The 72,089-nt window shown below is 33.6% G+C and overlaps 1 protein-coding gene and 1 pseudogene across 1 annotated transcript in view; one reads left to right on the top strand and one right to left on the bottom strand.

Annotated features, from left to right (window-relative positions):
* Nucleotides 1-38,957: 38,957 nt before the first annotated feature.
* On the top strand, nucleotides 38,958-60,457 carry LOC149786828 (uncharacterized; annotated as a pseudogene).
* An 8,575-nt stretch (nucleotides 60,458-69,032) lies between these two features.
* The window catches only part of LOC149786827 (interferon-induced protein 44-like), a 21,645-nt gene continuing 18,588 nt past the window's right edge, over nucleotides 69,033-72,089 (bottom strand). Inside the window, exons 2-3 of the mRNA XM_089975983.1 lie at nucleotides 70,746-70,914; nucleotides 69,033-69,304 (exon numbers count right to left, since the gene is read on the bottom strand). Coding sequence (XP_089832109.1) covers nucleotides 69,033-69,304; nucleotides 70,746-70,914 — 441 coding nt within the window. The remainder of the gene's footprint in view (nucleotides 69,305-70,745; nucleotides 70,915-72,089) is intronic.

The raw sequence follows: 72,089 nt of genomic DNA, 5'->3' as shown, positions 1-72,089 counted from the left end.
GGTAGACGTGGATTAAAACATGGTTACACCAGGGCTGTGTAGTGAGAGCTACGAAGAAATCCTAAAATTATATATAATTGGATTTATCCAATACGAAAGGTATGTTGTATTATTCTAGACTTATGTCAATTACTAATTCAAAATTGAATAGAGAACAGAATAATCCAGCTAAGCACCATTTGTCTATAAAATGAACCAAGTTAAGCCTGGAATAGTCGGTTCTGATTCTACATTTTAATCTTGAGAGAAAGAAGGATAGCAAGGTGTTGCTGGTTACCACTTCTTTATAATAATATGCTTGTATACGTTTAATCCATATAGCATATTTATATTCAGTGCATAATAAAAGGCACAAGTCCTCGAATTCAGGTTCCGGGAACGAGGCCCCATTCGGGATAAGACCGAATTTAAGGAATGTATAAAAGGTATTGAAGGAGTTTCTTGAAAGTGTTTTCAACCATTTGATAATTAGCTGTTGTAAGGGGAGTATTAACTTGCATTCGAAGAATAAATGATCATTCGTTTCAATGTCACCGCAAAAAGTGCATAACTTAGATTTGGAAATCTTCTTTAAGAACATGTTATAGTTAACGGGTAAAATATCATGTATTATTTTAAAAAACACATCTCCAGTGATGGGGTCTAAAAATTTATTATGCAAATTTTTCCAAATGTTGCCGAAATTTAAATTGTATAATTTGGTTATTTTGCGTTCAAGAACATAGATTTGTAATTGTCGTTGATAAAAATATTTTGTGGGGACATGATCAAACTCAAGATCAGGATTATTTTCATGAAATGTTTTGAAAATGGTCATGCACTTTTGATAAAATTCAGATACATATAGCGTATGAGTAAATTTGTTAAGGCCTAAATTAGGTTTGAAAGCCCTTAATTGTAAACCGATCCAATACCTTGCAAAATCTTTCCATTTGGCTGAATACTCATCGTCGAGTAATTTTTGTATATGTTGTATACGTATTGCTTGGATTTTACATTTCAAATGGGTGATGTTTAAACCCCCGTCGTATAAGGGGTTGATGAATACGGCTCTAGCAAGCGGTTCAAATTTAGAATTCCACAAAAATGTGAAGATATTCCTATTTATTAAAATTTCATAGTGTTTAGGTAGATCAGTCACGGTTGCAGTATACCAAATTTTGCTGCAAGCTAAAAGGTTAATAACATGGGATTTAGAAATGAGAGGTAAATTTCTACGTTTCCATAGTAATAGTGTATTCGTAAGTTTAGTAACATTTTTGTTCCAGTGATCATCATGACTTAAATCGTTGCCAAAATGAAACCCTACAATTTTTTGTTTGTCGATTCAAGAAATGCCAAAGGGGTGATCACCGCGGTTACGCCATTTACCCATGAACATGCCGTTGGATTTGCTGTAATTTACCTTAGCACCAGAAGCGCGATCGTACAGGCGAGACCAAAATAAATACCGTTCGATCGATTTGTCCGTGCAACAGAAACCTGTACTATCATCCGCGTAGAGAGAGATCTTACAGGCCTCTGCTGCACCAGGCACCTTAATACCTATAATTTCTGGGTTGTTTCGAATTTTGATTGCAAAAGGCTCGTACACTATTACATATAGAAGGGGGGAAAGACTGCAACCTTGACGAACTCCTCTTGAGATTAAAAAGGGGTCCGAAATATAATTGTTGGCTATAACTGATGAACTAACATCAGTGTAGAAAATTGAAATCCATTTAATAAAATCAGGATGAAACCCGAATGATTCCAATGTTTTTAATATAAATTGATAATTAACCCTATCAAATGCCTTTTCCTGATCTAAGGATATAAATGCACATGATAATTCTTTTTGTTCTATGTAGTCACAGATGTTTCGTATAAGGTGACCATTGTCAAAAATAGATCGACCCTTAACTCCACATGTTTGATCCATGTGTATTATTTTGGACATGACATTTCCAAGTCGATTAGTAAAGAACTTTAGATAGAATTTTGTAGTCTAAATTTAATAGGGAGATAGGTCTCCAATTTTTCATTTTATTTGAATTTTTAGGGTCCTTACATAGTAACGTAATGTAATAGCAGTACTAGGTAGATGTTCGTCACCTTAAAAAATATATCCTCAGCTGATATCTCTGCCACGAAGACTCGATTTTGTATCTTCAGTGATCAGTCATAATTGAATTACAAGGAATTACCATATGATGCATTGTACGACACTACTTGTAATGTATGATCAAATGCTGAAGTATTTTCAGATTTGTTAAATAGATGTTTTCAACCATTGTATCACCTTGTTTTGGAAAACAAGGATATGCAAGAATTGATGTGCTATCTAATGACAGAAATTATGCTCTATTTCTGCGTTTAAATGGTCCAGTCGAAATATACCCACCCGACAGTATTTGGTTTAAGGTTCAAACGTTCCCGTGAATAAAGCATATCTTGACGACTTTCTGAGCAACTAGAACAATCTGATAAACCTAGTTTGCAGTAAGCCCACTTTTACCGCTGCATTTTTATTTTAATGTTACATATGGTTTATAATTCTTACTTAGGGAAGAAAACAACAATTCACCACTGCTATCTGACAACGAAATATCAGATCACGTTAATGCGTGTTTATTGTGGATTAAAAAACCCACAAACGCATGTTCTTTGTACGTAATACATGATCTTTGGATATGTGAATACATGTGCAAGGGCCTCCTTAAAATACATGTTTTGAGTTGTTGAGATTCAGTGGGAATTTAACGTTGAATTGGAATAAGGTTATATAAATTGCAGTGTAAGGGCCAGGTTTTAAGGATGTATATTTATCACTATAGTCTTTAGAACCATATTTCTGACAAGAGTTGTCGTTGTATAGTCTATTGGACATTAGTGAGCCTATTGTCTGTTTTTCATTATAGATGTTTTTCTATTTATTAGTCGTTTCTCAAATGATTATTACAAGCAAATTCCTGAAGAGACACAAGACAATGCAGAAACAATAAACACTTAATGACAGACCTAATTTAAACTTGTATTAAATATCTGCGTTTCGTGACAATTTATAAACATCTGTTCAGTTTTGCTAAATTTATATTATACAACAAAACCCTCACAAGGTGACGACTTTCTTGTATTTTAGAATTAATCCTGCCACTGTTTATTATTATTGTTGCGTTCTACGCTAGTTGCAATATAATTTCGTATTAATTGCCATGATATTCATGGGTTTCTAATGCTAGCACATTGAATCTGTACTGTGCTACTCTTCTTCTAAACATATATTAGATAAAGCATAATACTTATGACAGAATACAATATGTACCTTGACTGCAACTTATTTGTTTTGGTCAAATACATCTCTGTCTTTGAACTTATTTGGGATGTAAGTTAATGCAGCAATTTTAGTTTACAAAGAATATGCCCTACCAGAAAGAGATGTAAAGCTTGCGTAATGTTTTCTTTAAGTCGGCTGCATGAGATCATGCTGATGCATCACATAATCATTTGCATAACCAATCATCCAGTCCAAAGATTGCAATGCCAGGCAACTCGTGATATTGTTAAGCAAGATTTCACTCTCATAATTGTTAATGGGCATGACATTTCCAGATGGAAAGCGAAGCGAGAATGGGAGAAAATATGGGTCATGTGACATTGATGGTTCAGGACTAGAAGTTTCATCTTTTTCTTCTTCCTCGTCTGACATAAGTGCGAATGATTCTGGTGCATCTATGGAGGCTCTATGCAGAAGTAACAATTGCTGATATAATCTACTGGCCCTCTCCAAATCCTTGGCACCCCAAAAGACGTAGTTTCCTTTCCTGTTCAACAGTAGGGCGAATATTTGATGCACAAGTGTTGCAGCATAGGTGTCGGGCCAACCTCTTGTTCTGATCTCCAGTTGTACAGCCAAATTAAAGGTGATATGCTTTCTTAAACATAGTGGTTATACTGCTCTTTTGTGATGCAAGTGTCACTTCACCCCAAACATATCATCAGTTATCTTCATTGTTCGCACAAGTACGAGGCATCTCTGCTCACTTTGGCTATACCGAAATGTGTCCCTGTGCAAAATAAGACACTGACAAATATGAGACCACGACACTGTATGATTTCTAGAGGTGATATAGGACAATTTGTTGGGCTTAGTGATGTAAGCTTAATTATGATTGCATCATGCATGACTTTTAGGAATAGCATGATGCAATTCATAGTATGTATGACGCAATACCAGCTTCAGATTGCATCATTCATTGTTTTTCCTAAAATGCATGTACTGTCCAAACCCGGTCATATCATTATTATTATTATTTATGGATCCAGTCAAAGATGTATTTCTGTCATTTGTGTTTAAAAATGAGAAACTTTCACTTTATAGCGCGCTTATCTTCCGCCATTCCCAAGTTAAGGGTCATATATACTGACCCAGTATCATATCTTTAAAACTAGACCAAATCAACAATTGTAAGCATCGTTTTCATTCTCAGAGTCTCAGAATTAAAGTTTGACTGCATTTATTTCAGAAGCATTTTGGCTCTAGACCAGTGTGATCAACTCGATCTACCTGTTTTCTTTGGTTAATATCTAATAATGTGTTCAGACACGGTTAGAATTATTAATAGCAATTTTGCAAGCTTGAAATAATATATACAACTGTTGGGGCCTATCACGTTTGGTCTGGACACTTCAGTGGTAACATCTACAAATACAAGATCATGCTTGGTAATATCAGCGATGGCGAGACAAACTTCATCATCGTAGAATATGATGGTGCGTTTTACTGGAAATTTTAGTTCGAGCAGTTACACATTGCGTTGTATTCAGTAAGTTCAATCATTTTGCCTGCGTAGCTGCATTTACCTAAATCATTCAGAATATATCCAGTTATTGTCTTGATGATGATAAGACACTTGATAACCATTCCCAACGCGGCAAGGACTGATAGTTTTTACTTTCAGGGTGAATCTTTTCCTCCCATCGTTACATTGTTAACGTCAGTATTCAGTTAATCCATTTTTCGACATGTATTAGTAAAATGCCGTCACACATTGTAGCGAATAATCAGCAATTACCTTATTCATCACGTATATTCGACGCATCCTTGTGGTAAAAAAATACGAATTGTCCAAGTAAATTATGCCGATACAGTCAGTACGCCTTGGTATGAGTTTTGGACAAAACATCAATGTGCTGGCATGGACGGCGTTCTTCACATATTGTATATGATGAATTTGATTCTGAGAAATATTTTTTGCGGACAACGATCATATTATTCCATGTCCACGTGTTTCGTTCATTAATTCAACACATATCATATAATCGGGTCGTTGTTGTTCGTCCGGTTGCTTACGTTTTCCACTTCGTAAAAATGTGATCGACGCGGCCATCATTAAATTTGTCCTTGGCATGTTTGACGTGCATATATCAAACAATGGGTACATTTCAAGGAAGCAGTTTTATTACATGAGGAACTGATCTATCCAAAACAAACTTGGGTCATTCAACATCTTCCGTATCATCTTGTCCTTACACTTTCACCTTACGTGTAATCATCTCGATTTCAGCACGAAAATGATGAACTGTAAATTTGATCGCGTCAAGGTTGGGTAGACCAAAGTTACAGGAAAATAACTGTCAACTGTGTCGCGTGCACATTTATGTTTACCTGCTGCCGGCATCTCTTTTATAAAAACAAGCATTATATTTAATTAAAAAATAAAACTTTTTGTCCAATTTCTATTATAAATTTACTGAGACTGATACTATTTTGTTTTTTTAAAGTATTGTCTTCTCATCTTGTTATCAATTTAATCATTAGCGGTTTCTATGAAATTACCGTAATCAAGGTTTTGGATATCAAGCGGATACTTTCTACAAGTAAGTCAACAGTGATCGCCAAATACGCGCAGTACTGAGATGTATAAAATCAACCCACAGAGCAATCAAACTAAGACATGCCCTCCTTCTCCTTGATAGACGTGCTACCTCCGTACCTCCATCTTTCTATTTTGTCAGTGCATGTTGTATTCATGTTATAGAATAAACGTTCTATATTTAATTGGAAACACTATCAGTAAATGTGTGTTTTTTTAATATGCCTTTTTCTCAAACGTTTTATTCCAGTTGTTCCAGATCTTTCATCGAAGACTATTACCACCACAATGTTTAATCAGCGCGTCTTTAGCCCTCACACCAGCTACACCATGCTTCTTCGGAATTGTACCATTAGCTTTACTAACGGGAATGTATAAGTAATATTCATTTATGTATCGCAGATCACATTTTGATGTTTTTCAAAGCAAATTCAGGAAATTCCTATTGTATATACTATGTTATATCTTGTTATGTTTAATTATAACTTCTATAATGGTAAACATTAGTAAAAACCGCATTCAGCACCCTATCTCAAAAGTCTTCAGAAGAGCCAGATTGGGTTGCAAATATTAGTCAATGAGAATAACAAGGCTCCCAGAGGCGTAAAATGACGGGGTTACCTAAACTGCTGCTATATATTATATTTCAGACGTATTATTCGATGCACATGATAATGAGCGATCGTCGGCAAATATTGTTATTTTGATCAATATCTTATTACTGATGACGCCGATGTGACCCAAAAGAAACAACAGGGCATAATAAAAGAAGAGATCTTTTGTTGATCTATTTCAAATTTTTATGACCATAAAAATCTGTTTTGAAACCTACGTTTCCAAACTTATTTTCGATTTCATGTAGATATTTTTAAAACAAACAAGTGGACAAAAGCACTGTTTTACAAGTATTTTTCGACTACTTTTAGTACCTAAATCCTGTGTTGTTTTTAATCATTTGAAATGTCGGTTTAAAGCATTAAAATTGCCCCAATAATACTTATAACGAACACTTGGCCGTGTAGAATGGTTCATACCCCTAATCATTCAAACATAAATTATGTCGATAGAACCCTATCGATAGTATTGGGCATGTGAAACATTTTATTTAATATAACTATTTCTGACCATTTTGATGCATCGTTTAGCTGATTAATAGAGAATAATTACCATAATGCAAAATATTAATGTTATTAACCAAATGATGTCTATCAAAATAGTGTACAAACACAAACTTTGTATTATGATATTATATATCTCATGATTGTAAGATTTCACTAAATTCATCACTTGATCATTTCTAGTTTGAGTAAATAAAGTCTCTTTGTACATTTTATTTGAATTATATTTAACAACATTATTCTTAATACACTTGTATACTTTTGTTTTACCTATGTCGGTCCTAAAATCATTTTGTCTAAGTATAATACCACAAATATCTTGTATGGAATACCATACATATCATCGTTGAACATTCCATAAACATTCTTGATAACTATAGACAATGAATATGCACTGTCATCTTTGCAATTTTTATAAAAGAATATTTTATTTCATAGCATCGTAAACTTATTCGGTTAATTACCAATGCAAAGAGCAATTTATCGGTCATTAATTGTTCATTGTATAGCCACAGTTATTTTTCTTTCTTTTAATATAATTCGTACATATGAAGCTTACGTCCATCAGTGTAAAACGTATTTAAATTGACTTGTTTAGGTTTATTTTATTGTACTTGCTAGCTAATACGTGAATATTAAATATTATTCTTCTCGTCACAACCGAATATATTTTTGAAGTTTGAAATGTAGTGGTTGTTTGTGCCTCAAAGATGTATTAAGACTTGTGTATGATTTATGATTTTCGCAATGGTTTGTGGTCAAATATGAATGCTCTATACACCTCTTTTGTCTTAGTATAAGCTGACACACAAGCTGAAAATATGGCTGTTAAAAACGTATCAATTTTTCTTTCTTAACGATTCTTGGTCGATTATAACTGTTTTGTGTACCTTTTTAACTTTGGTCTCGGCTGGAAATACTGCTTTAAATCACATTAGTGAATATTTTATATTTCTCTGTTTACTAAATCTAGCAACTGATTGGCTTGATGTTATTTTTATCGTCAATAAATTTAATTTAGGAAATAAATATTTAAAATAGTCATGCATATTTGCTGGTATTCCTAAATATATAACCCACTTCTTCCTGTTACACTTTAATTACTCTAATACATTAATCCATGCTCGAATACTCTTTTCTGTCCATTATTCTCCCACTCAATGTTTCTTTCATCTATATCTTGGCATCTAGGTACACGATAAATGTTCTTAGCGTTGACTCATCTTACTCTGCATCATATTTCATATTATCGTCGTTATCCATAGAATACGCATGATTTGTTTTAGCAAATATGTGGGAGATCACGCGTACGTATCCTTAGATAAGATAAGAAGATAAGAATTCTTTATTTCAGACTACAAAGTCCATACCTCTAAATTAAAATATAATTATAAAGTAAAAACATTGTAAACATAAAAGAACATATATATCATACATACAAGTATATCCTTAATTCCAGATGAATTCATTAAATTATAATATTTATACACACAGATCAAAATTCTTCTAAAATATCATATCCCTCAAATTCAAGTAGTAGCCGTGGTGAGCACTGAGATAATTCAATTTAAAATGACTTTTACAAACAAGTGATCTGGATTAAGTTAGGTACGAATAACATTTATCTATTTTAGGAATTTTGTTTCACTAAACCTTCCGATGAGTCCATTTATTCATATGAATAAACACCTTTCCTCACAAATATCGGTTCCACCATTCAGCGCCAATCAGAAGAGGTGCATATTGTATGTATGCTTTTTTACATTTATCACTCTGATGTAATGATTGATTTATAGACATATAACAAACCAGAAATGTGTTTAATAATTCCAAATAGATGATACTGTAAATCTAATATAGTTTTGTCAATGTGTGGTATAATTAACAATTCTTCATAACGATGAGTTCTTTGTAATATCACAAGTATCGTGTACAGATAAAATATGAATCAACAACAAATATGTTAATGGATATGTATTGTCCACTTTTCACCCATTATGTGCAGGACAACATATGTTCCAGCGAAGTGATCATTTTCTCTGACTTATGTTTTTAATTTTTGCTGCCAAATATTAGTAATATTTTGGCATGCCGCCTTCCCCTCTGCAAACTATATGTTCACATTCAGTGTGAGTGAGCTTTAAGATTTAGTTTACATGTTGACAGGAGAGAAAGAGAGTGATTTACAATGATGGAGATCTAGTGATTAAATACAAGTCACTGTTTCCATTCATTGTTATACTAAAAAAACTCTTGCTTATATTTTTAACACTTATGCATACTGCATAGTCTGTTTCATTACATCGCTTGTAGTCAGCTCTCAGTAAAACGTTTGCTCTATTTAATGGTTTGGTTGAAAATTAAATCATAAGGGTTGGGGTCTTCGCTCTTTTAAATAAGGGGCAATATACACAATCGCAATCACTATCTTCATTATCATAACCACATCAAAGAAAATAAAGGTGAAATTTATGGGGGCTTACACACATGTCTGAGTTTTCTTTGATGTGCAAGAGGTTCTCAACCATTTTCTTCAATATAGAGACTTTCTAGCAGCATAAGTAGTTTGACCTTTAACGATTCTTGATGCTCCTTATCTTTCAAATCTTCATTCCAGCAATTACTATATATATTGCTATATCAATAACATAAGGGAGACATAGTAAAGGATCAAACAGTGACGCCTTGGGGAACTATAGCGTTTGGTGACATTTTCTTCTAAATGAAATTTTATTTGAAACTCTCTGGTAACGGTTTGTTTAAATATCTACAGGGCCATGGTAGACATATGCCAGTAATTGCAGATGTTTTTGAAGTTTTTAAAATCACCGTTTAATCAATATTCTTTGAAGAACGTTACTAGCATAACCAAACGTTATACAGGTGACTTCATTCGTTCACATCAACTTATTATCGTGAGAAAGAGTGTACAGATATTTGTACACCATTTTGATACACACTGGACAAGCAACAAAATAGCGAAATTTGTCTAGAATCGGACGATATTGATTTGTCGGGTTGGGTCCATCGGCTTTGTTTAGGCCAGGACTAGCTATCACTTTGGAAGGTTTATAATTATCTTCTAAACGCGAAACAGGAAAGGAAAAGGGATTGTCATATCATTTCGAGCATGACAGTACTCGTAACGCATACGAAAATGCTGAAATATCTTCACATTTGTTAAATGAATGATACTCAACCATTTTGACAGCTTGTTGTTTTTTGTTTTTTTTTTAAACACCGATATACACAAATTGTTATGCTGCCTGCTGGACAGAAAACATGCCCTGTTTCTGAGTTTGAAATATCCAGTCCTAATTCACTAACGCGAAAGCACGTCGTTTAAGTTAATTACGATTCCGTGAACATATCATATACTAACGACTTCATCGAAACTATAATAAAAATATGTGAATAACCTATTTGAAATAACACACAGTCATTTGTCATTGGTTGGTGATTTTAATGTGGCATAAAGATTATAACTGTTAAATGGAAGAAAACATTGCCACTGTCCATTGAACTCTGACCACGAAGCTGATGCATGTTTATCGTTGATTAGAAAAGCCATAAAAGCATGTTCGTTTCTCCTTGAATTATAAGCTTCGCAGAACTTATTACGATATATGTGCACGGGCCTCCTTACACTGGGTGCTTTTAATGGTTGTGATTCGAAGGGAAATTTGTGTTGTATTTGAATAAGAATGTTTTATAAATTGTAGTAAAAGGACATTTTCAGGACAGCATGTTTTTGTTACTTAGTCCTTTCAACTACATATCTGATAGTTTTATAGTTGTATCTACTGGACGTTAGCGAGTCTATTATCACTTTTTATTACTGATGTTTCATATTGATAACCATAACGGTTACGAGAATATTGTACATCAATGCTTATAGAATATCGCAAGAGAATCACTCTAAATATATTTATCAGTCGTTTCTCAAATCATTACTTTAATCAATCTCTATACGAATATACACCTAACAATGCAGAAATAGGAACCAATTGATGCCAGACATAACTTAAAAGGTCATTATTAAACCAGGTTTTTGGAAAGTCTTCTCTTTTTCATTGTAAGCTAGTTACAACATAGTCAAGTATTAATTGCCATACTGGGATTGTTTGTGCTATTACATTTGTACTAAGCTGTTTGTCTAGTGAAAGGCATTAACTGAAATCAATACTTATGTTAAAATACAGATGTACCTAAATCAAAGGTTATTTGGATCAAATACGCGTGTCTCTGTGAAATTATTTGGGATGTAAGAGTATGATTGAATGAAGCGGTTTTAGTTTAAAAGGTATCTGCATACCAGAAGGAGAAGCAAAGCTTGCATACTGTTTTCTTTACGTTAGATGCATTTGATCATGCTGATTCATCAAATAATCTTTCGCATAACCAAGCATTCGGTTTAAGGCTTGCAGTGCCAAGCAGCAGGTGCTATTGTCAAGCATGATTTCACTTTCATAATTTTTAATGGGCATGACATTTCCAGGTGGACAGCCAATCTTCTCCGAAATGCGCTCTACTGCCTCTTTGACTTCCTTGCTTAAGACTACGTTTGAAACGTCACCCATTGGAGTCAATGAGAGTTCGTCGATCTTTGTAAGTAGAACGACTATGGGAATATCTGCAAAATAATGAAGGTTATATCTTTCATTTTTCAACAAAATCTGCAAAGCAATCAATAGATCTAAACTACTAAACAGCATCCACTTCGTATTGAGGATCATATATTCTCTAAAATTTTAAAGATCTGTTATACAAAAGAGAAACGGTACTATTTCTGGGTGATGTACTGGATATAATATCTCTGTGAAGTGGTGTAAAACGCTTCAAGATTTTGTTTCGTACACATACTGTTTTCATCATCGTTATATACGTTTTTTTGGAATCCACCAGTACATATACAAAAATAAATTAGTGAGTTTTTAGAGAAAACACACACACACACAGATACATACACATACATATATATATATATATATATATATATATATATATATATATATATATATATATATATATATATATATATATATATATATTCTTCGTGTCATAAACTATGTCTCATGGAATCATGGAAGTGTACCGTAAGAAGGAAATACGTGGACAGACGTTCTATTGATAACATTGGTGGGGGGAATATCACATTTTTAGACTTTTGTCTACGTTATTCGACGATATCCAGTACAATATGAAACTACTAGGATATTAACATTTTTACGCCATTATAATTGAACTATTAGCGACCAAGAAACATTTTATTTTACATCGCACCGACAGCACCTCGTTTCACTTTATATTTTTAAAGACGTAAAGAAAGAAATTAAATAGTCATCCAAAACACAGAGCACTAAACTTTCTAGTAGGAGCAACACACGAGACAATAATCTGTTAAATCTCTCGATAATTAAATTAATTTCCTGTGCCATAGTGTATCGTTATTAGTGTAATCAAATTTTAACTACTTTAGTGAATTTACGATACTTGCAAGACAAAAATATGAGGGTACTTGGATACATTGAAGAACTTGTGCAACATATTATTTGTTTAATTACACTCTTGTATCAAACTTGTATGTTTACAAATGTGACCTTTTCTCTAAACGATTTATATTTTTCTCTGAAAATAGTATACATTTTCATTATGTTCTTATAAGTGAATTAAACCCTTTTTTTGAGAATGAAAGCAAACAATGTCACGAAAATGTTGATTGTAATATTTAATTGTTTCTATACTAGTTTGGATATAATATATGTAAGGTATACTGATTGTATTGTATTTACCTCTATTGTTCATTCGAGTCTGAAGCTGAGTAAGTTTGACCCATGTATCGTCGTCGATAGTTCCTATGGAACTTGCCGCTAAAACATATACCACACAGTGAACTTTATCCTAAAGTCCTGGCTTAGATAAGAAACCTATGATATCCGGATGTATAGGTTGTGTATCAAACTACACAAAAAATGAAAACCATTAAGTGACCGATCAAGAATTGAAATGAAAAAAGAAAAGAATTTTACTTGTTTGTTTTAAAGTATCCAAGGAAGGAAGTATGTTGCCTCCAAGGATATATTCAATGCATTGTCATATATATATATATATATATATATATATATATATATATATATATATATATATATATATATATATATATATATATATATATATATGTGTGTGTGTGTGTGTGTGTGTGTGTGTGTGTGTGTGTGTTTATTTTTCATTCCTTTAATATCCGACAAATTAACAGATGTCACTCTAAAGTTTATTTTGTGTAACTAAAATATGTATTGTCTTGGCCTTCAGAACTCATAGCGAATGGCTTCATAATCTCATCCCCAGCTATCACTAAACCTATCATTCGACGGAATAATAGTCAGTTCATAGTAGGGCGGGTAGATATCACCTACGTCTTCACAAGGAATCAAATGTCTTTCATGATTAATGGCAAACAGTAAGTATCCAGGAAACCGCATTTAATTCTTCGTTTATAATTTTGAGCACACGCTTCAACACAGTTTTCACGCTCCAATACACCTTGGAAGATTTTAACTTTCCGTAAGCTTCTTTGCCATTCAGATGAATATAGTGAAAATTTCTGGTTACCACGCACAAGCCACATATCTATATATAGCTATTATATATATATATATATATATATATATATATATATATATATATATATATATATATATAGAGAGAGAGAGAGAGAGAGAGAGAGAGAGAGAGAGAGAGAGAGAGAGAGAGAGAGAGATATTATTGCACCGTTAGAGTTCTGGTAGCTGTATAAACTGTCCGATTTGGTGGCATACATATAGATCTTACATTTCACTTTTTTTTTCAAAAAGAAATAATAGCAAAGATGTGACATATTAATGATTGCAATAATTTTAATCCACAATTATACATATCCACAGAGTACTATTCCAACAATATTCTGATATTAAATTGATGAAATGATAAGATGACAGCAAATTATCATAAATAAAATATAAGCGAAAAGAGACAATAATTATCCGCTTTTTAACTTAAAGGCTAATTTCAGAGAGGTGTTCATCGATTACGATTGGTGCCATTATGCACATTCCATATTAGCATTTCCATGTTTTGTACCTCATTCAGTGGCAAGTGTAACTCAATGAAATCCATTGCAATAACTCAAATAACACGTACAGACATTGCGACTTATGGATCACCAGTGAAGTAGAGGTCAAGAAGAGGTACAAAATATACCTTCCGATTTACAACTCATTACGAAAGCCTATACTGAATGTTTCTTTAAATATGCATTGATAATATATTAATATATTTACCTGTCCTCATGAGAAAATACGATTCTAACGGTAATAGAAGCAACAAATTTAAATACTGTTTAAAGTTTAACCAAAAGGAAACAACATATTTATGCATAATATTCTGTTATTTCTGTATAGTGACACAGAATTTCATCATGCACATAAACTGAATTCATTTACACAAGGTTTTCGCCCCTTGCCTGTTTTATTTTAGCCCGGCATAACTGGCTTTGCTCTTCATTACTAGCGTCAAACGTCATTATTGTATTCTTTAGATTTAAAACGCGAGCACGTGCCATTAAAAACGAAATTAAAGTATGAGCTCTTTTATAACTGTATAAAGGCCTTTGAAAACATATTCACAAATTCTTTCGTATATGGATGATCTGAATATCATTGGATTTAGTAAAATATGTATATCTATATAAATCATTTCATCTGTAAAGAAACTAATGAATACATAAATAAAAATAGCATATCCCGAATAATGAGGTAACAATTATCTCAACCCTACTTTAAGGAAGTCTAGGTTGTTCTACTGGTACCAGCAAATTAAATGATTAGATTATGTCGACAAAATACTTTTGTCCCTTAATGTAGAACCATTGACAAAATGTTGATTTTAATGCTTTACTAAACCATACATACCGTATATCCGTCATGGACATTTCCTTCAAAAAAGTAGTTCAGATCCGCCAGGTCGGGTATTCTATTGACCACTATGCCACATGTGTCACATAGGCGGAAGTTAAGTGGACTGCCATTTGATTTAGATTGAACCAGGAATTGTCGATACTGAGGGTAAAACATTTTGTTTTGTAATTAAATGTAGTTTATAATCCTTCTTTGTGCAAAGACAATTCAAATCACATATGGTGTATAAAAGCATGTATTTTCTAAAGTTACTGATACATTTCCCAGTTCTGAATTTTACCGCCATTCAAGGAAAACAATTAATGATATGTATCGGGCACATTCTGAGGATGCAATAAAAAAGAACGACCAGGACAGCCATTGACTGGAATGCAAACTTTGAAACTCGGAGAATAGCAAGAACTATGTTAGATGTGACCCAGCATCAAAACAGAAAAATAACAAGCCGAATACAATAAAAACGGAGAATGCATGCTTACAAATCTTCCGATCTGAAAACGATGATCTAACGATCTAAATATGGTGTATATTTAACCTGTAACCGTACATAATTCACATTGAACAATATGCCAGGTAGATGTATGGAGATTTCCGAACGTTGCGCTGGTCATCAATCATTAAAGCAGAAATACAGTTATCGAATATACTGATATAATTGTGTAGGAACATATTTAATGCAATCAGCAAAAATGATACAGAATTACGAAGATTTAATGCATTTACAGCATGATACTAATCATATATTAATCAAAGCTTGTAACTGTGACAGGGAAAAAGTCTACTAAAAACAAATATATGTTGAGAAATGGATGCCCCGACGCCAGATTATCAACTATAGACAATATGAAAACAACTTTTGGGGAACGGAGTCCCATCCAGACATTTCGTGTCCATTTAACTCTTCCTCTTTGTGATACTTTTGTGGAATATGAATATTTATGTACATTTTACTGGATTCTTGATATGACATGCCGTTTTACTTCATGGTAAACTTAACGCAATATCTAAAATTTCATTTGTGATTTATATACACACCTACACGCGAAGGCTAGACATTAGATTTGTACGGGAAACTCTAGTCCATAAGAGTTCTCTTTAGCCCAACATGTTATTGTTTCTTAAGTTAGTTTGGCGCCGAGAAAGTGCTGATGTGTTTCTCTAATGATTGATCACTAAAGCCAAGATAAAAGAGGAAGACAATACGACGACGGTAAAACATACGAATTATTATTAGAGTCATATAAATCCTTGACGTAGAATGTATTGCACATGAAACATTGTTTTTTACTATTAACAAGGGGCCGTTTGAAAGGTGGTACTAGCAGTTAAGGGATGACATTTGGCCCAGTTTGTGTCAACAGGACATTATTGTCTTAAAGGTCTGTGTATAAGGAAAATCTGATGGATTCAGGATTCATCGAATTATAATTGATATGCATATGGTCACATAATACGTTTTACCTTCGTAGTCACGCCATTTGTACTTCTTCCGACCATGCACTGTTGAGTAATCCGTTCTTGAAAGATGGAGTTGATGGTGTTTAAGTAACTGGACTTTCCCGCTCCAAGCGGACCCAACATAAGGATCCTTGCCTGCTTGGTGTCCAGGTGAGGTGGTAGAATGTAGTTCTCTATTCTCGTTTTCAACATCGACAATTGCTTTAGAAGAGTAATTGAATTTAAAAAGTGCAGACAGGAAAACAGAACGTCGTGAACAAATAAACAAACGGTGATAGAGAGACGAACTATGTTAATGTACAAAAATAACAGTGTAAAACAATTGTTAGGCTACCTCTTAACTCTTTGAAAATGACAGCAGCATATATCTCTTCGTATAGACTGTATATATTGGTTAAATATTTCATTGGTTTTTAATGGTGTATTATTATAATATGTATTTTAGTGTGAAGTAAAAAAGAAACCTTTTTGTTCCTTTTTGTATAGTAGGTAACAAGCTAATGGTACGTAATTATAACAATAATATTAGAAATATTGCATTAAAGTTAGATACATTAGAAATATTATATGTCAACATTAGACTATATATTCTTGATTCGGTAGCATGTGCAATTATCTAATTAGCTTGTGAGATGTGATGAAAAGAAGAGTGGTGATGGAATAGGTAACACTGTTCAAAACGGAAATACTGATGATTAATGTTTAATACAACTGGAAAAAGCAGAACACATTTCAATTGTATTGATGGGTGTATGCATTAAGATATTCGCTAATGTGGCGGAAAGTATGAAAGTGAACAAGTAGGAACACATAGATAATAGTTTGCCGTGGTTAATGTTAATCTTCTATATACGATGTAGTGAATTTAATAATGGATGACTTGTTTAAAAAATGGACGAGGTTCTAAAATGACCAAATATTGAATGAGATTATGTATGTTTTCATTTGCTCTTCTTTAGGTTAGTATTTTTATCAAATAAAACCTTTCCTAAATGTCGATGTTATGAGTGTACCTAGTTGTACTTGGTCAAAAGTTCTTCTTCAAGCAATATATCTGGCACATTAATCAAAGTATAATTTACAATATGGAATTTGCATTTCACACAGATATGGCAAACATTTTATCCGTACGGTGGTTTATTTCCAGGTAAAGACACATAGTTAAATTCGATTCTGATACAAATATTGGGCCACTTGATTAATAATATTTATTATATAAGCTCTGACTTCTTTTTCTAATATTTGTCCTGCTTTTAAATTCTTAGAGCATGTAATTTCATGTATTGATCGACGTTCGCCACCATAATGCAAGGGCTTAATTTATAACTTTCTCTTAGTTTATGAACATGACTTTAAATGAGAAAATCAAGCGAGATTGAACTTTTGAGAAAATGATATCATATCGTTTGGTAATAATTGGAGGTTTTACATTATTTTACAGTTAAAATATTACCGTACTAACTTAGAAAAACTTTCCAATTATTGTTTAGTGTTCTAAATAAAAAGATAATGGAGCATGGCACAAAACAGTTTAAATAAATCTATGTTTTCAAATTACTTAGGCTATACAGGTACCCACAGGTATTTTAAATATGAATTTCAAAACGATTATGATTGAAGTTACTTGATATAATTTGGCACATGTATCAATATTCTAATAAACTATGAGATGTAAACAAATTTGCAAAGGATTTCATCATGGTTTTTTAACCTAAGTAAAATATGAAGAGAATTGTCTCAATTTTTTTAAAGGACCCCTTTTCCAATATGTAAGTAATCTCCAACATGGTCGTCAAGTGATTGCCAGTAATTGATTATATTTCTTTTCTCCTGAAGATTGTTGTTAATTTTAACGTGGGATTTTTGTGAGAGGAAATGTTTCTGACATGCTTGACAATACTGGAATAAATATTTACCTAAATATTAATTTTTCTTCCTTTGGAATATTCCTTATATCAAGGGTAAAGATAAATGAGTACAGACGGTAAGGAAAAAATCCGAAATTGCGGATGGTACATAGCCAACAACCCATGTCAAGATAAGCAACGGGAATACACATTGAACACATAAAAAAGAGCAATGGCCCTTTATCAATCCCGTTATCCTACTCTGCTCCTAAACATCGGGTCTTTTGTAAATCAGCCATGTGGGGCATATCAATTAGAGACAAGGGTATTGTAACATGGCTGAAAAATGCAAGACATGTACTATTGGTTGTGGCAGACACCACTAACGAAAATTTACTAAAGTCTCAAATCAGTGGCCAAGACAAGCCTCATGAAATTTGGCTGAAAAGAAACACAAACATCCATGGTAGATTAGCAGCCAATTGCAGAATAGCATAAATTAATTAGCTACATATTGCGAAATCTGAATGAAGAATGACGAGAAGAAGAATCCAACAGTAGACAATTATTGACCAAAGTCCTGCCTAGCAGCTGCATGGAGACTACCCAGTTGGATTGTTGTAGATATTGTATAGGACGTCATGCGAAATAAAGCAATACTTCCATCAGGACCACAAATATCAAGAGGGAGACAAGTCTAGCTCCTCACTCATCGTATTCGTAAATATGCTGTTAGGGAAACATCATAAGGCAGAAACATGTTTTGACTTCCGGAAGGCCTATGACACGATACAACATACGAATAATAGTTGCCATCGCATCGTATCATGGTGAATACAATTACCTGTTAAAAGCCATATAGATGAAAAGAAGATCAAATCTTTAAAAGGGACAATTTGACACTATTGTTCATGTTTTCTACCATTTCCTTGACAAGCCTGCTAAGACGAAATGGGGCATGGTATCAATCCAATGTCAAATTATAGTAGCCTCGTCCAATATTCAGTGAACAACAAACACAGATCTGTTTCTTCTCATATAAAATTGTAAATATACCTTTAATTAGTATAGTAATCACTACCAACTTGTATCGGGAAACGTGCATTTAGGAAAACAAGTCAAAGGCAGTTTAATGAAATTTTGATTCCGTAAATATATATTTCAGTAGTTAGGAGACGGAAATATTAGTTTTTCTTGTCAATGTTTTTGCTCGGATTATGTAATTTTACGAATGGCGGTAAAAAGATTTGTACAATCGATCATCCATATTTTAGAATATAGACTTTAGATTTTGTCTTTTTCTCGTTAGCCTTTTTCTAGTAAACAGTGAGAGAGTACAATAATAGTTCCAACAAAGAATACATGCATATCTAAAACAGACATTCACATATCACACACGCACATACAAATATTATTCTTATTAAGCTACTTTTCCATTTTACAAATGTTTCTTCCAAATAGGACCTCGAATCCTGTCTTCGCAAAATATATTTCGAAGCTTCGAAGCGACTAATACCTGCCTATGATTTGGTATAAAATACATCTTACCTCTTAGAGATAATGGTTAAAATCTCTTTGTAACACTAATTCAACTTAAGATTTATGTTGATGATAGTTTATGTCCTTGGGATATCACAATTTCTTCCCACATATGAAATATATCATTCAAAAAGAATTGATAGCGATAAGATTGTGAACATGACAGTAAAGTTTTAAATAATATTGATTCATCACCTCCAAATCTGAATCTAATATAAATACGGTTTTGTACATGTATGCAGAAAGGCAGGTAAGGCTTGTACAGACTAATGCATTATTACACATGCCATTGAATTGTCTCGCAAAATAACACGTGAGTTCTTAAAATAAATCAAGTAAATATGCATATATTTACTTTTTACCATAAACCATTCAGAAGAAGCAAAAGCAGTAGTGTAGTAGTCGAAATCGTGTGATGTGTCGTTGTGATGATGTGAAAAAAGTGTTAGCAACAAAAACACTATAAATAAAGGAAATATCGTTGAACAATTTGAAAGTGGTAATATATGTTTACTTATAATGTGTACGGTAGTAGTTATTGCCATCGGGAACTAATTATCCAATGAGCTACGGAACAAACCTTTGTATGGCGGAATATCAAATACTGTAAACGAAGTTCGCAGATTGGCAGAAAATACTTATCGGAAAATCAGCAGTACTCTGGGTATAAGCTAACTGTACACAATAGTCAGCTTGAACCTAAGACCATTCTCAGTGTCAGGAACGTACTGCTACATGTAAACGGAGATATATTCGCGCTCAAATTATTACGCGTTTATAAAACAAAACGAGCTACCCAGCATATAAATTTCTTCATTGTCAAAGTTTCCCCTTGATACGATCGTGTATGGGACGAACGATTTTTAGCTGGCCTTATTATAGCAGTTCGACAACACGTTAATATCATTGTCCATCTGCATTTAACTGGCTGCACGTACTCTACAGCAGCAAATACACCCTCATCCTGCTCCTGCTACTAATAATAATTTCATGCTATCGCTGTCGCCACACAGGTATAACTGGATGTAAGTTGAAAGATTTCACCGGACTAGATATATATAATGGGTATCTAAAAGGAAATATGCATCAACAACGACGTATGCAGGACAGCACTACCATCCGTTTAAGCGTTTCCTCCTGGAAAGATCGTGCATGGCATAAAAGGATGTTTTGCCGGTCTTACCAACAAATTATAGTACTTTAGTCCAACATTAACCTTACGGTACTTGAGAATTTATTTTGTTGTCTGTAGTGCCTAAAGCTTGTAATATTTGTTCTACATAATAGGGTACATGCATGGTTTGATGTGTGCTAGCATTTGCCCGAGCGTGAAGAAAACATTTGATTCCATGGGCTCAAAACCTTTGCAGAATGATAGGGATCGTTTGCACACAAGACAGAAGTGCATGATTATTATTTTAAGTTATCACTTACTAAATATTTTTTTTCAAGGAAAACGTGTACGAGTAACGTTACAAAATTTAAGTTTCATTCCTTAAACGATATGCTACCACCTTGATTATGTCTTTTTGTTTCGTTAAATAATTCTGAGAAAAGATTTTTAATCATATTTGCATGTATCAACAGCATATTTGATATATGTATTAGAATTTTACTTACCCATCCCATCGGTTATTATCTTCGACAGGGACAGCTGTTATGGTGTTTTCTTCTTGCTTGCAATGAAATGCACAGATCTCGCTGTATTTATATATCCAGCACTCTACTTCCGTGTATGTATCTCACGCAGCAATGCCATAGGTATTTATAATTGTCTCACTGATATATCGAACGGTGGAAAACTGCCGGCGTCTGTGTAAAAGGACCCGTAACATTGGTTAGACTTTGCACTTCTGTCGCTACATTATGCAACATATGCATGGCATATTTCCAAATTTTATATTACCTACATACCTATATATCTACGCGCTTTAGAAGAAAAGGTACAAATCTTGTAATTATATCGTCACTCTCCCCGCCTCTCTTTCTTTCCTGGTAAAGCGAGTTTGTCCCATATTGTCAATGCTGAAAGGTTTATGCATTTACTGTGCTTTGTCCTATTTTGCAATTATACACATATCACACAACTGTTATTATCTATCGAAAGATAGGTCGTTTACATTCGATTTTGTAAAGTCGGAATTCAATGCATATACGTAAGGCACCAACTTAAGACAGTATGGCCGAAATAGAAACACGCTGTGATATGTACCGCAGATCATAGTTATTTAATTGAACATCTCTCAAGGAATACAAATTAAATACATAATACAATATGGAAATAAATTATTGTATCTAATTATTTGAATGGATTTGCATGGACACTGCAGGAAAACTTGTAAAGATATCTGTTCTATCAAATAATTTTTTTTTTTTTTTTTTTTTTTTTTTTTATTAACCCCGTAATAGATTGACCACTGGGTCGGGGAACCATCCCAGGATCACCTTACAATCAAACATTTCTGGTTATCAGATAATCTAGGGATAATAAATATAATCTACAGAGAAAGTAAAAAAGAAAAACACACACACACACACGCGCATATACACATGCATATGGCACAAAATCTAGGTGACATGGCTTTTGTGATATTACAGTATTTTGTTCCTGTTTACCCTCAAGTCAGAGACAAGTTAAATGTTCATTGTTGAGGTCCATTTTTGAAGAAATTGGTCCTCTTTTTTATTTACCTTGGCAGTGTAATTTTCAATGTTCTTATGCATTGCAACTATTTGCTTAAAAGCAAAAATAGAAGGATTTTTCATATTGAATCTGCAAGTATAAATATAATATTTTGCCAAAATAAGCAGAAAATTACCCAAACTGTCCAGTTGTTCACTTCCTAAAAATGTTTCTTTTTTGGACAGATGTACAATATTTGGGAAAAAAGGTGCAAAAACTTCAATAAAACGGTACCAAAACTGTGAAGTAATACTGCAGTCATAAAAGAGATGCTCAATACTTTCAGTTTCACTCTTACAGAAAGTATATTTGTTGTCATCAAATATGTTAATTCTTTTAAGAAAATCATTAGTAGCGATTATTCTATGGATTAATTTAAAGTTAAAAGAGATCAACTTGGTATCCTTGGTACAGCATTTTGCCCGGCTATATATATCAGACCACTCCTCACTACTTATATTTTTATTTAATACTTGCATCCAAGTTTCTTGCTTCGCAGTGTGTTGCCTTTTAGCTTCCTGTAAAAGATCTTTGTAAATAAACTTGAGTGAATCTTGTTTTCGCAAGTTCGTTATTTTATCCTCCTGCTTATCAAAATTATTATGTACTAGGTGGTTTTTTATGGCATCTTTCCATGCTTTAGGAATTCTGGATATTAAGGAGAAGTATTTCAAGAAATCATCGCTTCCAGTTTTTTGTTTTATTATCTCAAAAGGTATTAAATTACCGTGAACATCTACTAGATCGTTCAGAATTTCAAAACCAGCTTCTGTCCAGGATTTGTATTGATAGATCATTTTAGGGGGCACAAAATTTAAAATACTCATGGATAGATACTCATTAGGATTTTGCGGTTCTTCTTTCCATTTAGATACTGCCAAAATTACATCTCTCCAAAAACTGTTTTTAATGAACTTACAAAATTCTTCTAATTTCCTTCTCCCTAAATTCCAAATATCCTTTTTATTTCTGAGTATAGTTGTATTGACTAAGTTCTGCCACGTTCCATTTTCCTTTTCCAGCAATCTTTTAACCCATCTTATCTTAATATACCTAATGAATGAAAATATGTGTATCATATTTAGTCCTCCCTCGTTTTCTGGGGAAACTAGTATATCACGTTTTATTCTCTCTACTTTTCCACCCCATACAAATTTAAATAACATGCGATTTAGTTCTGCTTCAACTTTTGCTGATGGGTTAGGAAGTGCTGAAAAAAGATGTATGAATATGGGCAGAACAAGAGTCTTTACAACAATTACTTTACCAACTATTGATAGATGTCTTTGACTCCAGCTTGCCAGTATTCGTTTTGCCTTTGTTAGTTTCTTCATATAATTGATTTCCACCATCTGTTGTAAATCTGGAGAAAATTCTATGCCAAGGAGTGTAAAGTTAGAAGAGGACCAAATTAGGCCCATTTCGGGACATATTCTTTCATTAGAAAATTTCCTGTTTCCAATCCAAATAGCTTTTGTTTTTGTTATGTTACATTTAAGTCCCGATAATAGAGAAAAACCTTGCAAGATATTCATAGTTGCTTCAAGAGAAAAACTAGATCCATCAAGAAGAATAAAAGCGTCATCGGCATACTGACCCAATTTATATTCACTGGCGTCAAAGATTACTCCCCGTACATCCACGTTTTGCTTTAAAGTTATAGCTAAAATCTCAACTCCAATGATAAACAAATAAGGTGCAAGGGGATCTCCTTGACGACATCCTCTTTCAAGTCTGAAAAAAGATGACATATGTCCATTATTTATAACACAACTATTAGAGTCATTACAAAACAGTTTAAACCACTTACAAACGGAATCACCAAAATTAAAAGATTGTAGAGCTTCTTCTACAAAGATCCATCTTTCTCTATGAATTATAAATTCAAAAGTATTTCTAAAAAATATTGCAACCCCAGCACTCTTACTAGAGCAGTGGCTAGATATACATTTGTATCCCATTCAGCTGCCCAATATATTTCATCGTTCTTTGTACTATGAGTTTCTTGCAGGCATATTATAGATACATTCTTTTGTTTTACCCAGTGAAAAATATCCCTTCGTTTTAAGACTGAACCCTGCAGGCCTCTAACATTAATAGATATAATTTTTATTTTATTATCCATGAAAACAGCAGAAATTTTACACATACATATTCTTGTGCAGGAATGTATGAAGTAATTATCACCTTGAGTTTATCATATGCATGGCTTTCACACTCACATTCACACAGAATACAAACATCCATAATAAAATCATCCATGGTGTTACAGTAAAGGCTGTAGCTTTGGCTGCATTTGACATTGATACAGTATACTATGGACAACAAGTGAAACAACTCCATTTGTGATAACTCTTATGCACCTCTGACAGACCTTTCTGGAGCTAGAGATAGTTTTGTAAACCAAACGGCACAGATTAAAAAGGATATAAATTACAACTTAATGAATGAAAAAAGGGGTAAAAGGGAAGAAAAAGAAAGAGTGAAAGAGCGCATACAAGGAAGTGGTGGGTGATTGAATGTATGAGCAAAAAATGTGAGACTGAGAGATTTATCATGGAAGAGTAATGTTGAGAAAAGTGAGTAAACAACTTAGTAAATGTGTATATGAGAGTATAAGAGTGAAAGATGATTTATAAACTAGTGAGAGAATTTATTAGGGAGAGATATAACAGTGGACCAGTGAATCATCAGACATATAAATTATGGATAAAATTGGTGAGGGAAAGAAGTGTCTTATAAACAAAATATTAAAACAAACTAGAGTAGAAAAAGGAGTATAAAAACGAAAGTTCACATACCTATTCGGTCAATTTCATAAGTTCACAGAATTGCTTATTACACTTATAATCTAATTTTCTCATCAATTTCATCATAGATGTCAAATTTTATCCTTTTTCCTGATTTGGTTTTACCATACACAGATCCATTAAAGTACCATGCCCTGTCAATTTCTTGATGCCTAGATAATTTATTTATAAGTTCAGTATTCAGCCTGGTTACATCCTCTACCAGTCTAATTCCTTTGTACTGCAGAAAATCCTTCCGCCTCTAGATAATTGGAAGTTTACAATCCAGACTCCAGAATTTGACAATCACTGGCCTTGGTTGTCCCTGTCGACCTGGAATCCTATGCACAGCCACTATGTCCCTGTTATCTAAATTAATTTTTGTAACTTCCTTCACCAACTTCGGAATTCTTTCTCTCAGATTTTCATTTTCCTCCTCCTCCAGCCCTAAAACTTTTATGTTCAGCTTCCTTGAATATTGTTCGAACTGGTTTGAAGCTGCACTTGCTTGCTCTGATCTCCTCTCATAATCTTTCATATCAATCCTCATTTTATCATTTTCCTTCATTACTTCTTGTAATTTTTCTAACAGTTGGTGGTTTTCAAATTCCAGTGAATCCACCCTGTCCATCAACTCTCCTGTCCTCTCCTTTATTACCCTCTCACTTTCTGCTACTATCTCCTTTCTCAGATCTTCCTTCACATTCTCTAACAGTTTCCTCACAATAGTTGTAACAATTTCTGCTAGGTCATCCTTTTTCACCAAGTCAGCAATAGCAGATGTAAAATCTGCTTTTGAAATGCTCCCTCTGAGACTTTGCTTTATTTCATCCAAGTCCAGCTGAATTGTACTCAAGGTTGGTTCACTCATACTTGTGTCAGATGTCTCCATTAGGGTGCCACTCTGTAATCTGGTTTTTATTTGTTGCTTGCCTTGATCTTTCTTTCCACTCATACTTGTAGATAATCTTGTTTGGACTAATTTTTTCTCACTACTCAGTTGTGACACTGACATTTATTACTCACCATGTGCCAAACAATTCTTACAATTGAAGGCAAACTACACTGAAGTAAGTAAATGAGTCAAACAGATCAGGTAGGGAATGTCTCAAAACTGCACCACTAAACTTCCATCTCTATTCCATCATATTTGAATTTTGAATGGAAAAACATATTTTTTTTCAAAACTGATTAAGATCTACCAATAATGTTGTATGTCCTGCATTCCTTGAATATTCACACATAATCCCAACAAGTATGAACCATTTCACTGTAAAAATAACCACTTATAACTGCCAAAATCTACAGAGCCCACTTTACTAGCTTCCACCTATAGCCGCCATTACTGCAGACCGATCATTCTATCAAATAAAAGGTGTACAGGATAAATGAATGGTAACATAACTTTAACATGGTGGTTAATCTAGGGTCTGGATAGATGGCTCACAAGAGGGACAAACGCACACCGACATCAAAGTGATCACTCTATCATGCTTTTGTCAAGATGGGCTTTCCAATGGTTACTAATATTTTGTTTCCTCTTGAATACAGGACATTTGCTCCTTAAAATATCTGATGCAGAAAATCCAAGTTTCTATATGAATGCATGTTTTCAATCGACAATACAGCATCCCTTCACTGAAACAGGTTGGTGGAAAAACTCGTTTCTATGTAATTTATAAATGCACATTGAAAGCACAATGTTTACTGTACATTTCCATACTCATGTTACTTCACCGCTGTAACAAACACTGTAATCACAGGAGTGTAAATCATTAAAGTATACTCGTCATATGATATATTATCTTGTATCTCAATATGTTTTGATATGTTATCATATTATAGCAGAATGACATTGCCGTACAATTATGTCTTTAAATATTTAGCTTTTCTTACATTCTGTCAGAGTAAATGTTATGAATAGGGCGATCAGGCAATAGTTATTTCGCTTTGACACATCAAGAAAGGAAAGTTGATATATCATTCCCAAACTTCATTCAAAAATCCCGCTTGCCCCTTTCCTTCTTTTCATTGAAAGCTGCTATATTACTGCTTGTGTGTGTGTGTGTGTGTATGTGTGTGTGTGTGTGTGTGATTTGGATTTTTAACATAGCTTAAACAATTGTTTATTCATATCGCTACGATGTCTGCAGTGTGGCAGTTTATAGTTATGGCTAGCACTGGGTCATCATGCGGCAGATATGTAGCATGATGTTCTAACATCTGAATGCTGGGCATCTAGCGAGGCAGCTGTTAGTACCATTTTTAGAAGTCTTTGGTATGACAGCCTGGGTTCGAACCCGCGACTTGCCACATCCAAGGCCGATGCTCTAAGCACTAAACCACCGGGGCAGTCATCACTAATTTAGTATTTCAATGAATTACATGAATAAGGCAAAGGGTTATTATTACTGAAGTATGAGGTAATCGGTCAGTGACCAGGATGTAAGAGGAGTGACTGGCTGCTAATGTTAAATCCAGTAAAATTGTTTAGTTATAAATGTTGGTCATGTTGTTTGCAAAGATAAATGGTTTAAATAGAATAGGGGTTGATCTAATCAGTGAAAGTATTAAGCAGCACCTTTCATGACACTTTTCATTCTTTTCACTAAACAAATTTTCAACCAAAATGACCTAACTACCAGTTGTTCCCTGCTAAAATGTGTATCTTTATCTGAAATGGCCTGTAGACAGTACAAATACTTGAAAATATTTAACTTTTGACTTTATTGCAATAAAAATATGATGTTATACTTCTCTTTATTTCCTTAATCACCCCATTTAAATCAGCAGTTTTCTATCATTGTTTGTTTTCCTATGATATCTATTCAGTGTTTAATCTTCCATTTATGTAATTCCTTATTTTTTATTCATACTCCAGGTTTGCTATAAGAGTGCAAATGTATTTATTAGAATCAACTCACTATTTGTGTCCTTCCATAAAAGGATTTGTGTTGGATAGCGCGGTGGAGGTTTGGATTTGTTTTCATCTTGATATATTCTTTTAAACTAATATGATGGATATAATCTTTTGTACAAATCAGTGTGTGAGTACTTTTTTCAAGCTGGACACATTTGAAAAGAAATATAAAAAATGTCCACCCGATCTCAAAAATTCAAACGGTCCTCAAAAATCACAGATATGTGACTGGGGTTGAAAAATTGTCCCATTCTGATAATATTATGTTATGGTTTAAACTGTTCTTTGTGCCTAATTTATATCTATATTTATAATTTACAAATATACGTAACGTATTACCATGGATTAAAAAGCCAACAAACAAGAGAAATTAAATATACATAACAATCAATTATCACTAAGTAGATCCTCTCCATGGACAGGCTTGACATTGAGCGACTCACTGCGAAAGACGGAAAATCGTGAGGAATGGAGGAAGCTGGTTGTTAGGTCTTGTGCGGTGCTCCAACGGTCTTCGACACTACGGAAATGATGATGATGATGATGATGATGATGATGACGATGATGATGACATCCTCTACTTAGGGGGCTAGTCCAAAATCAAGTTCATGATATACCTGACCAGTGACAGTTGTTTGTAAACATACTAGATAGCAAATATTTCTCTGTGAGTGAAGATTAAGGCATTAATAATAGAGGTATTTCTAAGATGTTGGCTTTTCATTTGGAGAATCCTAAAGTTGTTGACAACTTTCAATGTTTTAGAAAGCAGCTGACCTACATCCTGGACCTAATATTGTGTCTCAGCTCTTTATATCAATGTTACTTAAAACATTACTCAGTCTTGTGTTGACATCCAAAGCAGAATCAGTCTTACTGTTGTGTTCAGTTTTTAACTTTAGGTGGATTTAATTATTTAAAGTATTCACTGAAATTTTAAAAGTGATCAATCACTTTCTTGGACTCAAGCATTAATGTTAAATAGACTAAATTCAGTTAATGTCATTTTTCGATTCTATCATTGTAATACATCAAGAGACTGTTAACACATCACTGCATTTTCAGTCACTGGCATATTGGCACATTCTGGACTACATGAGCATCACTGGAATTTTAATTAGAACTGTATTCATTTGGACTTAATCATGCTTATTTGGGCGCAACTTTTTTATCTGCGACGCAGAAAATCACTTATGCAGGACTTCTCCGTACGTACGCAATTGTTGGACGGCAAATTCAACCATCTGCTGAGTGGGAAAATGTGTTGGCCAATTGATCATCTTTGCTGTGCTGATATTTACAATGAGAAAATTCAGTGGCTGTAAGGCCTTTATATGTACACGTTGTCATTGTAAGAGTACATCAAATGAACATGACCTAATAGCTTGGCAGCACGTTCAATGACTTGGCTAGCTGCTGAGTGGTGAGAAAATGCGTTGATATTTACAATGACTGAATTCAAAGTCAGAAAGACCCAGTGATGGACTTGTGTATAAGGGTACATTAAATGAACAACTTTAGCTTTCATTATTGTGTTTTGTTTCTTATAGGATATCACAGCCATAATCCTTATATTAGTCATATGTATACTAATTAATAACTCGCAAAATAAATATTTTTCAAAGAATCTTCCTTGCATCGATTTAAGAGGGTGGATGACTATGAAAGCTAATTATTACTTATCTCTCATGCATATGTGCTGAAAAAGGTAAGACAAAGTAAGTAAAAAGGATCAGTCTATCAAAGCAACATGATCAGCAGCAAAAGCGGGAACGGAGGATGCGGAGCTATAGCCCTCAATCATTACCTACCCACAAAAAGTGAGCGAGAAAGGACATGAATGTATTGTATTTGCCTAACCTCCCGTTTCCTTGTATCCCCCACAGATTAAAGAAATGAAAAGGATCAAGGATATAAAACATGACAAATCTTAATCATTTTGTTCATCATTTTATATTTTATAATCTGATTGTCGCCAGGGAGTCGTACTATTGTCATCCTATTGGCGTTTCAAACCAAACGGAAACTTTCGATGTAGACAAGCAGATAGACTACTCATTTTCCTTGTCTGGTTTCTTGAAAAATAAATTTCAGTACAAATGTGTCTTCTGCATCTAGAATTTGTAATGTCTTGTTTTAATATTTATAATATAACATCTAACAAAATAAAAAGACCGAACTGCTGTATATATGTGTTCAAAGAAATTGCTCCAAAATCTACGCTATCATTGCGATCATCAAACAAGGTGAACAAAATCACATCTTTTTCTTGAAAACATAGATGCACCTTTACAAATATGGCAATCGTGTTACTAAAGAGATTTCCATTTGATTGGAAACGCAAAAAACTTGACAGTTTTGGAAACCCCTGGCGACAATCAGGTTAGAAATTATAAATTGATGAATGAAATGACGACGTTACGTGCATTTGCTGTATAGTTGATGCTTTTAAGTTTTATAATCTTTAGGCGGGTGCAAACAAATGGTCGAGTATCAGGGGGCTTCACAATTGGAGTTCCATCTACGTTTGCAGTCCACTTACCCCTCGCATATGAGTTCACCCGCCATCTCCCCCCCCCCCTCCACACACACACACACAAAAATACGAACGATACTAAACATTTCTGGATCCACCTCTGATGATTAAAGACTCTGCGAAATTTAAAATATTTCGCCTATTGTGGTTTTGCATAAACTCTAATAAAAGGGTCATGGTAATGTGTAATTTATAAGGTGCAACATATTTGTGAATTATATTAAAGTATTTCGTATCAAATTATAGTTTCAAATTTTTAATATAACATATCCTTTAACAGCATTAATTATTAAACGAATGATACAAATAAAGATTGCATTGAACATCAAAACACAAGCCTTCTTTTAATGAAACTGTGCAACATTAGTTCAAATGCCTTACCCAAACTGCGCAGGCTACACATATTGCATCTATCGCTGATAATTACCCAATATTTAACTTCCTTGATGACTCTTTGTGCTTGAGAACTCGCTTAATGTAAACGAAACTCACAAGGCTACGAGCCAGCTTCTTTCTCTAGAATGCGCCCCATTTAGCTGGTTGATAGATTAACGACAAGCCAACAACTTTCAGCATCAGATAGCAGTCTTCAGCTTCGAGCTCTTGGCCATGATGTAATTTGTTAGATGTTAAATGTCGCTGAGCCTTTTCCTGGTTTCATATTTACTGTGTGAAGAACTGCTCTGAATTTTCTATTCAATGTTTTAAATCATGGACATTCATTTCAGATCGATACGGATATGTACCTGGCTTTGAGATCAAGGTCAAGGTATCTTTTTGCTAGCAACACTTGAGTTATTTTATTTACTTATCGATTATGAAAGAGGCGCTGTTATACAAATATGATCTGAAAAAGGCTACTTTTCCAGTTATTTAAACGATACAGATCTACCTCAATATCGTGCCCTGATATGGATTAGAATTATGTTGTTTTATTTATTTCGCTGGTAGGACAAGTAGAAAATGTCTTCCTAAAATTTTCAATAACAAAATGAATTGATTCCAAAATTTGATTCAACAAAAATGAATAGTTTTAAAAAGTAAAACAAACAAAATTAGGATAGTTAAGAGGTCATCTTGCGTGATAAATTTTTATTACAATCCCCAACTAAGGTAATTTTCATGGTGATAATATCTGTAGAAGCAAGAAATACAACCACCACTAAAGCAGTTAACAATAATAATAATAATAATAACATAATCAGTAATAAATATTCCATCAAAGATAATATCGAGAAAATTGAGTCCTATTTATTAAACAATAACAGTGAAGGGAAACGATACTTTCTACTGCTTGAGTTATCATAAAATAGAAATACACAAGTAATTCATCTCGCCTAACAATAATTAAGATTTAATGTTTATATCGGCATATCTTCTGATATAAACTGTCAGATTTTGAATTAAGCCTTTCCTTTACGAGCAAATAAAAAATAGACTACCGTAGTGGGAAGGGACGATAACTGAGTAACGTATTCATTATCATTGAAGCTTTATAAAACATTACAACGCTCTAATAATAATGCACCAATATGTTGTCAATGGTGTAGGGGCTAACTAATGTATGTAAAGTGTATTTAAAACAATAACGCAAATTATTTTTCTAAATATCTCAACACAAACACGAGAGAAATTCGTTGTAAAAAATTTTTAAAAAAACCTGAACGAAAAGAAATGAGCATATTGAAGACAGATAGTTTTGGCTAAATGAATAGAAAACATGGTAATGTGACCATAGCTTCAGTGTCAAGGGAGACAATTAGTGTTAAGAATAAATTCAAGTGCATAATTTGTGATTCAAGAACGATAACTCAAAGGAAAATCACACAGGGTTTATTCACATTTTAAGCAGTTATTGTTGTTATTATTAATTTTGGTTTAACGCAAGTCTAGAGTGCCTGATAGGCTATAAACGGCGGCCAGTATAACCTGTGGACTATAAACTCTAGTCAGAACCACATACCCACGGGAAGCTACTTGGAAACTTTCTCAAATATCTACAAAAGACTCGAACTTAAGAGGACACAAGACTCAACTAAAGCGGACAAAAGACTCGAACTAAAGCGGACAGAGTCGAGATGGTAGTGATCAGAAAAAGCGAGCGCTCTAGACCACTCGGCCATCCGGAGTACCCATCTTTAGAAGTAAATGTGTTATAATTAAGAGGGGCGTATCGAGGAAGGGATTGCGGAGTGCCCCTACTCGCCCATCCGACACGCAAACATACGTACGTAACAGCAGGAACATTACCTAGAGAAAATCTGCTTTACAGTCATAAAGATTAAAAATTTTGCTGGAAACACATTGCATGCAAGATCTCCCGGAACTTTGCTCCCTTGGTCTCCACATGGTGTTTCGTCACACAGACACATCTACTTGTTTAGCCACATCACCACTGCCACCACTAAACATATATCGGGATCAGCCATTGATTAACATTTAAGAGTGAATTTAAAACACAAAACTGTAATATGTTCCATTATCAATAGATTAGGACAGTTCCTGCACTCTTTTGAATGTAAATCGTTCAGGAGGTGTGCACAAATCAAATATGTGTCCAATACGTGATCGGCACATACCATCTCATATGTGCAATATATTCTCTATTAGTGACATCACTCTGTATTAATGTGTTTGATGTTACAAAACTTATGTGTGGAGTTGTCGCTTTAAATGTTTGCCAAGTAAACAGAGCATGCATATATAAATAATATTTACAGTCAGTATATGTAATCTTCCATCTGGATACTGGGTAAGTGCGTGGCAGATTTGACTGCTTTATCAAATCAACCTAAAGTGAAGACGACGTATAAAGATGAACATATTATATTGTTTTATAAAGAATATCATATCTTTATTTATTCCATAACCGTTTCATCTTACATGGCTGATCCGACGTTTTATACAGGTTTTCAATATGTAATTCTGCATCGCACACCTAAAATTGCTTTATCGTACACCCAGCCTGGAATTACTTTTTTCAACTTAAAGAATCAGAGCATAGTCCACCTATAAGATAAGGGGAGTGAGTTAATGTTATACATTTAAAATTATTAAGGAAATTTCAACACCATTTATAATTTTAATAAATGCAGTTATATTTGGAGAAAATGGCCTCTTTTGGCGATGGAGTTAATAGGAGAGTAGCAAAGAACATTTTAAGTGCATTTCTAGCAGAGAAATTACAGTTTGTTGAGGTTGAATAAAATGTGTTGGACAGAAAGCTTCACAAAGAGTTATTAGATGCAGCTTCTGTGCAAAGGGGCATTAAACATGAGAGAGAGAGAGAGAGAGAGAGAGAGAGAGAGAGAGAGAGCAAGTACTTGGTTGCTGAAATCTTGCATTGAAAGTGTTTTAAAAATCCAGACAAAGTAACATAAACTCATGGAATCATGTCAAGATTCAATGCTTGGTTAAAAATGCCCAACGCTTGGGCAAAACTTTACCACGTGTTTAACTTGCAAGAGACATTCCACCGTGTAAATCATCTAAAATATCAAACATAGCTGAAATCAATCGAAGCTTCAGAGTTTCAAATATATGGTCTGGTGAATTATATGTATGTAGTTGCAAGTTTCAGTTGATGGACTTACAATATGTCTATTAAAATTACCGATGAATCGAATTTGTTCAGTATTTTTTAAAAACTGACAACATTTGCAACATAAAGGTAGATGTACCACAGAGTGAATTAGATGTTTGTTTGTGACCCATATTAGAAGTATTACATCCGTTATGTACAGTGTTGACTAGTACTAATATTAGTACCCGTACTCCAACCTCGTGGACAGGGTACTAACATGAGCATATACGTGTCAAGGGAGCAAACCGGGTGTGAATCACACCCGGCACACTTTTAGCCTAATAATAACACTTTAAACATATTCATTGCATATAATCCAATACATTGAGTAGTCCTTTTATTTAATCTTTTGTTTACCTTTTTCAGCCCATATTTTCGTTTAGATCGTCCGCCATATTAGTTCAAGTAATGATTACTTCCGATCTCAGTCTCGTTTGTTTGTGTATCATATAAGGACATTGACGCCTTATTTGGAAACGTAAACAAATCGTAGTAAAAATTTGGCGCCGTTTGGGTCAGAAATTATGCGCATTAACAGTAAATACGGTTTATCGACAACTTTGAAATTCCACCAAGAAGGGATTATTCGCCACTTGATTGATAATAATATAGCGTAGAATATCCAAATTTGATCTGGCAAGCCTAACTTAGAAAAGGGGTAACGGCGAGAGTCTTGCGTTGTCTGTCATGGCGGACATGATGTGGTTAGTGTAACCATGCCAATTTATTTTATCGTGTAAGTCCTTAATAAATTCAAAATAAGCCAAACTTCTTTCACAACATGATTATACTTCTGTAGTAGATTTCTACACTGTTTGATTTTCTGACTTTAGGGATGATTTTGTTTGCTCCATTACATGATATAGAATCAGTTCGTAGCCTCAACCACAACAAATCAGGTTGAGGCCACAACATCGTAGCTACAGTATTACCAAGATCAATGGTGACAGTGCGGGAAATGTATGTTTATATTTCAGTTCTTGCGTCGGTTCAAGTAGAAAATACAGAGAAGAAAACAGATCAATACTGCAATATTGTTTAGAATTGTCTTGTTAAAATATATCCAAAAGAATACAAGAAATCTAGTCCGCATATTAGAAATAGATCGAATATTTCATTTCTTAATTCCATTTTTAAATTATCACTTTAATTTCGATTCATTAATATTTTGTTTTGCATTGATTGAAAACTTACAAATGGAGAGTTTGACTGTATTTTGTATCAACTTTACTGAATTTAACCACTGTTAGTCTGTAAAATTTGCCCAGAAATGCACTTGTAATGTTGAATGTATATTCAATAAAATAGGTGTACGAGAAGGGGCCACTTACTAGTCCAAAACCTTTGTTCCAATTGAGAAGTAAGGACAAAATTCGCATACAACGTTTTCTAAAATTCATGACGCTAAAGAATAAGTCCATATTTGAAATACAGACAGACTCAGACGCGGTTAAATAAAAGTATACATTTCGACGGCTGTACACTACCTTTCATAAAACGCGAAATGCCTAATTTATTTTTAAATTAACCATTACATATACATTCTATACAATTGTATATATATATATATATATATATATATATATATATATATATATATATATATATATATATATATATATATATATATATATATGTGTGTGTGTGTGTGTGTGTGTGTGTGTGTGTTACATACGTGCACTTGTCCTATAAAGCATTGAAATGTTTACCTCTTCAGTCTATTGAACTTCATTTTGCAGGATATATACTACTTTTGAAAGTCTACGGCTGGACCATAAGAAAAACACATCCACCTTTAATGTATAAATAACAAGTTCCCAAAAAGGGCAACCCGAATAATATTTAAATTTATTGTGAAATGTCTTTGCCTCATAAATTTTTTATATAAAGTATGTTACCGCATCTTGTTTTATTTAGAAATGTATGCATCATTAATCAAAAGTGTTCCCAGTGATTTAGATACATTAACATGTTTTTGTTAATTATACCGCATACCAAACATCGTAGAACCTTACACTTGTTTAGTCTGATTTACATGTGCATGGACTTGAATCCAAATTAAAGCACCCATCTTACGAGAAGCTAATTTATTCATTATATAGCTTTTTTAAAGCTTCTGTCAGACACAAACGTTATGATCAAAATATGTAAGAGGTAGACCATGCCACTTTAAGGTAAACTTTTAATTGTCAGGCCATTTTGCTTGGAGCTCACGTTAGTGGAAAGCATGATAAGGCAGTCTACAGTGTCGCAACATGTATATTTATACAGGGTATATACATAAACAATCAACTGTTCTTGCGTCATAAGAATAGATTAAGAGTAGGAACAGAATCCATCAAGTAACTTAGGAACATAAACTAATTTTGGAATAATTGTCAATGAATGTGAGATTTCCCTCTAGTTAAAGCTGCAACTCAGCTGGTCCGAATAAGAAATGTAATGCGATTTAAAAAAGAATTTTCAAAAGCATTATTAAAATGCATTGCTACAGTAACGTATCTATTGTATATGGATACTAAAATTCAATAATTTATTAAAAATAGAATTTCATGTAACGTCATCCCATTACTCATAAACATGAGTTTCTAAGCAATTATCAGTATTATGTCAGATGCAGTCTCGATCAGATAGATTTATTGGATACTTCACAGTTTCAAGGCATAACACTAAAATTGCAAATATATAGTGACCACATGATAGCAGGATGGGATCTGTAAAAGAGTATTATATAATATTTAGACAACCATCTCAAATGGATAAACTTCTACGGAAATGAAAAAATAATTAAACTTTAATAACATAAACTGGTTAAGAATGGTTTTAGTTTTGTATGAAACAACATCGCAAACACTGTATGATGCAGTTTAACACTTTACTGTTATAGAAGCTATTTTAGAAATTAAAATCATGTAAAAATCAAATCAAGTTCTTTCAGACAGCAAAACCAATTTTCTGCAACTGTATGTATGTATGTAGGTACGTAGGTATGTACGGAAACATGTACGTACGTATGCAAGTACCTATGTAAGTACGTATATATGTACGTATGTAAGTACGTATGTACGTACGTAATGTACGGAAGTATGTACGTACGTGTTTATGTACGTATGTATGTACGTACTATGTACGTATGTACGTATGTATGCACGTATGTATGTACGTACGTATGTACGTATGTCCGTACGTAAGTGCGTACGTATGTATGTATGTATGTGCGTACGTACGTACGTGTGTACGTGGTTACGTGCCTGCGTGCTTGAGTGTCTGAATGTATGTACGTACGCATGGGGAGGTTCCTTACATGTACAGTAAAATGTTACCCGTTAGATCCGAAAAAAGATAAAAGAATACAAGTGAGTGTAAAGCACAATTGGTTTCTTTTGGTATAAATGTGTGATGAGATTCTGAAAAGATAAATAGGCAAAAGTATACTCTTACCTACAATAATGTTTGAAAAGGAAGAGAGATAAAGCAAAGGTAGAATTCAGTAATTAACTCACCAGATCAACCAGACACACACACACACACACACACACACACTGTTCTGTGTCACTGCGTGCCTCTAGCAGCTTGCTTGGGTCATTTCAGTTTGGTGGATTAAGAAATGTAATGGTGCAGGGGTTGCACATGGTATGAGCCTTGTCTGCTATCATAAGTAAAGGTAATGCGGAAAAGAGATTGTGACATAGCTAAGTAATAAGAATCCATAACTGTCTTAATGACACCAGCAAGAGTTAGGATGAACAGACCAACTGTGGAGCAAGTGTTCCTTGAAAATTAAGCTTCATACGAAAAAAATGAAAATGCAAGGTCAATAACGCCAAACCAAAACTGACCGACATTTTCTTAAATTGGGATAGCTCATTTTGTTACTTTATGTTTTTCATTCGTGCTTTCAAATTTGTATATGTGTTTTTTACCCACCCGGACACTCATTATTGGTCGCACACTCTCTGCTGCTATTGTGTGTGAATAATTAAATCATTTAATGGTATAAAATAACGTGTAATCGTATACCAACTATGGAATCTTGCACAGCTAGATTATCTCGAGAACGATTAGTGACAATTAACAAATATCTTCCAGTCCATGATTCTGTCAAACAAAAGTTACAAGCTCGACCGAAGTCTCTGGTGGAATTTGCGGAAGGTACAGAACAATTGTTCAAACCACCATTAAAGAGAATTGTTACAGCAACTGAGGCGACTCAAAATGCTCTTGATGTAGTGCTTATTGATATCGCTGTCCGTGTTCAAGCAGCTCACCCACCACCCCAGCAACCTCCTCAACCACAACCTGAAGTTTAACAGCTTCCAAAAGTTAGAACTAACATGATGGATAACTTTACGCCGGAACGCATTGCCGTTATCTTTGACCCAGATGAATTAATTAATATTTCAGCGTTTGGATATCGTGATAGAGCTAAGTAAGGAAAACCCGAATATGTTAGATCTCTAAAAGCTGCCGATTGGGTCAAGGATGTATATCGCGTCGTTACGGATGCTAAGCAGATCAGTTCTAAGGAAGATATTAATAATTTTAGTATTTTAACCAGAGAGTAGGTGAATATATTGAACAAGTAAAGCAAGAAAGAAGACTAAAAGAAGAAGAAATTAATAAGCAGCTTGAAAAAGCAGAAGTAGAAAGGTTATTTTTGGCGCTAAAGACACCATGGTACTTGTCAGAAAAGCCACCGACAATGATGCAATATGTCGTGAGGCTGCCGTTGGTGCTGGTAAAGTAATACTAAGAAAACTTTCTCTGTGGATGCCAGTAATGAATCCATCATTTGCCAAAGAACAACGGTTACTCTTTCATGGATCAAGGTGGTAAATCAACAATAGCATGACAGATAGCATCATAGCAGGGGGTGTCAGCACCACGCTATATATTCATTGCACTTCAAGAAAGTATAAGGATAGAATCGCAGGAACGAAATCCAATGGTGTTTGATACGCTTGGAGTTGGTGAAGTTTCTTTGAGGATAAATGGACATCAAGAACCTTTGAAGAAGTGTTGCTGAATTTTGAAAATAATTATGTTGCACGTGCTTATCATCGGTTGATGATATTTATGGGGCATGATCACGGTTTGCAGATATCTCAGCGGGATTTCACAACATTATATCCAATCTATTACTTTTCACTGGAACACCTGGATTTATTTAGATAATATGTCGTTGATATTCACTTCCGAGCTCGTGTAGCTCGACTACTAAATGGTGGTTATAGAGCAATTGCTGTTATACTCTCAGGCAAAATAATGCTACTTGGACGAATGAGAGTTATTTGTGTCCCAGTAGAAAACATGTAATTAAATCGCTCATGATATTATAATGTCATATCTTCACGTTAACGTTAGTATGACTCCTGGTCAGATTAAACAACTACAATCAATATCAAAAGAGAGCTGTGGAATAAAAATATCACTAAAAATGAACAAATCGTGGTCCAAATAATTTATCACTGACAGAATGTAACTAAAACACTTAAATACTGCTTTATAATCAAAAACCGGCATTAAATTTAAAATTTCTGCGAGTGCCAGTAAAGTCGCAATCAAGACGGATAGTATATTTCTACTTCTCGCAACTATACCAGCATCAATAGCCGCTGAAGCCATAGCTGTTGCAAAAACTGCTGCACTTCGTGCTGTTGGAACTACTGCCGAAATGGCACTCAGAAAAACAACTTGAAAGGGAATTATGCACGCAGAAAGCATAAACAAATTACGTAGGGTACAACACGGAAGACGTCTAAGAGCGCCAAACGTTCCGCAGCCCAGCCGTCTAATATTTTCAGGCCCATGACATGTTCGCGGCCTAAGATTGCCAGGAACTACTCACTCACTGTATGCAAAAAGGTCTGAGACTTCCCGGGACACTTCTTTAGACGCAAAGTGTCTCCATTCTATGTCCAATTTTTATTTTATTGATGCTGCTACAAAATTAAACATCGAAAACTTCAGAGATGTTTTTATGTGTGATCAACTACCTAAACAACCAAACAATGGTGAAACAGGTATCATTGATCTCGATAGAAGTTCTGGAAAAGGTACTCATTGGGTTGCATACGCAATTGATCCACGTGGAATTGCTTATTTTGATTCGTATGGGTTTTGCAACCAAAAGAATTTTTAAAATATGTCGGCAGAGTGCAAATCACTCATTTTCAAAACACTCCCGTCTGGTATTCAACATTGCCAAAACAAACAACAACCGGATTGAAAAATAGTTTATGAAACTCCTGGATCGCCAATATGTGGCCATGAAGTAATTCCTGTACTCGACGCTGTTCCAAAATCTTCTTATGCACCTCATAAAGTTGTACATGCGTACACGAGTTCTGTTTTAAATAATTAATAATCGAATAATGGTTGATATTTATGGAAAACCTTCTATCGAAGACAAGAAAAAGACGATATTGATTTGTCCTAGTGTGCGACTAGAGAGGATCTTGCTGGCCTTATGAACCTCTCTGGAGTTGACCGGGGTAAAGTTGTTACCTTTCAGGATAAATACGGTGTTTTAGAGACAGTAACATTAAGTGGGTCGAAATAGTTCGTAGAGTGCTCGGTGCTACCACGAATACCATTCCATATTTACTGACTGGTAGAATCAGACACTCAAATGTATCAATCACAACTATCAGAAATGAAATTATAAAAAGTGTTGCTGATCATTTATGATCCACCAGTGATAGAATGACCAGTGAACGCAACATAAATGGAAATAAAATAGTTGTTTTAAGAGATGATGAAGATGTCGTAACTAAAACATATGTAGACAATAACAATACTACAGTAGATACCAAATTAACCACGCTGCGATCTGACTATGACGTTCACGTGAACATGTTTTCAAATTTTCGTAGAAATTTTCAAAAACTCAGTAAAATAAATTATGATTTCTTAGGAAGTCCAATGTTTGTTGACGTAAAACTCTCTGAAATTAACACAAAACTCAGAAATATTAAAATAGCTATGTCTGACACTGAAACGATTAATTAACGATTGGATGTTTTCAGAAATCCGAAATTATTTTAAGATATAATCACGATAGCGCATAGTAATATCGATGATATTAGACAAAAAACTAGAAGATGTTATCGGTGGAATTCCTGATATCGTTAACAGAATTAATCTGATTAAAATTCCTCACAAGCAGATCATCAACGTGGTATAATCAGTATCACCAGGATCATCAACACGGTCACAGAAAAAAATAACACTATCAAATATAGCTGAAGTCACTGGTGTGTATAGGCTGTCCTAGTTCAGCGATGCAAACTGTAGTATATGTATCACGTATATATGGCGTCATTCAACTGATAATTGTTTCTGGAACCGTGTCTATTGTGTTAATTAAAGCGGACGAAGAAACCTTTTCAATGGAACTATCTAATAAAAATTAACCGCAGCGTCTTACTAGTGTTTTCTGGACTTTGTCGCTGAAACACCTAACGTGAATACTTAGCTAAGAATATATGATTTCAAAATTACCAGATCTAAATTTTGCAAGAAAATGCAGATTAGAACAAGTATGTGAGTGGCAAATTAAACTGAAAAATATTGTTGACGAGTATACAGCAAAAATAAGCAAAATTCGCAGAAGTGTAGTTGTCGTTGACATAACTGTGTAATCGGCGTCCGCTGTTATCGCTGGAACAGGTGTATTGTTATCAACAGTAACAATGACATCAGCAGCAGTTGTAACAATTTGTATTTCAGCTGCAATAATAATTGTTGGTATTCTTAATAGCATCGCAAAAAAGATATCTAAGTGTAGCGAAAATAAGCTACGTGACTATAAAATAAAGTTACATGCAGCGACGCTTTCATACTCCATATTATCTCCGTTAATATCATTAGGTCTTAGTGATGGAATAATATCATATCGCGAGTTCACAGATATGATTAAGATTTACAACGAAAGCATAAATGTACCTTTGGAAACTGTATATGATTTGGAAAATAATAATGCTAATGCTAATGTTAATAATAATAATAATAATAATAATAATAATAATAATGTCGATGTCAAAATAATTACTAAAACAGATTGTCCATAATATAACTAAAAAACACGGCTCAACCAATTCTGAGTTCAGCGTTCACTTTCTAATTGCAATTCCAGCGGAACAAATAGCACTAGCAGAATTACGAGTATATAATAGTCGGCCAAATATTTGATCAAAATCGTGTGTTGGATTGCCAGCAAATAATTCACTGGTATTTACTTGTAAAAATAAACCCGATGGAGCTCCCGATTCCCGATTCACAAGTTGTTAGTATTCGCACAGGTGATTATTACTGAACAAATGAATGATGAATTTCAGCGCAGAATTAAATCTATTATGGCAACAGTATCTAAAATTGCTATCACTGTTCACGAACCAACATTATCATCAGTGATAGAAATAAACCCTCTGCATTATGATGTAGCTATATATCAATCGTGAATGCGAACGGTATGAGGATGGCCAGAGATGCCACCTGTTTATCAAGGACCACCAGAACCAAAACTCGCTGATTTCATCAAGAATAAAAAATATTTATAACATCCCCAAAATATTGAAAGGAATATCAATGGGATGATATATATTATTTCATTGATAATTACAAAGAAATTCCTAGCCCGCCAGAAAAAAAATTATTTACTGTAAAAGATTTTGTAGAAATTCATAATGAAGAGCTTATTGATTCATGTGCTAATAAAAGTAAAAATGAACATCGAACAAGATCCGCGACTCTACGAAATTTATTTTTTGTGTCACTTCATACTACAATAACGACGTAATAACAACATATCATTAAAATGATGCAACATCTAAATTAGGTTGTATCAGACCTTGAGTATGTCAATTTAGTTATTACTGAATCTGTAATCTTCGGACATTTATATACGTATAGAAAAGTACACCTTAAACAATTGTTTCAAGAATATTATAAAATAACAGGCAGATCTATTAAAACTTGTACTGCCAGGATTTAACGTCGACGAGCGAAAAAGAATCAGACAACAATGTAATTGATGAATATTTTCCTAAAGTCGTTGACGCATGGAGAAAAACAGCCCCAACATCAGTTATTCTCATACGTAACAATGATCCACACGGTGTGGGGAGGCATCTTTCACCAGGAATTGTAAATATGAAGTAACAAATGCAGTCAATCTTGATTGTGACGCAATTGATAGCAGTTATCAAGCAGATCTTGAAAAATTCTGTCAGGCTCAACATGGATATATTTTATGTAAATTTAAACCTCAAGTACCTCCTGGATGTTTGATTGTACACGAACCCATCAATCCGATTTATCTGCGATGTCTTAATCAGCTATTATGAATGATACATTTCAAGCTTACCGATCAGACCAGACACTTGCTTGATTTGAATATAAATATGTGTGCAGGAGATTATAAAGATATTTTCGTAGATGATTTTGTAAAGTCTCTTTCTGAATCGATTGGTGTTTAACAAACAATTATTCCTTGATTTAATCAAAGGGGTCTTATATAATGTACCAACATGTGAAAAATATTGTATACAACAAAGTTATACTTAAAAGTGGCGTCCAAACAATATTGACACTATCCACTCTTGACAAAGTCAAAACAAAAATATTTAGTGTTAATATAATTATTGATACAGCGATGAAGAATTTTTGTTAACGCAGGAACAGTTAAATAAGCTACAGCAAGGACATGTGTTTACGATTATGCGCCATAAAGATCATGTAATCATGATTTTTCAGATGATCAAACAACTGTATCAAATTGATGGGTATATTACCCAAATTAAATCAGATTATTGGTCAGAATCATTAACAATTTTATATTCAATGACTTTATCATTGATTTTAGAATGATTTTATCGTTATTAATGTTATTTCAGATTAGTGGTTAATTTCACAGATTTGAAAGGGTATATTACCCAAATTAAATCAGATTATAATCAAATTGGTACTCAAAAAAATAAAAATCTAGTCGGTAACAGGAAAACTAAAAATTACATAATAATAACTTCAAGCATAATAAGCAAATAAATTATAACAGAATTTATTTTTGCTGAGCTGATTCTTGTCCAGATTTCAGGTAAATGATACACAAAATTGTGAAATCAGTCAGATTTTATAATTTGGTGAGCAAATGGTACTCAAAATTGTGAAAATTCTATTAATAACAGAAGATTACATAACAAAATATTAAAATCTGAATAAAGAAACCTGAACCTGAATAAAAATAAATCTGAATCTGAATAAATGTTATTATCAGAATGAAAATAAAAATCTTATTATTCACTGCTTATCGAAATTTCTGGGGTAAATAATACTCAAAATTTTGATTATCGATCACAATTCATAATTTGTTGGGGTAAATGGTATTCAACAAACAATTGTAGGACTAATTTCATAATTTGACGGAGTAGATGGTACTTAAAATAATAAAAATCCTACTGAAAACAGAAACAAAATACATAATAATAAATAAAATATATTTCTGAACAAAAAATATTATCAGAAAAAATCTGAATCAGAATAAATATTATGATCTAAACGAAAATAACTCTGAATGAAATGAGAATAAATATTAAATGTGTTATCATTTATTAACAATTTCATTTTCGTAATCAATAGTGATTTTTTGATTGTTTTCATTTTCACAATCCACTACCACAGACAAAGCAGAAACGCTCTCTGTTGCCATAACTTCAATTTTCACAAAACACTACGGTCAATTGTGACATCGCTTTCATTTTCACTTTTACAATGGATCATTTAACGATCTGACATAATCTTTCACAACTTCCTTACACGTGTATTAATAATCTGTCTTGTTTCGTATTCGTGAGATAATTCTGATCTAACTTTTTTAAATTGCGCGTGAGAGAGAAACGAATTTTTCAGCTTCTGTATCTTTAACTGTCGCCAAGGACTGGAACATAGATTGTTCAATCAGCTTAATGAATCGTTATTATGTTGGTAATGTATATCTATCTTCAAGTTTTCGTTATCATAATGATTCAAAATCACAAATATTTTTTTTCAGGATTCAGTTGATAAGATATTTTTATACCGTATTGTTGTAATTTTTTAATTGCAGAAGTAATAGCATTAATATTTTCGTAATTCATTCCAAGAGACCACCCTTGCAGATATGTTTCAGAAATTATAATGAAGTTATCTATGCTGGATTCCTATAAGTTATCATTATACGATCATTATACTGAGTGAATCATAACTGTTGTAAACTGCATCGTGGACTTATTTCCATTTTCCAAAACACACCATATACAATAATCGCCCATATACTTTTGCCTAGGTAATACATGTAAGTCTGTATACAGCTATTTACCTAGAGATCTAAAAATAACTTAGCTGTATTGTACACATAAAAGGGGCGTGTCTGATTTACTGTTTTTCTGCCTTGACTTTGACGGCGACGAAATTAAAATGTGTAAATATCCTTCTACTAATTTGAACCATTACAAAATTACGTTACTCCACTAACTGCGAATTGCCACATAGGTCGTTAGTATTGCCTAATAGTTACGATGACACAAAAAATAAATAATCGCGTTAAATAATCATAACAGTAACAAGCGGGGCAACAGCTTGATTAAACTACCGAAGAGAGCTTTACTTGATCAAGTTATCTCCTTTGCGATTCTTATTGTATGTAATACTGTATAGTTATCTTTTGTTTATACTTCTTCGAAAACGCCGATTTACGTATTTTGCTTGTGACAAAGTTTATTGAACGCGTGCAAATATTAAGATGTTTGCTAGCTGTATATGTCCATGGAAATATTATTTCTTCGCCTGTATCTACATTTGTAGACACAATGGATCTTGCGCTCTTATCATTATAAACAGTATTTCCAAATTTGCAATTCTGACTTTGTGTAGTGGCCCATAAATTACTCAAGCAATTATCTTTTTGACCTCATTTAGTATGGTCGATCACAAGACCGTTTTTGATTAGTCCGTGAAAACACTCATATATAAATTTATGAAAGAAATACATTTTATTCCCCATGCATTGATGAATATGAGATAACCAGTATTAGTGACAGCACCGAATGTCTTTTTTAGACGACAGTTTCTGACGATACCATCGCGAGATGCTTCATAATGTTTGATGATGGTTTAATATTCAGCGTTTTTATAGAAGATACGTCACCGTTATTTTTTTTATCATAATATCATTTCTGCTTTCTGTATTGTTTACCATCTGCTTGTACACGCAACTGCGTTTCACCTCTAACCCCAACACCACACTTCAAACACGGTTTATGACCTAGACTCCCTCTTCGTACGCATTGTATGTGAAATATACAGAATTCGTTTACTCAGTCTTCGTCATAGGTAGCTGTAGAATCCATCATTAACCATTTACAGTTATATATATATATATATATATATATATATATATATATATATATATATATATATATATATATATATATATATATATATTCTCTCTCTCTCTCGCTCTCTCTCTCTCTCTCTCTCTCTCTCTCTCTCTCTCTCTATATATATATATATATATATATATATATATATATATGCTTTAATTGTAATAATGAGGAGTTAGAGAAAATATCTACAACCGAACCTTCTGAATTTAGATTCGATCTTGACAGTAGAACCCTTGACTTGCCGAGGAGAGCTCTGGTTGATCCGACGAAAACTCTGATTAAGACTACTCAAGAAAGAATTTTGCGATGATGGTGCATCTCATGTGTGGTCAACATTTAGCATCATGCGCAACTCCGAAGGTGTTATTGATGCATCAATGAAGGACCAACCAGCGGAGACGATTATTAATAATCTTGACAATCCAACACATTTTTAAGAGTAAAATGTATTGCGGAAGTAAACGGAATTGGATTATCCGTGACTAACGTGACCCTGTCCGTCTTCAAACTGGAAACATTGTACGTTAAATAAAAATTCCACACCAGGAATGTTGACTGGTATTGACAAACCGTATTATTAACGAGTGTATCCTGTGACAGCAATTTTTATGCAATATATCCGCCGAATAATACACCTAGTGTTGATGATCTCAAACCAACGAAATATTCGAAAATAAATTGTGTATCCGAGCGAATTACAGAATATTTCACAAACGCGATACGTGGAAACGGTTTAACGCATCTAAGACACAACAAAATAAATGAGTGTGCAGAAACAGTTAAAGATGCCGAAACGTATATCAAAGAGGTTGCTGAACTGAATTAATGGTAAAAACAATAACCGTAGAGATTTTGTACGAATCGAAATATAGATCGAAAGGAGCTCCGATAAATGTGATAGATCATTATGTGCACGCCTAGACATCTGCGGTGACAATATTTCCACGAGATCGAACTATACAATTCTGTGACGGTGATATTTTCGATTTTACCATAATCAGTATAAACGATCCTGTATCCATGTGGCTATTTCAAAATTTTGATAATGGAAATTATGATCAGTTTGTACAACCTAATGGAGATATTTATCTTACAGAATCTCTGCACAAAGAAATACAAAATCTTGCGTCGAAATATATTTTTGACAAAGTTAAGAAATAACAATTACTTCGTAATTGTTTTACCGTTCCGAGTGTGGCTGCTCATTTTGCACAGAAGGAAAATACACAGAAACAAACACGATTGGAATTTCCTGACGAAATACAACTCAGTTGTGTGGAACACAACATAGTGGATTATGGAATACCAAATGCGATTATAAGTTGATATAGTTGCATGTTGTCCTGGAAGTTTTCTCGGAATGGGAGAATGTTCTGGGTATTTTATGCGACTCGGTCATCCAACACACGAGATGATCAGAGTTGCGATAAACGGACCCTTACCAGATTTTGACTTAACTGGATTTGCACGCACTGAGTCATTTGAGTTTGTTGAAGGTTTTCATCCGATTTGTTATGTCTGGTTTGGAAAACATTTTTCCGAAAACATGTGTGAACCAACAGTATTATTACGGTGTATGCTTGATGTAAATATACTATTAATGGTAATAGTAACTGATACAGCGATATCATATCGTTCGCAGAGGCAAGTTTGGTTACCACAACAAAAGAAATATTCTGATGATGAAAATCCTGATACATCTGATTTTGACAATACAATCGCGAAAGCTCTTGGCATAGAAATAATCCGTAAATATAAGCAAGGAGGATCATATGATCATAAACGACATTGTACAAGATTAGTTATAAACAATGCTGAGTTAGATTTTATAATTGCTGTTACAACAAAGAGAAACATATTTATAAGTCTAAGTAATGTTACTGTATCGGACGGGACTAAATTAGGTACAATTGTGAGGTGTGTTGATGGTGAATTACCACAGTTTACTCATTTAAGATCTTCAATGCTAGCGTTCGTTTTGATACATTTATTATCGAGGATAACAGACTTCCTGATGCCGCGGTTAGAGTCTCCACATATTAACTTTATATCAATAAAAATATGCAGGATTGCTAGAACAATTACATATAGGCGGTTATGCATCATGCGTCGAATGGAGAATAAACCAAAAAAAAATATTTAATTATTCTGAATCTGCAGACGTTGAAATCAAGGATATTTATTATAAAAGTAATCAAATATCAAAATTATCATCAACACCATTGGTGTGTGATCCTGTGACCAGACAAAAGACTGTTTATCTCAATGGACCGGGAGGTTCTTGGAAAATAACACGTGTGATCGAATTTATTCCGTAGACTTGATATAACTGTGTTAATCCCTACACATAGAATCGCCAGAGAAATGAACGAACAGGCAGTTAAATCTCATACTTATCATAGCTTTTTCTGATGGAAGGGAGATACATTGACTCTTGAACGAATGGGTGAAAAATATGCTTCAAAGATTATTATCTGGGATTTAATATGTACAGTGTCGCTGGAGACATTAAAATATTTATTGATTTGTTGTTGACAAAAATTACTGCCGTGATAACGTGTGGTGATCATGGTCAACCGCCACCTTTTGTTGGAATGGCTCAACATGAATAGCGAAGAAAGCTCGTAGATCATTATGAAAAATAAATCATGATCATAGAACGCTTGATCCAGAATTAAGAGACCTTAAGAAAATAATCAGACTAGAACCAAATAAAATTCAGTGTGAATAATGCTTGAGATAATTTCAGAAACTCCTATGAATAATTTTTGGAATATGTGGAGTCCATATTATTTGAAAGTTCGTGATACTCTTCAACAACAATTATTTCTGTTACATAAAGAAAAGTTTTCAGCTCTACCTGTACCATTGTGTTATCGACCAGCAGATAAACGCAAACAAAATATTAAAGTTGAGATTCCTGGACCTTGACAGAACCAAGGAAGAAACAAAATATTGTGTTGAATGACATTGCTTTAGTTCCTGTCAGTGTTGTTGAGGGCGCGTTAACGATGGATAAAACTAAATGGACCCTAGGATATGCTATAACGATTCATTCGTCACAAGGATTAACTGTTTCTGACACTAATATTGGGATTGTTGATGATCGTATTGAGTGGTCAAACTAAGTATATCTCGCAGTCTCGAGTCAGAAGAAAATATCAGCTGCAACAGATTATCATATACTTCACAGAAAATAATAATTTTAAACTCGGGAAGGCAATAACGATGAAGTAGTAAGAAAAAATTTAGTTATAAAAATGGGATTAAAAAATGAACGCGACTTTGATCTCATTGCTGAGTTTATCATGACGCTGAAACAACGCCAGAATAATCATTGTGCAAGCTGTAACACCGTAATGTTTTGGCAATATTCAAACAATAATCCAAGACAGTTTACCGTAGATAGAATTAATAGTAGTCTTGGTCACAGACACGAAAATGTAATGCTGACCTGTCTTGACTGTAATCAATGTCGAGGCGATAGTTCACAAAAGTGAATGCGGTGGTAACTGAGTATGCTCAGGAATTACTTGTAATTGTTCACGTACAATTCCACGTTGAGGAGCAGTTGAATCTAATCTGTAGATTGCAGATCTACCCGTGGATCTTACTGATCGCGCTGTAGGTTTCATAACAACTGTACAAGTTATTTCATTATTTAACGCAGCTATCACACTTGGTAGTCTTGCAACCCATTCATGATATCTCATGTCTATCTAAATTATTTCCTTCGTAAACTGATATCCAAATAACCGCTCAGCAAGTCTTCGATTAAATCGTTCAAGAATTGCTTGATCGCGATGAATTGCTGTATGGCATCGTCTGATTTTGACGTTATGTTTTTTCATTGAGATGTTACTGCACCAAAAAATTCCTTCCGAGGATCAATTTGTAGCAACTGCGGCCATTGTAGACCACCTAGTGGTCCTGATCCTCGTTGATACATTCGTTTAAAATCAGACTCAACTTCAGTTACTGTTTTAGTTGATAGTGGTTCTGCTTCTTTATATCTAGTTGCAACGTCAACGATAGTAAACACGTATTGCTATGTGCTCCATTGACGTGTGCCATTTTTAATAGTATCATGTGGTAAAAATAAAATATCTGCTTGATAAACTTTATTGGGAGCCCTGACATCAAACTGTGAGTACTGCTTTTTTTAGGTGGTGGTAGCTAAATTTGCCATATTGCCTGTCGTGCTAACCAATTTGCACCAATATAACGTGTGACATTTGCTGCATCAGCAAGTTTACTAATCGCTGCTCTACCCGTCCAATATCCTCTTGGGCTATAATAAATGGATTCCATTATAATAATAATAATCGGTTGATTTATTACTGACCCTAGCATTAGTTTACTTTTCATCGCAGATCATACGAGCCATTTAGCTAATGATTCTCTGAGAGATTTATTTTTTATGGAATTTAACGAGTGAATCAACTTCACATCTGCAATATGTCGTTGTTTTAAGTCTTTGTTGTAGACGCTACAACATGAACGTGTCACGCTTGATCAATCGCATTTATTGCATACTCTTCAGGTCTTGGTTGATCTCGCTTGTCAAATGGGATATCAAGTCGGGTTCCAGGACCACACTACTTATATCAAGGAAAATGTTTTTCTCCTGGGTATTTAGCTCATGGAGCACCTTGTAATTTTCCTAATAAAGCAGCGATATTACCACCTGTTTTACTTCACTGTCAAGGGAGATAAATTTGTAATTTTTTACACCATTTCACACACTTGCCTGTACGTGCGCGCTTTTTTGTTAGTATTTGTTTAATCCACTGGTGGGGGTGGATGCTCTGCATCGAACACAATATTAATCCTTATTTTTTATTATATTTCTACAACTTGTATGTCACTGATCTTTCAGCGACACGAAAGCAAGAGCCAGTTAAGTATCATCCAGGGCTACCAATTTCTATCAGAGCAATTATCATTGGTCCATCTGCGTCTGGTAAGACGCAACTATTGCTTAATCTGATAATGAGATGGCTCAAGTGGAATAGATTATATTTAGTGGCACTATCTGTAGATGATCAAATACCTAAAGTGATCAGAGATAACTGCAATATTCTAGTTGTGTTTAATGGAGTCGATAAAGATACTCTGCGAAACGTTCATCTCACTTGGTGTTTAAGAGATATCGATATGGTTAAATTTACAAATTTCTTTTCAAAAGCACAAGGTACCCCACACTAATTTGTCACAATAAATTTACATGATCCTCGGTCGTGATATCATGTAGGTCTTGATAAAACGTTTGGTTAAGAAACAGCAGCAGGGAGGGTGCGACCAATAATGAGTGTCCAGGTGCGTAAACTACACACACACAAATTTTAAAACACAAAGGACAAAGATAAAGTAACAAAATGAGCTAAACCAATTAGAGAAAATCTTGGTCGGTTAGAGGCTTTGGCTTGGCGTTATTGACCTTGTAATTTCATTTTTTACGTATGAAGCTTTATTTTCAAGGAAGACTTGCTCCAAAATTGGTCTCTTCACTCTCCCTGCTGCTAAACCGCTACTTGTGAATTTTCAAATATGTGTATCCTTGTGTGAGGTTTGTCGCAGAGACAACAAATAAAAGTACAAAATCCAGTGTCAAAATTTAAATTCCATAACTCACATCTTCTATCTTCTCTTTAACACATCTTCCCTCCCATCCACACTTAAGGGCACTTCTGAAAACCTTTATTAAATATATTGAGGTGTTACCATCTCGTGTAGGAACCCAACAAAGTATTGTGTGGCACTTGTAAATTGAAACGTGTGTCTCTCCATCTCGTATAGGAACGTGATAACATGTCAAGAGCACTTGTAAAATCTACCTGGAATTATCTTCAATCATGCACAATACATGTTCAAGCTGAGGCAGTTTTATTTATCCAAGAACAGCTAGCTCAATGGATCATATAGCATTGAAAGCAGCAGACCAAAGATCCGTGCGATGAAATTTTTGCTGTGCAACATATATTAACCTAAGTATATTTTTCTATAAATACACTCGCCCTGAAAGTACGTTGTTGCAGAGTAGCAAATGTATGCATTTCATATATACAAAGACAAAGTGACCGGAACACCATGAAATAATTTCAAAAAGCATGTCATTAATGGCACATATTTTGGGAGATAATAATTAAACATAAATACTTAAAGTGCCATACCAGTGGAGATAAAGAAATTAAAATTCAATATTATTTTAATAGAAAATAAAATCTGGAAGTGGCAAAAAAAACCTCGATGAATAAATTCGCCATAATAAATGAGAAATACGCTTAGGTGTGTTTTCGAAAATAATACACATTGGACCGATTTTATCTCTCGGTAATTTCCGGAGTGTGTAGCTCGTCTAACGTCATATTTTGAACACACGCCTTGCTTCCGTTTCTATCGAAACATAAACAAAGCAGTATTCCGTTCCATATTAGTTTGAAACGTTTTATCATCACAATCATGCCAAGAGGAGATCGTGGAGGTACAAGCAAGGGCAGCGGGGTCATATGTTTTTTTGCAGCAAATTGTGGGAATACAAATGCTGATGGGTTTTCCATGCATTCCTTCCAGAAGGACAAATCACTTCGTCGTAGTTGGATAGATTTTGTAAAATTCAAGAGCAAATTGGGATGATCCGACTGAATTTTCTGCCCTCTGGTCCATTCATTTCACACTAGAATGCTTCCCATTTAGATATAGATTTGAGGTTGAGCATATGGATAGGGCACCAAAGAAACTCAAACTCGCTGACGATGATGTCACTTCTATCCATCGTGTGACGGAAACTGACAACCAAGCCAAGGTAACTGCAAATATATTAGATCCTTCAACACCAAAGCATCAACTGTGCAGGTTTGAAATGTTGTCACAATCATAGGAAGTAACTTGTCAAGTGTCACTTCCAAAGAAAATAAGAAGAGGGCATTCAAAGAGAGAAGCAGCAAGGGTGAGTTTTTAATGACAAGTACCATAATGTTATATCTATGACATTCAACAGATCAGTCACAGAATCATTTCCATTTGTATCCTGTAGAATGTTCCTTCACAGTTTCCATAACAAACGCAGTAAATATCTAATCAATCAAGAACTGAGATATAAACATTTGATAAATATTGTCAAAATGTTCATGTTGCCTTCAACTTTGTTTGACCATGTGAAGAAAAAATCTTTCTGCTGGTAGATTTAGAAGGCTTACACATATATTTAATTGTCAGACTAATGTGTAAATCAGATTACATATAGATATTTACTAACATGAAATTTGTTGAGCTTGCCAAAAGGTTATATGTTTGAATGCCATTTGGAACAAGGTGTACTTGGCTTAACCTCATATCATCAAGTTTGTCAGTTGCTTGTGCACTTTTGAGGTTTTGTACAAATACTACAGCTTCCTACATAATTAAACTAACCAATATAAAACAACTGAATTATTGTTAAAAATGGCAGTATTTGCCTAAAAATATCAATAAAACTGGTTGACAGGATGTAAGTGAAATATTGTTGGGCGCAGCATTAAACACCTCAAAATCAAATATAAAATTGCATATGGTTTAATATTGTGCCAACATTATGTTACAGATTAATGATATAAAGAGCAGCTGTCACGTGGAAAAGGAAGGTTTTGTAAGGAATGTGGCATTCTTTAAGTACCATGGGATTCCAATCAAATCCCTAATTACAGACAGACATGCCCAAATAATAAAATGGGTCAGGGAAAATATGACAGACACTCAACATTATTTTGATGTCTGGCATGTTGCTAAAGGTAAAAACAAAATAAAATTCAAAATGTTTTTGCAATGATATTCATTTTTAACTTGCCTTTATGAAGTGAAGAAGAACCAGAGCGAATAAATGTCAATGCAACAAGTGTTAATGTTTTTAATATGACACTCAAAATCGTACCCAATGAAGTTGATTTCGTTTAGTGTAGAAATTTTGTTCCATCAGTTGGTAAAAAAGAATTTTAAAAAAAATTAATTCCAATCGACTTGCGAAAGGTATTGTTCAAACAAACATTTCATGATGCTCTTAATGTATGTTTCTATATACAGGACTGACAAAGAAACTTTTTTCCCTTACCAAATCAAAAAGACTGTTCTCATATAGATCCATGGATAAAATGTTTGATCAACCACCTGTATTGGACTGCAGCATCATCACCTGACCAAAACAAAAAAAATAACGCTGGAAAAGTGGCAATCTGTTATAAACCACATCAGTAATATGTATTCTGGCCATGGTGATTTATTTGTAACATGTGAACATGGTACTTTGGAGGGAAGAGAGAAACAAAAGAAGTGGTTGAAACCAGGTAAAAAATGGTTGAAATCATTTTTTTTAAAAATATACTTGTATTCTTCACAACTATTTTTTTTAGGTCCATCGAGTTTGTTCAGTTAGCAGATCTATTTCGTATCGATCAATGATATTTGGTAAGCAAATGCATCTTATTTAGTACATGCCATATAGGCATGTGACTTTGACATTTTTGTTAGTGCACACTTTAATTTTTATGCAAGATAGAATAAAACCAAGCCTTGATGAAAATATTTTATAACTTATGGGATCTAAAGTATTTTAAAAGCTTGAAGAGATTGTGATCAGCAGACAAATGAGAAACGATTTACCGATGCTGTCATCTGGACAACAAATTTCAGCAATGAAGGGATACCACTCCATCATCAATCATTTTGAACAAAGATGATTTGTTTTTCCTATCATGGAATGCTTCAAGGTAAATCTTAAATTAATGCACACATACAAATACCGATTCGGGTTTTTCAGTTTTTTATTTAAAGTCCAGTATGTTCATCTTCAAATTAGATTATAGATACGAAGATCTGATCTTTTGATATCCTGCAATGTAAAATTGTAAAACAGTTTATAGTGTTTTGGAATGTTTAGTATCTTTATAAAATAAATTTTCTTTATTTTGATAGAATTATATATTTTGCATCTTTATTTACTTTGAAATAGGCTTTGGTTAGCTGAACTGCATTTTAATGAAATCAGCCAAAGAGAATAAACATGAACTAAGGATGAGAGAGCCAGATATAAAATAATGAATCCAAAGTACAAGAAAGAAGAATACACTGTCAGGAAAATCCTTGTTGACTCGACATATGATATCATAATACATTAGTAATTAATGAACAGAAAGGAATATATCACTCGGAGATATAAATACTGTTCTACCAAGTGTAAGTACCTATATCATTTTTTTTAAAAACTTCAAATAATAAAGGCAAAATATTTGTTAACCTTGACACTCATTAGTCATGATTTTGCCATGTGGTAAAATAATAAAAATATGCAAACAATTTTAAAGACAAATATTTTTAATTTATGCATTAACTTCAACAAAAGGTTGCAGTTTTCGGCTTGTACAGTACAATGCATATCAAATGCACTTTAATTTGCAAATTATGATGAATGTCTGATACAAAGTTCTAGTAGATGTACCACCACCATTGTGTAGTCTGTGACAAGGATATTCCTACTCAAAATCTTCTTAGCAGGTTTTAACCGCCGTCAACCTCATGAAACCTAGTGTAGTTCAGGTTTTGATCAGGAAAGGCAGTGCTGATCCTCTGGACAATACATGATAGAATGATTCTTTACCCACGAAGTGCAAACACCACCGAACAAATTGTATATATGCTGTATACTGATGTCTTCTGAAAATTAAGTTGAAATCAAATATGCTTTATGCATTAGATCAAATTAGGAAATCAAAACTTTTAGTAGATAGTGTTCGTAGTGACCCAGGGTGATTTATCATTACTTTGTATGATATCAATAAAGTTAAATGATTCCAAATATAATCTGTGCATATATATATATATATATATATATATATATATATATATATATATATATATATATATATATATATATATATATATAACCATTTTATTTTCCGACATAAAAAAGAAATAAAACAATATTTGTACTTGTATATCTGTTGTTTTTTGGCATGATTTATCAGTATCACTGTGGTTATAAAGGTTAGACTAGTGTAGGCCTCCATAATAGGGGTTAAATCCATGAAAACATAAACTGACAGGAAAAAGATGTTTATTTTTTGCTTTATTAATAACCCTAATACTTTGCTGTCATGCATAGATCATGAAAACAAACGAACATGAAAAATTACTCAGACATGTTACTTACTCATTTCCTTGTTCTGGATATTTTCTAAATTGTTGTATATACTAGTAGAATGCAACTTTTAAAACATGGATGTCTAGTCAAACTGGACTGAACCATGGATGGTGTGTTATACAGTGTATCCCTGGTATTCATTGCAGACACTTCTTACTTTCTCTATGTCACAACCACATACACTTTCCATTGCTGTGGGCATTACTAAACAATGTCCACAATTACACCTAAAATAGTTTTCTTCTTTAATGCATAGTGCTGTTCTTGTCAAATTTAATCTCATATTTATGAAAACTTCAACAGTACATTACAATGCCACAAACTAACTAAAGTCAGAAACAGATAAAACATTCAGTACAGCACTATAACATTAAATTAAATATGAAAGACAATTGAAGTTGCAAGTAGATGCTTACCACAGATGAAAGGGTTTATATCATAATTTATAAAATCAACTATTAGCATACATATGTGAAATTTGAAATTTTAACTTGTACATTTTACTTATCGACGTATAAATGCTTATCTACCCATGAAATGCAATACATTTATACAGCCTTTATTACAGGTGAGAAAAAATCCATTTATAAACGAACAGGAAACTGTTGAACAGTACTGCAAATATCGTCGGATACATATATTTATCGTAATTTACGGCCGTAGACATATTCAGAAAACAGTTACCATGAATTGTCCGTCAATTTTATCTTGGCTTTCTTCATCTTCATCTGCAACTTCGGATTCGTCGGTATTGGAAATAGGTGCTTGGTCATTCCGTACCTGAGTCATTTCGTACCCATGACGTTTCGTACCCTAATGAGTTGTTTCGTACCCAAAGCAATGGTCGTTTCGTACCCAAGGTGTTGGTCGTTGCTTACCCAATGCTATAGTCGTTTCGTACCTAAAGTACAAATGTAACCACCAATATCATAAAAGATATTTCATACGTATTGCAAACTGTTTAAAGCTGTTCCATGTTTCATTACAGGTATTACCATGTGAGAACGAGTATTTGTGGATCGCCAAGATGAAGTACTGTAATATAATAGCATATGCAATTTTCATTTTATCAGAATAAACTATTTCTATGTTGCTTTTTACCTTTTTACCTTTGTGATAGATAGATATACATACATAGAGGCATAAAAAATTACAGGTTAATTACACGAACAATCACTGCTAAAATGATTATACATGTGAGTGAAGTAACGGCTATATATACATGGATAATAATAATCATAATAATAGGAACATAGTTAAAGGATAATATTATATGAATACTACATGACCTTGGATACTTTAACGGGAAGCATAATTGAAATATTAAGTTTTCAAATATTAAAATCCACGGATATCTAGTAAGTTGAAGCTTTCAAGCTTAAATCAATTTCACACGCGTTTGATCATTTATTTTTATTTTTAATTTTAATTTTTGTTTTTCTTTGAAATAGTTACACGAGGTCTCTGTTATTTAGCAGTCTTTTGATTCGGAGAAATCTTAATAAATTCCGTGTCAAGAATTATTTGACATTAATACTATATTTACCTCACTTGTTTACTGGGAATTTACTTTATCTTCGGAGATTCAAATTTGTTTTACTCAGGCACTTATAATTTAGTATAATGATCAGAAGGCAAACATGGAGTTATATACAATGAATTGAAATTTATCATTAAGCCAAAAAGAATCTATTAGGAAATTCATTCAATAGTTCCCATGGACGCATACATTGTTACTAATTGTCCCTGCTCTTACTCTCCTTTGTCGGTTACAATTGACATATGTTCCACTCCTAATTGTTTGTCGTCAGGTATTGTACAATTTGTGTTTGATTTCTATCTCAGTTTATTTTAATGTTGTTCTACCTATTTATTATAAGCCAGCAGAGCCAATCTTCCTTTCTATGCGCTAGTTAGCCTCTTATACGACGAAGCCACTTCAGTTGTTATACAGATTCAGCTGGTATTAGAAAAAAGCTGAGAAGATACCAGAAAAAATATAAAAAATGCAGGCGAGAATATTCTCGGTGTGGGAAGAAAGTACCAGAACGGCGTTATCTCCTCAAAATTACTGAAACATTGCAGCAGCATACACTGCCCGACAACTGACTGACAAAGCCAATTCATTGCACTATTATACCTATGGACAGCTAGGAAGCAATTAGCAACCAAGGCAGCTCGTATGAGCGCACTCTACGGGTTGAGGTGTACGTTTTGTTACAGCCTTTTGGTTCTATTGTGCCTTTTGCGTGCTATTTCATTTTCATTTTCATCATTTCCGTATTTCTTTTTTCATTTTGCAAAGTTTGATTTCGTCAGTTGCAGAATATTTAGTCTGCACATGAGCTTATGATTTGCGAGTTATGAAAATTTTCAAATTTCAATTTCTTGTTCTTTTTTTCATTTTTGTTATGTTGTAACTTTTGCAGCTTGGTTAGTTGCAGACATCTGCACCTGAACCTTTGATATTGACATTTCAACAAAGTTTAGTGGTGAGATATCCACTGAGTTAAGTTCACTTCAACTTATCAGTGAGCTCTGTTCGCATACATTCGGTTCATTGGATTATCTCCACATAAAGTAGTATGGATACCATACCAAAACAAATCATGTACAAAGGAGCACAATTAGAGGAATATTTTACAGTAGGAGTAGCGAAAGGGGAGGGAAGAGAATGTTTAGTTGCAGACCACCATAAAGGTTGTCACATTGTGGACATCGGGACAGTGATGACTGCCCCCGACAGTCAGACATTCTAATTGATCTAAAACTGAAACGAATAGACAAGATTGAAGGGATACAAAATGGTGGGAAAAACAAGTTTGTGATCTGTCCAAATTTTTTTGACTCTCCCGTGGTACGCTTTGACGAGTTAGAAGTCAAAGGACTAAAAGCACCTTTAATAATACGAGAGGTTACTCCAAAAACCCGTGAAATATTCAATGCAATTTTAGTAAGGAAAATTCAACACAAATTCAAAGTACCAGTTAAAGCCAAACAATGGCCGTGGTATGAGGCTATCAAACCGTCAAAACAGGTGTGAGAATACTCAGAATAGCCAAAGAAGATTTTGTGAAGATGCCCACATTCTTCTATGTGCTAGATTTCTTATTGAAATCCTGGTACAGAGGATGTGAGCTAGAAATGGCATGCCCCAAATGTAAAAAACAGGCCATGCACCAAGGCACTGTTAGGTACCTTACGTGCCTGGCACATATGCTGCAGGACCCACGCAAATGGAAATCGCCTCGGCACTTATTTAACAGGATACCCCAAGTGAGGCTACAAATGTTCAAGAAGCCCAAATTGAGGCAAAGAATGACCAGGAAACCAATGACCAAAACTATGTCCATGATGGGACCTACCGAATAACCACAACTACAAATTTTCACACAACAGACGCAAACATCGTCCAAGCCCAAAGTGACACAACAGGAGCTCTGGGGATGAAAGACCTCGAATGGGAGGACTTTTCCACCCCCAGAAAAACTTTCAAGTCTGTGTCCTTTGAAAAAGAAGGGGACATTTTAAAAACAAACCCCACCTACCTCCTCCAACTGAAGGAAGATGAAGAAACTTAAAGACACCAAACAGAACATTTGGCCGGTCGAAATGATAGGGTTGAAAACCCTCACATCGACACCAGCCCAAAAAAAGAAAACTGACAAATTCATCCCAGAACCATTCCCTAGAAGAAACAAAGAGTGGAGATGGTTTTGTCATAAACAAAACCCAACAAACCATCATTCCACAGCTTGGACAATGATCATGACTAGACCAAAAAAAAAATCAAAAATAAACAAACCAATGACACGGGAAAAAAAAATGACACGAACACTGATTTGGTAAAAGACGATTTGGAATTGAGCACGGACGAAACAGACACAGAAAATGAAAATGATTCCAACTCAATAATCGAAGAAATAACAGAGGAGGGAATTCAGAGATCTAAAACAACTCTGGAAATAGACCAGAGCTTTCCAAAAATATAAGAACAATTTGACTCTAGACAAACTATATATATTCTAACACAATTTTGAACTAGAAAAATTGTATTAGGTGATGAGGCACCTGGTAAAGTGTAGCAAAAATGGAGGGAATAAAATTCCAAATTGCGACAATCAATAGCAATGGGATAGACAAAGAAAAGGTAGACAAACTAACCATTGAAACTAACTTTAACGTGATTTTGCTACAGAAAACTAATAATGGGATTACACCGGAATTAAAATATCTTTTGGAAGACAAGCTAAATTCAGTAGTTATTTGTATTGATTACGTTAATGAAGACACCAGAAGAGGGGTGAACATAATAATAAAAAATAAACAGGGCTTAAGTTGGGAATTAATGGATGTAGGAGAAATTTTTAAGGGACGCTTATTACATATTAAGATGTATCATTGCCATATAATCAACATATACCTTCCAGCTAAAAGGGGTATAAAAAAACAAGCTTTTATTAAAAACATATTAAAGTATTCGTTAATTTTTTCAATGGAAAATTTGATTTGGGAGGATTTTAACTAGGTAGGTGACGAAATTGATAGGATAACTGACGTAACAGTGAATGATAAACTCTTTAAATACCGTATATACCGAGAAAAACCTGACCATGCCAATGTATATCACAAGCTTAAAACATGACATCTCTATACAATTTGAAATCATCTTCAGTAAGTGTTATTTCATCTTCAAATTAAATAGTTTATAATGACGAGAAATGCAGTTGTTGTACATAAACGTCATATAATTTTCGATGTTTAAATAACTATTAAGACATTTCTGTCTAATGTTCAATAGAAACGCTCATGTGTGTTCCTTTTCCTATCATTTCTAATGGAGGCGACACCATTTATCGATATACCTATTAAAATGTAAGAAAACACCCATGATTCAAAAGTTTTAATCATCAATGAAGAAACTGTGCCAGATGTAATCTAATATTTTGCTAAATTCAAAACGAATACAAAAATGAATTTTCAGTGCTGAAAAAAATCGTGGATATTGAACAGCTTTATACTTTAAACAATTAAATGGTTGATCAGACAGATGTTATATAACTTGAATATTTTAATAGTTAAGCGTAATCTCGTAACGTACCTTATGGATTGTGGTGGAATTTGCAACGTTGTTTGCGTAGTAATGTCAACCGTATTCTGATGTTACGTTTGGACTACATAACATAAACTATCAGAATTACAACGTGTCTCGCTAGAATGCTTACAGCCACGTACTTCATGAACAAGGTTGCATTCCTACTGTGCTTTTTATATTTCAATTTATGATTCCATTACTGTCTCTTCTGTACAATTGTTGATACATTTTGAATTAGATATTTCTCATTCACATCCTTTACCTCACACAATAAATATCAGCAACACCAAGTTTAAATTCACACAATCGGTACGAAACCTAGGAGTTACTCTGGACAGTACTCTCACATTGCACCAACATGTCATGAACATATGCAAGGCTGCTTATCTTGAGCTGAGGCGCATCAGCTCCATTCGCAAATATCTTTCAGTTGTGTGTTCATTAATAATTTCAAGACTGGACTAGTGTAACTCAATTCTGTCTGGTTCATCTCAGTATCTACTCAAGACACTTCAAAAAGTTCACAACACAGCTGCTCGGATCATACTTAGAGTAACACGATCAGAGCACACCTCCCCGCTGCTCTGTACCCTACACTGGCTATCCATTCGATCCAGAATCAAGCACAAAATTTGTTCCCTGTGCTACGTTTTACTGATGGATTCCAGTCCAACATATATATCCGATCTTAATCCCTGTGGACACACCAGCAAGATACTTACACTCCTCTTCTGACAATAGTATACTCATTATTACCACTATGAAAACAAAGTCATATGGACAACGTTCTTTTGCTTACCAGGGCCCAGCAACGTTGAATTAATTGCTCACTGAACATATACACAAAGACACAGTGATCCCATTCAAGAGTGCTCTAACAATTCACTTATTTTGACTGCAAGAACAAACTTAAAGACCTAATAATGTTTCCTATCTTAAATATTTTCAGCATGTTTTTATGTTTTCTAATTTCATGGTGTTTGTTTTTGTAATCATATCATTATATGTTTTTTTTGTTATCTTATAGGTGTTGTCTAATGTTGCAAAGCGCTTAGAGCTTCTAAAGATTAGGCGCTATACAAAATCCTCATTATTATTATTATTAATATTATTATTATTATATATTTCCTGATAGAAGCAAACATTTACTCTAAGTTATAACTTTTATGCCATCACCTTGAGCATTTTTATGTAATGTATATACCGTGTCTTATGTTCAGTATCTTTTAGTCTGTCTTTATTAACAAAAATTCATTCACAATCCCCGGTTGATCGGGAAGATTTATCTATTAACCTTATAATCTTATCGTTTTTCTTTCAACTACTTTCTAGCTGGTCGATAAGAAAGCTTTTCTCATTTTTAAATAATCCTACAGATAACCGTTTGTATGGCTCTAAATAGTCTAAAAGTGCTGGTTGGCCGTAAAAATACAATCAATCAAACAAAGAAACTGATTGTATTGAACGTCTCAGTACAACGCTTTATAGTTTAAACTAACTTCTACAAGATGTGTTTATGTATAGGGTTCAACGAATAATTCATAAATACCATACTACCACTGACATTCTCAGAACTTCTAAACTATCAATTTAAACAAATCTGTAAATTACTAATCTCCGCTATAAACAATTAACCTAATGTCAGAGAGGCAGCATACAGTATAGATAAAGCATGTATAATGTACTTTTCCTGTACGCTAACTATGTGAGTCACAGTTACTACTGTAATCAAATATATCATAAATCAAGAAAATAAACGTTCGTAATTAACAGATAATAATATATGATGTAAGTAAGAAAATCTCTCACCAGCTATAATACTTTAAATAATTAATTAATGGGCTTCAGGTTGAAAATAACTAACAGGCATTGCACCTTACATAAGAAGCAACTCAGTTTTATTTCTCTCCAGTTCATCAAAAAGTGCAACAAAAACATACATTGATAAGAAGGTATTGCATAAAATAAAGATATATGCAAGCCATTTAACATTTCAGACAACTAGATTGTAACATTTGACATTGATGACAAAACGAACAGATACAGAGTGCAGGTTGATATGAAATTCTGACAAAAGCTCTGAAGCCAGGCAATATTATTATGATGAATAGTATACTGGTACCTAAATGATACTAGCATACCAGATTTAGTACTTTAACTAGGTTACTCATTTAGCTTGAAGGATTAACCATGTTTCATGTATTGTTCCTGTACATTATCATTGGTCAATTGTTAATGAAACCAATAAATGTCACAATGGAACACTCCTTATATTCTAAGACTGTTTGTACAGATATGTTCATGTGAAGAGTTCTTTGGTACAAAACATTTTGTCATATCGAAATTAATGGAAAATTATTTTAAGAAAGAAATATTCAGGAAAAGCAGCATTTCCACATTATCTTCTCTTTTATGTATCATTAACCCTATATTGCTATAGTCGCATGCACAACATTTGATTAAAATTCTATGACAATAGTAGCTACGCTTCACATACTCCAAGCACCTACTATTTCACATCAGTATCACATGTTCGATGGCAAAAGCAATTGCGATATCGAAAATGACCCCAAAACAATTATATGTGACACAAACTCGTGGCCTTGAGTAAGAAGAGTAACACAAAACACATTATATACCAATCTCGCTCCCTTTTCCCTATCAATGTCCTTGATGGCAGAGCTACACAACTGCCAGCTTTATCATAAAATGTGGAACTGAAAACAATTCCACCACAATATATGACGTGGTTATGAAATGGCACACATAATAAGGAAGCAGGCCACTGACTTTGCTTGCTTTTGACATTTTCGGCAGTGGATATTACTAAAAATACAGGAGGCACTATCAAGTCAGAGATATACAACAGACTACAGATGAATGAAAATAAATTCATTGTTTAAATTAATATACCTGTACATGAACAGAGTTAGTGATGCATATTTCCCTAACTGTAACCATAAGACTGAGACTGAAGTCATGGATATATTTCCTCTAATTAAGGTATATAACTGTTTCAAGTTTTATTGAAATATCTTTATTAGTTTAAACGTTATCCTCAGAAAAATACACTAAATTACATTGTTCCAATTTATATTGCCTTGCTATGAACTTTGCCTAAATGTATATATATATATTGTACATTGTATATGTCACACGATCCACTTACTATATAAATATGAGCAGATTTTCATGAAATCTCTCTAGCAGTTACAATGGTAAGAACTAGATAAGCACATGTGAATAACAAAATTCTTTGCAGGCATTATGTATACCTGCTACATACTTTGCTGCATAATATTTAGTATTCTTGTAATAATAATGCAGAATAAATAATTTGTTTGCCTATAATAAAAAATATTTAATTGCGTGCCCATTTCATAATCAAGATGATATTCGGTTTTCGAAAGTCCTTTACAATAAAGATATCTGTTCCCATTAAACATAATTATCATAAGTACACGTATTTCTTTTCTCTTTCTCTCGTTCTAATAGATTTTATAAGTTTGACTACTATTTTCGAGACTGATATATTGAACTTATGGTCAATTAAGTCACGTCTTGTATTATTGTATATTTACTGGACATTGATTAAACCAGTGCTTATATCTATCAAGTATTTCTCTTCTGTCCTATGCGATAATCTTCTGAAGGGAATACAATATATTTTATAGCATCTAAATTATACATTCTCTTTATTTTTAACATTAAGACAGGATATTTTATTTGTGCCGTTCTTGTAAACTATGTAGAAATGTCCTCTTATTGGTATATATATATAAGTAACGTTAGATAATTCATTCCGTAAAAAGCAATGTGTGTAATTCTTTCCCTATTAAAGAAATGTGTATCACAGCGTACTTCCCGTCTTTACGTGATTTTACGAGACTTTGCATGTATATGTGCATACCCTTGTGATGGCCTTTTTGTGGATGAAACGTTACAGGCCGAGATACTAAAACAAAACTCGAATGAGTAACATACTGATTAAGATTGAACTGAAACGATCGTTTTCAAGAATCTATTCTTGAACTTCACCGTGCTAAATGGAACTCATTACGATAATACAAACATCGTGTTATAAATCTTGTTTAAGAAACCAGTGATTATGTTGATGAACACGAAATACTGGGTGTCACTGCGATAAATAAACAGCAATCAATTAATTATTGCCCCGTAGGAATCATTCTCGATTTTAAATCAGTTAGCAAATGACTCATTAATACGGGTTGTATTCAACTGAACACACCACAGTCCATCAAAGGCACATTTCTCCTTGCCTTTAAATTCTGAACGACGAAATACTATTTAAGGTATCTCCCAAAGATAGTAAATTTAATACCAACAACACCAAAAATAAATTTATATTGTTGTTGCAGAACATGTTGACTGATAACATAGATTCATGTTAAATGTGCAAGGTGGGGCGTGTGTACTACGTGTTCAGAGTATTGATCGTTTAAAGAGATATTCAACATCCTATGACAGTGTCGTGAAAATCTACAAATTTGGGGTCATAAGCATCATCCATAATTAAATGTTAATTCGGTAAAAGACAAACTGAAGTAATCAAAGGTGAAGAAGGACGTAATACATTTTCTTCAATATACAGGCTTGACAATCGTTCATGAGAGAATCAAATAGATCGACATAGATACATGACAGAGTCAATTATCCCAGACAATTTTCGTTACCCTTTGCGAGAAAGTGGTACACTTTCATGATTCTTGGTCTTAACATTATGGTGAATGGATTATCAGGCGACGAAGATCCAATAACTGGCAAAATGTCACCGCTAAAGTGGTCGATCACGCATTATGTATAAAGACGCAGCAGACATAGCAGGTAGTTGTATGATTTTAGATTTACGCATGTAAGCGTGGCCATCGCAGGGTCATGTGAACATATATTTGTGTTTCTTAAGTGAATTTAAATGGACTGCAATATCAATAACATAAAAAAAGAAATAACAAAGGATCTAACATAAACTTCGTGTGGACCTCTATCACTGAAGTCACTTTTTTTCAGAATGAACTCTTAGTAGAAAACTCTCTGGCACCGGTTTTGTTCAATATCTATAGACCCATGATAGCAGTAATCCCGTATTTCTAAATGTTTCAAGTGTTTTAACTGACCTTTTAATCAATATTCTACGAAGAACTTTACGAACATAACAAAACGTTATAGATGCGAATTCATTCGCTTAAGAACAACTTATTACCATGAAACCATTGTGTAAATATTTGTGTATCATTCTTTTAGAAACCTTGGACACAACACAATAGGGAAATTTATCTCGAATCAGCACAACACAATAGGGAAATTGATCTCGAATCAGAGTATAGTGTTCTGTCTCTTTTCTTATCGATGAAATGACTCGTGATAGCTTCTCCTAAACAGGGAACAGACTAATCTCAAGAGATTTCTTAAATACATTTCATCAAATGTATATTTTAACAGGTAATAATTTGGTTAGATCAACCGGCTTTGTTTAGGGCAGAAGGAGCTATCGCATGTATGGTGCATAATATCGAATATGATAGTTTGCTTTCTAACTTTTTAAAACGCAGAACAAGGAGTGTAAAGGAATGAAGCCGGGCCTGTAACTTTTATGGTAGGGCTCTTGTAGGGAATTACGTTTACACTGGAATAAAATAAATGCTAATATATCACGGCTTTACCATTCTGTTCATAACGCAAAGCATGTTGCTGTTAATGACGAGCAATAGTTAATTGGCCTGGCGTGGACTGATCAGGAAGTTTAGTGGTCTTTCAATAAATATTTTAGGAGCAAAATTTAACATTTTCCACAAATAAGAAATGCAAACAGTTAAAATGCAAACAGTTAGCTAAAGACTTAAAAAAGCAAGATTGAAAATTCTGTAAGAATGATGCCTGAGATAGGATGAAAGGTTTCTGCAAGTTCACGCAACGTGGATAGGAAATTCATGCTGGCTAAGCAATTATTTGCTTAATCAGAACCAGAAAAAAGTGAAAACTCATTTCTCGTCAAAAGTACGGTATATGATGTTTCAAATCCCGATGATATATGTTTATTGCATCTTAAATCTCGCTCTCAAAAGACAGAACATATACATACAGCAGTATGCAGGAATGTTTGTCACCTTACATATTAATTTCCTATCTCACAATTATGAAGCGAAGACGCAAGCGCTGCAAATTAAAACAAAATAATTATTGATTTATTCTTTTTATGGCATTATAAAAAGATTTATAGATATAGCTAAGTCAAGAAATATCAGTCTTGGCAAAATTCTAAAGGACATATTTAAGTTAGCACCAGTTTCTCAAGCTAGATAATCCTAGCTATTCTATCAACCTGAATATACCTTGCTGTTTGATCAGTTATAAATCAAATTACATAGAAATGCCATTTTAATTATGGAATTACAGTACTTTTAATACATAATAAACTGCAGTAATATTTTCATATATGTTTACCGAATGATTCTCAACTATTTTGTCACCTTGTTTTGAACACAATAATAAATAGGAACTGATATAATATTTGATGGAATAAAACACGCTCTGTTTCAGAGTTGGAAATGACCAGTCCCAATAAACTCACACGAAAGCAATTCGTTTGAGACATAGACAATTCAGTGAACAAATCAAATCCGATCAAAAAGGAAAGAGATTTGAAGAACCAATTTGCATTAAACCAAGATATTGGTCTATGATGGGTGATTTTAATGTGGCATATGGTTTTTGACTGTTAATTAAGAAAGGAAACATTGTCCCTGCCAGCTGACTATGACCACAGAGCTGATGCATGATTATCATTAGATTTAAATAAAAAACAAACGTATTTTCATTTTATCGTAACCCATAATTTTCACAAAACGTAAGACCATATATGTGAATGGGCCTCCTTAAACTGCATGCTTAGGATGGTGGTGAATTGATGATAAATTTGTGTTGTATTGTAAAAGGAAGGTTGTATAAAATACAGTGTAAAGGCAATAATTTCAGGAGAGAGATTTTAGTTTATAAAGTATCTGCAGACCAGAAGGAGGTGCAAAGTTTGCATAGGGTTTTCGTTAAGCCGGCTGCATGAGATCATGCTGATTGAGCAAATAATCAAGCATCCGGTCTAAAGCCTGGAGTGCCAGGCAGCTGGTGCTATTGTTAAGCATGATTTCGCTCTCATAATTCTTAACGGGCATGACACTTCCAGGTGGAAAGCGAAGCTTCCCTGAAACGCACTCCACTGCCTTTTGAACATCCTTGTTTAAGTATACGCTTGACACGTCACCCACTAGAGTCTCCGAGAGTTCGTCAATCTTTGTAAGTAGGATGATTCTGGGAATATCTGCAACATAACGAAGATTATGTCATTCATTTCGCAACTAATAATGTCAACCAGTCAATACAAATAAATAAATAGATAAATAAATAAATAAACTGCATCCACCTCATATTGGAGAGCATGCACCCCATATAATTTCATCGATATGTAATACTATATACGTTGACATTTCTGGGAGGTGTAGTGGATGTAATGTACATGTGACGTGGTGTAAAATGCTTCATATTTTGCTTCACAAGCATCATACTGTTTGTATAATCAATATGCATTTTTTTCGGAATCCATCACTACATATACAAACGTTATCTCAGTGTTCTATTTAGAGAAGACGCACACACATGCATACATACATGTATAGATACATACATGTACACAGACATACATACATACATACATACATACATACTTACATACATACATGCTAACACGAGCAGACATACATACATACATATATATATATATATATATATATATATATATATATATATATATATATATATATATATATATATATATATATATATATATATATATATATATATATTCTTTGTGTCATGAAAACCAAAATGTAAAGAGTAGTTACGTGGATACACACACACACACATACATACATACATACATACATATATATATATATATATATATATATATATATATATATATATATATATATATATATATATATATATATATATATATATATATATATATATATATATATATTCTTTGTGTCATGAAAACCAAAATGTAAAGAGTAGTTACGTGGATAGATATTTTCTAATATTAAAATATTGATAAAATTCGTGCGAGGATATTACATTTATCAAATATGTATCGATCATATTTTGTCTACGTTATTTGACGATATCCATTACTATTTATGCATACATCTATGTACCACTTTACGCCATTATGATTGAGCTAATAGCGAAAGAGCAACATTCCACTCCATATTACATCGACAGCACCTCACGTGACTTTTTGTTTGAAAACGTAGTGAAAGAAATTAAATAATTACCGGTAATATAGATCACCAGTCTTTCAAATGGGAGCAAGACGCTGAACAATAATATGTTAAATCTCCTGATAGTTAATTTCCTGTGTCACAATGTATCGTTATTAGCATAATGCAATTTTAACAACTCAGCGGATGCACGTTATTTGCAACATGACACTTTTGATGAACTTACTTAACATGGAACAGTTATGCAATATAATATTTGTTTAACTACACTCTTTTACGTTATTTCTAACTATATATATAATTTTCTGAAAATAGTATGCATTTCTCAATATTTTATATAAAGTGAATTCAACTTTTTTAGAGTGTGAAAGTGTACAATGTCAAAATAATGTAGTCGGTAATATCAGTTTTTTAATTGATGCTAATTGATGCTAGCTTGACATTACTGTATGTAAGGTATACCAATTATATTAAATTTACCTCTAGCGTTCATTCGACTTTGAAGCTCATTGAGTTTGACCCAAGTGTCTTCATCAATAGTTTTTATTGAACTTGCCGCAAAAACATATACCACACAGTGAACTTTATCCTGAAGTCTAGGCTCAGATATGAAGCCTTGGATATTCGGATTTATCGGTTCTGCACTGAACTGCAGGAAAAAGAAGTTGAAATGTATTAGATGATAGATCAAGAATTTAAAACCAAAAAGAAAGAAATTTATAAGATTATTTTAATTAATTGTTTCAAACTATCCAAGTAAGACGCTTCCAAGGACATATTCAAATCATTGTCATGTAAGTTATATATATATATATATATATATATATATATATATATATATATATATATATATATATATATATATATATATATATATATATATATATATATATATATATATATATATATATCTGTGTTATACGTATACCATGTTCACTTTTGTGATACATGTAATCTACATTATGTACCTACATACTATTCAAATACATTTATATTAAAGGTGTTTGTGTTTCATTACTTTAATAGCTGCCAAATTAAATCGTTAAGGAAAGATGCCAATCTGAAGGTTTTAACTTAAATATATCATATTTTCTTGTCCTACGGAGATCATAGCAAATGGGTTCAAAATCACATCTTCAACAAGAACTGAATCCATCTTAGGACGCAATAATGGTCGTTTATAGAAGTGTTGGTTTCAAACGATATCACCTACATTTTCACCAGCCGTCACGTGTCTTCCGTGATTCAATAAAATTGGCAAGGATCAAAGAAGCCGCATTTAATTCTTCATGTATAATATTTAGCACACTTTTCGCCCAGTTTTTAGTTTTCACCATTCCAATACACCTTGGAACATATTATCTTTCGAAAAGCTTATCTACCATTCCATTCAGATTAACGAATTGAAAATTTGTAGTTACGAAGCTCAATCCAGAAATCCAGTTATAAATATTAGTATCGCATACGTATATATGTTAATCAATATTATTGCATGCGTATATAAGTTAATCGATATTATTGCATATTTATATATGTTAGTAGATAGTATTGCGTACGTATATATGTTAATCGATGTTATTACAGCGTTAGAATTTAGGTGGCTTTATACATTGTCAGAAAAGGTATCATACAGCTAGAACATGTATTTTAATTTCTTTCAAAAAGGAAATATCCAAAAGATGTGCCATGTATAAATCACTGCAATAATTTTAATACAGATATATATTACTATTCCAACAATCTTCTAATATTAAATTTGCGAAATGATGAGATTATAGCCAATTATCATAAATAAGATATAGGTGAACAGAGATATTAATTATC

The sequence above is a fragment of the Sinohyriopsis cumingii genome, chromosome 12 (assembly GCF_028554795.1).
Source record: "Sinohyriopsis cumingii isolate HCF-2022 chromosome 12, ASM2855479v2, whole genome shotgun sequence".
Lineage (NCBI taxonomy): Eukaryota > Metazoa > Mollusca > Bivalvia > Unionida > Unionidae > Sinohyriopsis > Sinohyriopsis cumingii.
This window is presented reverse-complemented; position numbering and strand designations above follow the sequence as displayed.